The sequence below is a fragment of the Henckelia pumila genome, chromosome 1, assembly GCF_033568475.1.
Source record: "Henckelia pumila isolate YLH828 chromosome 1, ASM3356847v2, whole genome shotgun sequence".
Taxonomy (NCBI): Eukaryota; Viridiplantae; Streptophyta; class Magnoliopsida; order Lamiales; family Gesneriaceae; genus Henckelia; species Henckelia pumila.
In genome coordinates, this window is record NC_133120.1 from 110,232,822 (window position 1) to 110,304,910 (window position 72,089).

Below are 72,089 nucleotides of genomic sequence, written 5' to 3' on the forward strand. Positions count from 1 at the left end.
CCAAAAAGGGAGAAATTGTTGAATCCGACATTTTGGTGATAACAAACAACAACTCATTGTATAGGAATGTGCTGCCAATCTTTTGTATTTCAGGAATCTACTACAACTCCTATCGCAACCGTCTAAACCCTTCAAGTTATCTACCGGAAGCTTGTCAACCGCCTTTGTCTCTCGACCGGTTGCAGTCACAAGCCTATCGACTGGTTATTCAAACCAGCAGAGGATAAATCTATCTACCGGTAGAATGCCAACTGATTATCAAGATATCTCAAGACAAATACTTGAGACAAGACGTTCATTGCAAGATCTTTTATCAAAAGCAGAACCGGCGTATCAGAAGATCTGTTGACTCTTGCATCGAGACAACAGGTTGCACTAAAATGGCAAAAACGCAGAATGACTACAGATAAAACATTCGACCATTTATACCAGTTTTGGACCCTGGAAGTTGTCTGCATTTAAAGAAGTGTACGATCTTCATGCAGAATAATCAATGCATTTATGAAGCATTAAATGTGCATTCAATGCAGCATCAGAACGTTCAAAAATAAAGACGTTGTTGATTGACCTATATAAAGGGAAGATTGCTCAAGAAGTGACAAGAAGAAGACAAGCAACACGAAAAATCTCAATCAACTCAATCACTTGAATACTATCAGAAGTCCTCATCTGATATACTGAAGCAATACTTGAGCACACTTACAAGATCATTCACTTGCTGCTCAAATAAACCCTCACCTACAGTTTACATATCTGATCTTCAAGGATCATCCTAGGGTTTCCAAGCCTCTCGACCGCTCTGCAGTTTGAGAAGCTCAATCGGACTGTATTCATTATTGAAGAGACCTGAAGCTACTCTGAAAGCTTCCACCAGTCTGATAAGAACTGAGAATCTTATCTGTGTAAATCTAGGAGTTTCGGATTAGGCATTGGATAAGTCCTAAGTCTGAAGTGGGTGTATTGCAAGACGTTGTAATAACCAAAGTCTTCTAGTGAATTCCTTCCTAAGTGGAAGAAGGGGAGACGTAGAAGGATTAAGCCTTCGAACTTCCATAAATCGTGCCTTAGTCTTTACTGCATATTTATCTTATATATTGCTCATACATCGTGTTATAACTTGCCTTTGCATCACTAAAACCTCTGAACTATTTCCGCACTATTTAAGTTGTTCAAACCGTTTTAGAAGTTGAGAAAACAGATTAAGTGAACTAAACTTCACTTGATCATTTTGAAAAGAAAGAAAATAAGTTTCAGAGTGTATTCACCCCCCCTCTACCCTCTGAACCGATCCCAACATATACACTGTATTTTTCTTCTCGTTTTATTTTCTATCATGTTCGTTAGTTTGATTAAGCATGTATTTATTAATCAAGTATCGATACAATCATATATATCAGTATTTGTACGTGCACGTATTGCATGCTTGTAAAGTTTGTGCTTTTCTTATAAAAAAAAATAATAAAATGTTAAATACAAAAAAATATAGTGTTTTCATAAATAAATAATCACTAAAACGTAACAAATACGTCACTCACTTATACATGTGGGTGAAATCGTAAATAAAAAATACACCAAATGTCACAAATTAATATGAGTATCCGAAAACCAAAATTATGAGGATGATGATGATGATAATAATAGGTTTCAAAATAATAATAATAATAATAATAATAATAATAATAATAATAATAATCATCATCATCATCATCTATTCTATTATATACAAGATGAACCTCCTATACTAACTAATTTTGAGGACATCAAATTACCTTATTTCATAATTGCCTCTTCCTATCCACTATCCCACTAAAAACCTCCCACTAACTCCATTTTTGCTTTAAAAAAAAAAAATTTACATATTAAAAAAACCTTTATTTTACACATGTAAGACATGTGCATTTTTCACTAGTAAAATATGAGCATGTTATATTAACTACCTTCGAGGACACAAAAATATATTATTTCATAGTAATTGTGATAGATTTGAAATACTTTCACGACGAATGTCTTTCAAATCTATTTTTCGAATCTCAGTCCAAATCAAATCATCTCTCAAAATCAAATCCTTCATACAAGTTCGACCTAAGCTTAAAGAACACATACCAAATCATATTACTTCCTAGTAATTTTCATATATAACAGAAGATTTACTTTAATTTCTAAGACGATATTTTAATAAAAGTCACAAATCCAAACGATAGTAACACTGTGTTTGGAATCATGGAATTTTATTGGATTTGGTGGGATTTGGAATTGAAAATACCGTTTTAGTGTTTGGAAAAATGGGATTTCAAAACGAGATTGATATTTGATGGGATTTCATGGGATTTCATTTAACTAACTGAAATCCTTATAAAATTGATCGAATTTCATGGGATTTCACGGGATTTGGTTTTATAAAAATAATAAAAATATTTTAATAATAAATATATATACGTTGGTTATAAATTTTAAGTTTTCTTCAAAAAATTTTTACAAAATATCATTTATATAAAATTTATATCATCAAATTCCAAAGTATATTTTAACTTTTTTTCAAATACCAAAATGTAATTCCAATTCCATATATTTAAAATCCAATTTCAAATCCTATTTTTTAGGTATCCAAACACACTGAAGGATCCCGATAATGGCTGTGAAAAAAGGCAACTCAAGTACTCAAACCAAACATATATAATAGGCATTAAACTTCATATAAATTATCAATTCGGCTCCTCCATCGATTCAGTCACATTTGCAGCATCTCCACACATTAGATCATCCGTCTCGAGTTCACGCCGACATATTGGACAAAGATTATGTGCAACCTACGTATATAATATCAAGACGTTTATCAAAAAAATATGTAAACAATTCTCGTATTCAACAATCGTGTTAGAATTTTTACCAGCCATGGTTCAAGGCAATGAAGATGAAAGTTATGGTTGCAGGGCAAGTCTTGCAAAATATCATTTACGACGAAATTCTTCAGGCAAATGCAGCACCGTGTGTCTTTATCAAACTCTTCCAATATTTCTTTCGTGAGCAAAGTAGATGGACGCATGAAAAGCACTATTCTACTCGAGGGATGTGATGATCTTCTAGGGTTTTCGGAATCGAGTCGTATAATCTTGAACACGTAGCGATATATATATATAGGATCATTAAAATAATAAAAACAATGAGAAATAATTCAATTACATATATCAGTTAAAGAATACCTCTTGCATGCGAGACATAACGTTATCATATGCTTCCAAAAGTATTCGTCGCGTGTGGAAATCATGCGAGGGTTGCACCAAGGAATCAGGCCGCATAGGCTGCTCAACATCTTCATCGTTCCTAAGGCGATTCCTTCGCGGTATATAGCCTGCACCATGCATTCATTTTACGTCAAATTTTCTGGCATTTGGTTATGTTTATATCCAGATTTTTATATATTTTGAGGCCAATGACGATTTTAGATTGTAGTGTTTGTTACACCTTATTTTGAAGTGAATTAAGTCGTGAAATAAAATAAACTTACAATTCTCATATACAAAATAAAAATATAATTGAATTAAATCAATCTTTATAGGTTTAACCGAAATTTTGCTCACCTCTTCTTCTGACTATACGAGGCAGAGTTTCTACTTCCAGCGATGGTACTGGCTGAGCAATGGCCCTTGCAAAGCTATCATTAGAGACGACATTGTTTTCATCCTGCTGTAGAACCCTAACCCCAGCACTCCAGAATCTTGGTGATGTATATATTGTGTTCGATATTGTGGCAACCAAACACATAGCGGAGCATAACTGCACAAGATAAAATAATTGTATATTTGATTACTATACAAACATACATTAAAAAAAAAAGGCGAATTACTTATATCACCATGTGAAATTCTGGATTTGTTCAAAACCTTCGGTGAAAGTTTATTGAGCTAATAACATCTCATGATTCCAGATCTATAGCATACACACCCCTCCCGCTATGCTTTGTACTTCACGCATTATATATATGGTGCGAATAATCAAGTTTCTTCGATAAAAAAATGTCTAAAATACCCTAAAGATGAATGTAATGCCTAAAAATGTCTAAAATACCCTTGCACATTAAACGAATAATAAGATAACATAATTCTATATAATTTTCATAGTTATTTAATTAAAATTGATTATTTTATTCAATTAAAAATAAAATTATAAAACAAAATTAATTTAATTATGTATTTAAGGAGAGGCAATTTTGTCATTCTTACTGTTTATTTTACTAAATTCTGAGTTGGGATGCGTGTGCTACATTACATCTATGGAATCATAAAAGGTTATTAGGTCAAAATTTTTTTACAAGAGGTTATCAACAAACCCAAGATTTCTCAGAAGTGATATATATATGTAATTTCTCTGTAAAAAAACGTAATATATGATAACGAACGTAGTTAGTACAAGGAGCTAATGCTTAATAATATAATAAGTATATATAGTATATGTATAATCTCTACAAATTAAAATTATGTGAAAAACTATAATTAAATTATTTAAGATAAAATAATAAATTTATACATTTCACCTGCATACGTTAACAAATACATTTTTAAAAATATTTGTTCTTTTGAATAGAAATTAATTAATGCTTATTTACACAACCTTTTAAATATTAAATAACTTCATAACTAGTCACTTAATTACTTCACCAAACGAATCAATTGGGCCAGAATATGGGCAGAATTTCTAAGCCTTTTTTCCCTCTTTTTTCCAGGTTGAGCTAGAATCTTTTGTTAAAAAAAAATAAAAAATTGTGTCATTGAACTATCGACAAATTAGACTAATTAATGTATACAAAATAGGAAGAAAACTAGGTCACCCGAGTTACCGCTCGGGTCGAGCAACACATGCCTCCGCCCTTCGAACCCACGAGTCGCAAGCAAAATTAAGAAAGAGAGAAGTCACCCTAGCTACATGTGGTGCCAATGTGCATGCAATCATATAAATATCTTTCAATACGAGAGAAGTTAGGGATCGATCTCAGATGACAGCGCTAAAAGTTCAACCTCATCGTGAAAAAAAATTAAAAATAAAAAAGAGAGAGAAATGAGCTCGAACCGATTTCGAGAGAAAAGATGAAGCAGACGAATAGTGATGTCGAAGGAAAGATCCAATGGCGGAAAATGAGTCTTCAAACATACGTTTATTTTCCGGTGGTATCCTCAATTCTTGCATCCTCGTATTTTGTTCCTCCTCGCTTGCCATCTCCTATAAGATATAATTCTAAGCAAATGATTTGTCGAGCAGACCCCTTGCCTTACGATATAAGAATTGCTGGAATTAAATTGAATCACAATCTCCTCTTCCTACAAATAAATAAGAGGAAACAATAATTTAATTCGCTTTCCTTCTTAAAAAAGTTATGTAAATGTGTGTAATTGTGAAGGGTCGTGATTTATGCAATCGCAAACATATACATATACTTTCTACCTATTACATTAATATTTATGCAATGCATCCGCCATTTCGAGTATTCGGTTTCATAATAATTCAGACTAGGGTTTGGGAAAAAATATCGAAATGTCGTCATATCGCATATATATACCGTACCGTATTTTTGGTACGGTATCGGTATCGAAATTTTCGGTACGGTATGCGGTATTCCGCGGTATACCGTACCGAACCACCCCTAATTCAGACTTTCGACCATATTTCACTTTTTTTAAAAAAAAAATTATATTGGTCAAAACTTTGTCTGACAGTAGTATTGCTAGGGATGAGCAATATTTCGGTTAAACCGAATTAACCGACCAAACCGAATGAATTCGAAAATTCGGTTTTAGTGTTAAGAAATTTCTGTTAAAACGGTTAATTCAGTTCGGTTTTCTTCAAAAACATTCGGTTAATTCAGTTAACCGAATTATAAATAATTAAATTTTGAATTATTTATTAGGCTTTACATATAATTTATAATATATTTTTAAAGTGTTTATATTTAATATTGTACTTAATTTTTGTTTTTTTATTTTTTTTAATCTTAATATTTTTATTATGATAAAAATATCATATTTCAATCATTAATTTTATAAAATTTTATATTTTATAATTTATTTTTTGAAAAAATCGGTTAATTCGCTGACCGATTTTAATTCGATTCGATTAAATCGGTTTTAGCATAAATTTGGTTCGGTTAGCCTAAAAATAATTCGGTTAATTCGGTTTCGGTTAATGCGATTCAGTTTTTAATCAAATTAACCGAATGCTCATCCCTAAGTACTGCATATAATACATTGATATTTCAAAATATTAATTAGAATACTCTATAATTAGGTTGCATTTTTTGTGTATTTTTTAATGATGGGTTCATAAATGAAAAAAATAATTATTCGAGATTATAGACGTGATTGGATAATTGGATAGTGTTAAGAAATGAGACTTGAACCTAACTCACCTCAAAAGCTAGCTTAAGAAGGGAGATTTGCCCTTGTCTATATATATAAAGGGCTCCAGGATATTTACCTAACCAATGTGGGACACAAATTAACACACCAACACAACCTCTCTCACGTCAACGAATGAAACATCTGGAGCGTGGAGATATTAACGAGTGGTCCAACTATGGGGTGGGTGACCCAATTATGGGCAGTCCAACACATAACGGTGGAACCTGAGCCAGGGTCGGAACCTGAGCTCTGATAACATGTTAATATTTGAAAATTGAACCTAACTCAACACCAAAAGCTAGCTCAAGTGGGGGGGGGGGGGGGGGATTGCCCTTGTGTATATATTAAGGGCTCCCAGAATATTTACCCATCCGATGTGAGATACAAATTAACATATTAACAGAAGGGTGTGTTGGTGTGTTAAGTTTGCCCCACATTGGTTGAGTAAATATCCTGAAATCCCTTTATATATATATATAGAACAGGGCAAACCTCCTCTCATGAGCTAACTTTTGGGGTGAGTTAGGTCCAAGTCTCATTTTTAACATGGTATCAGAGCCCATACTCGTCGTATGTATTGGACTACCCATAATTGGGTCACCCGTCCCATAGTTGGGCCACCCGTTAATGTCTCCATGCTCCAGTCGGTTCATTCTTAGGCATGAGAGGGGTGTGTTGGTGTGTTAATTTGTGTCCCACGTCGGTTGGGTAAATATCCCGGGAGCCCTTAATATAGACAAGGGCAACCCTCCCCCTTGAGCTAAATTTTGGGGTTGAGTTAGGTCAAAGTCTCAATCATTAACATGGTATCAGAGCTTAAGTTCTACCGTTATGTGTTGGAGTGCTCATAGTTGAGTCACATGTTCCATAGTTAGGTCACTATTTGATGTCTCCACGCTCCGGTTGTTTTATTCCTGGGCGTGAGAGAGATGTGTTAGTGTGTTAATTTGTGTTCCACATCGGTTGGGTAAATATCCTGTGAGTCCTTAATATAAACAAGAATAATCCTCCCCCTAGAGCTAGCTTTTGAGGTGAGTTAGATTTAAGTCTCATTTCTTACTGAATAGATTTAAATAGTGACCATGATGAAGATAATAGAATGTTTTATTAATTGTTATTTATTTTTTTTACGACTAACTGATACATTAAATTTTGGGTAAATGATTTAAAAATCCCTACCAACCCTTCAAACTTTATCTTAACTCCCTAACCACAATTTTCTTTATTTCAACTCCCTAGTGGTCTCTATTTTTGAATTAAATATTATTTAGCAACTAATCCTTTGTACGTGGCATTGTTAACCTATCGAACCAGTCCCGGTCATGCAAGACTATCAGTTACGCAAGGTTTTCAGCCGATATACTCCGAATTAGGGTCCAACATGCTTCCGTGAGATGAAATAAATTTAAATACCTCTTTGACCAAAATGTCGCCGGGTCATACCTACCGAGTTTTACGAAGTGCTCCTCACACTCCAACCACGCAGTCGCAACAGATGGTTTCTGTACAAGCTCCTTCAACGACACCCAGCACAGCCTTAATTTATTTTCTACCTTAAGGCGTATGGTATATAAATTTAATTATAAAATATGAGCATGAAAGAACAAAAGGCTTTAAAGAAATTATTCAGACATGATATTATTACATAAATCAACTCCTTTGAAGATGAGAAGACAACTTGTTTAGCTACTCATAATAGCCTTGTTCTTGTAATACATAAAGAAAACTTAATACAATAGAGAGATAAATATTACAACAATTTATTTGTAAAAAAACTGAAGGGAATGATCGATATCTTCAGTTTTCTTGAACGCTTGTATTTATAGCTGAGGTTCCACTCGTTTTACCGTGAAACTTCAGGGAATATTACAGCTATCTTCTATTTCTTTATGCCATTATTGATGGCATCTTTTACTAGTGAAGGAGGCAGCTGTCTTGTATTTTTTATGCCATTATTGATGGAATCTTTTACTAGTGGAGGAATCACATGTCTGCCACTTTCTTTTGGCTTTATTCTCCTCACATGTCTGCTTTATTGTTGTCGGGGCATCTTTTGCCTTTGAAGTAGGCCCCTGTGAAAACGCATCTTTGGTGGTCCTTGTCCACCTTTTCTTGTCTCGGAAAAATCTTTTCGATCCGTTCGGGGTCTGAAGTTTTTTCCGAATTCTGGCTCCTTCTGGTTGGGACACTCTGGGCAGATGTTCTCTGACCATCTTCCGATATGAGCCATGTTACAAAATTTTCGGCGAGTCTCTTTACTCCCCGACAGCTTGTTGTTCCATAAAAAGTTTCTCTTCTTTTCGAAGAGTTCTTCCGCAAAAGCCGTAGTTTTTCCTGTCATTGTGTTTAACAGGAATGATCCGTTCATAGAATTCTGATAAAATTTGAACGAAAACTTGACCTTGTCCATCTCGGTGAGACAAACCCAAATACCCCATGCCCTTTTAGTTGAGATTTCATTTTCTCCAAAAGTAGAAACTAATGGTATTTCCTCAGGAATAGGGTCCTTAATGAATCTTTGATTATTCATGTCAGGTCTCCTTAGCTTGATGAAATGAAAGGGTTCGTGTGATCCTTTCCCTGTTGGTTCTGAAGCTACACTAAAGAAATATAATTCAAGCACATCTCCTCTTGACAAATGGTCTTTATTTGCCCATGTTTTTTGGACTGTTTCCTGAATCCATTTGGGTAACTGTGATATCTCCGGAAAACTTGGTGACGTTGTATAAACTGAGGCCAAGGCTCCAAATTCATACCAAAGCTTTACATCCTTAGGATTGACATTGTTTTTTAGCCATACCCTTGGATATATCCCTGCAACATCAACCCTGCAAGTGTTAGGGTTAATTTCACTTCTTGTACTTAATTTCTCACACCTCTGTTGATAAACCTAAAATGGAGAAATAACAGCTGGATTAGTATCGATCTTAGATTTGCCCTTGTCAGTGTTGGGCCTAAGATTGATCTCTTCCTCTTTTACCCCAGAGGCGGAGGGTTGACTTGATGAGGAATCCTCATCAATTGTTACTTCATCTAGATCATCAAAAACTGATGATAGATTAGCACTTGTTTCTTAAGTTTTAGCTTCCTCAACATCTTGTTTTCCAACCGGTGGTTGTATTTCTTGTTTTTATAAAACCAATGGTTTTAGCATATCTTATTTATGAGAAACCAATGGTTTCTCTATGGCCTTCACAATTGGCCATTGAATAGCTGCCCATAGTTGTGTTTGAGCTTGCATACATCCTGTAATTCGATTAGATACTTTTATCCGATCAGCTTGTTGTAACCTGCCGGCCATTTCAGCATTAATGGCTAACTGGTTGAACTCGGTTTGAAGCAACCCAAGGTGTTCCCTGAGATGCCTCTGCATTTTCATGATGGAATCCACGTCACTGCCTTCCATCTCTTGTTAAGAAATCTGCAAGAATATTTTTATGAGATTTAATAATAACAATATCAAAAATATAATTTTGACATAATGTTTGTCATCTTAATAACCTATCTTTCTCAGGTTTAGATTCAATCTTATTTTTTAAGAAAGCTTTTACCTGGGTGTTATCAACCTTTAGCGTGAATTTTTTAGCAAGTAAAAATAATGGCCATTTTTCAAAAGCCCTTTTAACTGCATAAAATTCCTTTTCGTTGATATGCCATCTGATGGCCTCTGATTCTGAAAAAATACCGCTACAGTATCTGCATGGTATTTCTCCATCCGGAGTGATCTTGGTAAGGACTGCTGCCCACCAATCGTCACTAGCATCCGTAAATAAAACCAGATCATCTTCATCTTCGGGTATAGCCATTTTTTGGAGATTATTACATATCTCTTTTAATTGGTTTACCCCTTGAGTATGGTCTTCGGTCCATATAAACCTAGCATCCTTTTTTAACAAAAGACTAAACACCTTTCTGTACATTGCTAGGTTGTTAATGAACATCCCTGCGAAATTAACTACTCCAAGAAAACTTTGGAGTTGTTTTATGTCTTTGAGTTTATCTGGAAAATTCTTTACCTTTTCCACAATATGGGGTTGTAGAATTATTTCAGTTTCATCAATCTCAATACCAAGGAATTCAATTTTCCTTTTTGCTATGACTGCTTTCTTTTCAGATAAGACCAGTCCTTCTTGTTTACAAATTTTAGAGAAAACCTCTAAGTGTTTAACGTGTTCGTCTATATTTTTTGATGCTATAAGAATATCATCAGTATAAACAAACATAAAGTTGAAATAATCTTTAAAAAGGTTATCCATCTTTCTTTGAAATATCTGGGGTGCATTAGTCAATCCCATAGGCATAACTTCCCAAATATAGTGTCCTTGTGGAGTAGAGAAGGCTGTGAATTTCTTACTGCCTTCTTCCATTCGAATCTGGTAAAATTCAGACTTACAATCAAATTTTGAGAACACTCTAGCATTTCGTACACAACTAATTAGGTGTTCTCTACTCGGTATGAAGTATCCATCAAACTCCAGGATTTTATTAATACCTTGGTAGTTAATAACTAACCTGGGTTTTCTTCTTTTTATTTCACCATGATTTCTGACCAAAAATCCTGGGCTGCTATATGGTGAAACTCCTTCTTTGATTAGACCAAGGTCCAAATGTTCCTTGATAATTATTCTCATATCCCTTTGATCTGTTACGTTCATCGGAATAGGCTTATATCTGACGAATTCATACTCTTTGCCTTCCTTTAAAGTAAGACTAGCTATGAGTTGATTTCTATCCCACCATACCAAAGGATGCTCGTTGTAACTTTCTTTGAGCCTCTTTTTGACATCTTCAAGGGATACCTTATTTTCTAACTCTATATCTCTGTGATTTAGAGTCACCTTGAGAAGCTCCATATCCTCTGTTTGGAGTTCTTCTTCTGTTGTTATTTTCAACATGGTTTCTCCAAACCTTCTTGGATCTTTCATCTTTGGGTGAAAAAGTTGTTCTTTATCACCACGCTGGCTGCGAAATATTATCAGCAATTGTCGATAAAAAACAACTTTGAGTCTTTGAACAATAATTTTATGATCACAAATTGTAGTAAACATAAGTCTTCTTGACTCATTGTCTTGTGTGTACTTCTTAAACATTTGTAAGAAGTTATTTCCTAACAGGATATCAGCTCCTGTATCATGGAAATAGATTGGTGGTGTCTTTACCTTGTACCAAGGTGTTTGACCTGCTCCTCCCATGAGGATTTCTACTTGTTTTATTCCTTTGCAAAGAATTAAAATTCTTCTAGAGAAATCCCGTCCAGCAATTTTTGGCAATTCTTCTTCACATTCTTCAGGGAAGGCTCCTCTTTTTGCTGTACAAATTTCTGCTCCCGAGTCAATATAAGCTGCAAAGTATTCAGCCTTATATTGTTCATACAACATTCCTATTGGAATGTATATGGAGAAAGGACTTGTTGTCATTTTTTAAAGGGATTACTAAATGGCCCTGCCATTTTTAACAGAATGTGTTGCAACTCAGTAATCCGATTAAGACTTTTCACCTTTAGGTTTCCTAAGGCTTCAGAAGGTAGAGTATGGTTACTTCTTTCTACTTCTTCGATGCGTCCTAGTAAATCATGTTCATGACTTACTAATTTTAATAGTTGCTTCTTCCTCTGTTTGTAAACAGATTTTTCGAATCTGTTTATTGGATTGTCCCTTATCCAATTCTTTTGGTTTTCCATCTCGTAGAATTTTTATTGAATCCTCCAAGTCTTCTCTTTTGCCATAAACTCTATTCCTTTTTCAAGGCGTTTCCATGGTTTATGGTCCTCCAAAAATTCTAGGCCAAGAATGAGTTGATCCATTTCTTTTCCTGGAATTCCACAGATTTGAACTTCCAATTCTCCAATATTTATCACTCCTTGGTAAGTTCCTTTTTCTTGTTGTTCCAAATAGTAAATCGAGTTACAAGGGAACTGATTCCGATGACTTGTAATTTTGAATACTATTTTCACTTCTTTCCATCCTTTTGGAGATCTAAGTTTTCCTATTATAGAAAACTCCTTTTCTTCTGGTGGAATTTCTTGAATAGGAGATTTGTCCCATCTCCTACTTGTCATTCGGTCTCCTTGAAAAGATAACCTTCGGGGTTCTATTTTAAGGTATCTGTATAGAACAGATATGTATTGAATTTGAATGTCTGTTTCCTGAATTAAAGGAAACTCGATTTGTGACACCCGGAGCCAAAAAGTCCTAGGGCGGTACATGATCCGCAATATGGGTGGTTAATACCTGAAAGATGGAAACCCCACCAAAGAATGAGCGACAGGTGACATGAATGAACCGATCCCACACCGGAATGAGAGGTACAAAAGATTTGATATGTACAACTCATATAAAGAAGGTGCATCTTCTTTTCGGAAGCTCATCACATAAGAACTCCAAAGTTAAGCGTGCTTGACTTGTGGCAATTATAGGATGGATGACCTCCTGGGAAGTTTTCCAGGGTGCGTGTGAGTGAGGACATAAGCACGCTAAAAAGACCCGTCTTGATACAGTGGGACGTTACAAATGGTATCAGAGACTGACCTCTCCCAGTACGGTGTGGTTCGGGGACGAACCAAGCGGAAGCTGGTGGGCATGTGACACCCGGAGCCAAAAAGTCCTAGGGCGGTACATGGTCCGCAATATGGGTGGTTAATACCTGAAAGATGGAAACCCCACCAAAGAATGGGCGACGGGTGACATGAATGAACCGATCCCACACCGGAATGAGAGGTACAAAAGATTTGATATGTACAACTCATATAAAGAAGGTGCATCTTCTTTTCGGAAGCTCATCACATAAGAACTCCAAAGTTAAGCGTGCTTGAGTTGTGGCAATTATAGGATGGGTGACCCCCTGGAAAGTTTTCCAGGGTGCGTGTGAGTGAGAACATAAGCACGCTGAAAAGACCCGTCTTGATACAGTGGGGCGTTACACGATTCTTTTCGGGTATATTGCATGAGCAACTTTCCCAAATATCTCTGGAATTTCAATGAACTCATTTCTAATAAATAATTCAAAATGGTGAGTATTAGAAAAAGCATATGAAATTTGATATGTAATAAAATATGGCCTATTACCTTCCTTCATTAGTCTTTTTTCCTTGAAGTTTTGATGCAACGCCAAGGCTCTACTAAAATCTCTATCAGCTAAATTGTAGGCTATTCTTGGATAAATAACTCCCACAATTTTTTCTGCGTACAAATTTCCTGAGATAGTTCCTAGAACCGCATCTTGTATATTTCCCATTCTTTTATCGCATACTACGATATCTATGGTTGAATCTATTCCTTCTTTAAAAGTAGCTTTGATCATAATCTGGATTGCTCCAATATGAATCCAAGACATTGTCTTTGCTACTTCTGCTTTTAATTTCTGTAATTCCTCTCGAATTTCTTCAAAGGGAATCAACTGCATCTCAATTTGATTACTGGTTAATTCCATAGGAATCGCCATTTCCCTTCTGGATACCTTATAAATCAAATTATGTCTTCTTTGTCTTAGCCCTAGGTTTTCTAAAACTCTTTCAACTTGTCCTGCCGAAAATCTTTGGTACTTCTGTAATGTTGGATTTTCTCTCATAATCCTTTGAACCATATTATGAGATATCGTGGTTTGACTAAAGAACCCAGCCAAACTTTCATGTGTTTCATGTCGAAACACGTCCTCTTTACTCTGATTCTGATTCTGATTCATCCTCAGAAACTTCTTGACTAAATAATATCTCTTCTTCATATATGCTTTCATCTGAGGGAATATCCTCAAATTGATATACTTGGACTAGATCTTGAAAGAAAACCGCATCATCCATATCTGGTGTTGCTTCAAAGAGTTTGACTCCTTTTTTCTCGTTTTCTGGACAATTTGTAGATATATGTCTTTTTGCTCCACATGTCCAACAGTTGCAATCCTTGAAACTTTCACTTGCCCTTGTATGAGTTCTTCTAAAAGTTCTTCTTGATGGTGTTCTTCCCCTGCTTTGTGATGAGCCTGTTGCTGGGAACGTTCTTGTAGGTTTCTTCTACCTAATCTATAGGATCTGGCTTTTTGTTTGGACCAAAATGTTCTTGGTTTCTAAAAACTCTTCATTCTTTTATTATAGGGATTATTTCTGAATTTCTTCCTTTTAAATCCCTGTGTTCTGTTTCCAATGATCGTTGGAAGATCATTTTCTCTACAATACAAAGGTGTACGCTTATCTATACCCCTTATTTTCTTATAGTTCTTTTGTAATGCTGCCATATGGCATCATTCTGCCAATTTTCTTTTTAAAAAGGACGCGCGTCTTGCCAATGTATCAAGATTACCTGGAACATATTATTTAATCAGCATTTCTCTCCAGGGACTTGGCATTTTTGCGAAAAATAGCTGAATAGCTACATTTTCCTTGACTCCCGAATTCCATCTGTATTTAGTGAATAACATAATGTATTCATCAATTAAACAGATATCATGTAACTCGAGGCTATACAGAGCTTGAGTATATCTTCTCTTTTTCTCTGTATCTTGATTATTGAAATAGTCTACCCCTATGAATTGTGCTTTAAATAGGGTGGTCATTCTTTCTCCAATCTCGCTGAGAGATTCTCCTGCTAAGATTGATTCCTTCGTATCTGGCATAGTCATCTCCCATGAGATCTTGACAGATCCCATTAGACTCATTTCTAGAAGTTTAATGAATCCTTCTTTATTGAGATCTAATGTTCCTGCTGCAATTCTCATAGCTGACGTCCAATCATCTATAAGATCTTCTCTGTTTTTGAAGTCCAGAACATCAAAGTTTAACATAACCCCATAAGGATGTATCGGGTCTAAAACAGTTTTTCCATAAGGAGTTTGATGTAGTGGTATTTTACTCCTTCTTGATCTGGTTCCTGCTGGATGTGAATTTTCTTCCACGTGAAACTCACTATGTGGTTCTTCTGTTATTACCACATATCTTGGGGGATTTCCCATGGGTTGTTCACCCTCAGGTTAATTCATTTTTAGATCTACAACTTTGAGATTCGCAAAAGAATCTGCAAGATCTTGTAGATCATCGAGATTTAATCTTTCTAAAGTAGTCATCAGATAGTGTTTTTCTCTGATACTTCTTTTATAAGATTAATCATCATTTCATCATTAGTTAAAGGTTTTTGAACCATTTTGGTTTTACCTTTCTGATGTAACAAAGGTTCGGTACCAAACGAGAGTGGTAACCTTCCTCCTGTATTTCCTTTTCTAGAACCAGAAGTATGTTCTAGGTTTAGGATTTTATTTTGAAGATCCTTTAGAGTTCCAAGAATTTCTTCTTGTTTCTTAAGGATTTCTTCAATTTGCCGAGGTATTTCATACAACTGATTGTTGTAATATTGTACCGTCTTTTGAATTTCTTTAAGATCTCCGGAGAGTTTAGAGGAATCTGGGGTAATCTCTAAAAATTTAGAGTTAAAAATCATTTTTCTTTATCTCTTCAAATTTGAGAGCATTAGTCGCAACCTGTTGTAAGTAATCTATTGTGAATAGATTAACTTTTTTATAGGATTTCGTATGAATAAAATCCTCTTGATTCAAACCTTCGTTTGAAGTCATCTTTTTGTAAAATCTTCTCCTCAACAAAGAAAAGCATGAATTAACGAATAATATTATGTCTGAATAATTAACCTAAAGCTCTGATACCATTTTTTCGCATAATTCTTTATACTGCAAATGAGCACAAAATCTCCAGCTTCAAGCATAAAACCTTTACAAGTTAAGCATAGAACCTATAGATTTCAAGCATATATTAGCATAAATCCAGCACAAGAATTAAATATTAAAATATTCAAGTTTGGTAGTCCTAGGGAGTTATAGTAAAGAATCTTTTGACTAGGGAGTTATAATAAAGTTAGGAATGGTATTAGAGATTTTAGGACAATTCACTCTTAAAGTTTTTATTCTGGACAATTATAAAAAAAATACCATATTTGAATATTTATTCTTTTTAATTTGTTCTTTATCGTCATCCCTCTAAAAATTGCAATAAAAAAGAAAAATAAAAATTAATTTTGCGAACTAATTTTTCGGCTGTACTTTTTTTTTTTTTTTTTCTAAACTGGCATTGACATTTTAATTTGAAACTAAAAGATTGTTGGGTTCCAATTTTATATTCGATCTAAAATAATTGATATAGGTATCTTCAATAATAATAATAATAATAATAATTGATATAGGTGTTCAAAAGTCATTTTTTGAATTAACCGCCGGAGAAAGGAGAAAGAAAATTTTATCATTGGAGAAGATCAATAACGTCAAGTCTAAATAATATCATAAGTTAATAAATTTGCAATCAAGCTTGACCGAACATTTGAGGGTGATGATTTTGGAATATTTTATATTTTGGAATATATTCTATATTATCTTTTGTATATTTTGTAATTATATTTTTTCTTTTATTTCTTAGGTCTTCTAGTTGTATATAAACATTCTTGTATTCATTCTTGGGAATATATCAGAGAAATATTATTTCATCAGTTTCTACATGGTATCAGAAGTTTCTGGCATACGCCAATAAAATTTTCCTACCCTACTACATGCAGCAGCCGCCGCCCTCTTTCTCTGCCGCGTCGACCGCCGCCGTTTCCCATGGCAACCACCACCAATTCCGCTGCTGCTCCTGTTACTCCAGTCTCCTTCAATGCTGCTGCTCATGCGCCCTTGAAGCTCACCTCTTCCAACTTTCTCTCATGGCAACTGCAGTTCACGACCCTTCTTACTGGTCATGATCTGCTTGGATTTTTTGATGGTTCTCATCCCTGTCCACCCAAAAGCGTCACCACCGCCACATCTACTACATTGAATCCTGAGTACACCACCTGGATCCGCCAGGATCAACTAATTTTGAATATTATCATTGGATCAATGACTCCCTCATTGATTCCGTTTATTGCAACTGCCACCACCTCTGCAGCCGCTTGGAACACCATCACACTCACTTAAGGCAAGCCTTTCCGTGGCCGCATAACTCAGTTAAAGACGCAACTTCGCAATCCTGTGAAGGGTTCTCAGTCCATAACCGAATTCATGCAGTTCATAAAATCCAAAGCCGATGAACTGGCTCTCATGAACTCACCAGTTGACATCGAGGATCTTACGATCAAAGTTCTTCATGGTCTGGATGATGATTATAAAGAACTTGCTCATGCTATTCAGGCTCGTGATTCTGCAATCTCGTTTAAGGAACTGCATGATAAACTCCTCAATCATGAAGCGCATCTTACTGCTCGTCGGGACACTCATCTCACCCTTCTATAATTATTTTTTAATATTTATATTTATCTTTTTTATTATTAACATTGAGTTATAAATTTTTATTTTGTTTTTTTTTATTTTGAATAATTATATGTTTTTATTGTATTAATCAAGTAGTTTTTTTAGTTTATTTGTAATGTATTAAGAAGATGTTTTAGTTTTTAATGGTTATATACAGAGAAATTTTAATTTATTTGTAATGAACTAAGAAATTCTTTGAGTTTCTTCATAAATTTTCATAGAAATTTTTTTTAAAAAATATTGTTCGGGATTACCCTCTCCCGACCCGACGGGATCCCGAACATTCGGGTCCCGACACTTCTCGGGTGCGGGATCGGGAGAAAAAAAATATCTCAATTCTTATCAGGACGGAAATCGGGTAAGGGGATTACGGAACGGGTCCCGGCCCGATCCCACCCCTAGAACTAACTGCAACGTAACTACTACTTATTATTATTATTATTATTATTATTATTATTATTATTATTATTAAAATGAGGTGTCATATATGATATTAATTTAGTATGTTAAAAATGAACTCGATTTAACTAAAAAAAATATCGAGTTAAGTGGTTTTGGGTTCGGGTCATATCATGTTGGACTCGTAATATGATCCGATATAAATCATGTAATAATCGGGTTTTTGTTTATTGGGGTTGACTCAAGATGACTCAAAAATTATTATTATTATATATTATTAAGAAATATTAACTACATTAATTATATATATATATATATTGTATGTTTGAAAAAAATATATTTTTTATATTAATATAATAATATCGTCATGAAAGATTTATTTTGTAAAATATTTATTTTTTAAACAATTGTTTTTTATGTAGTAAGTATATTTTAATTTTGTTTTATAATTATAAATCAAATTGAAATCATATAAAAGCGATGGTTTTATTTTATGTGTTTAAATTAAAATATTATTTAATTTTATTATTATTATTATTATTATTTGTTATACATTTGTTATTTAATTATTTTTAAAAACACTAAAGAAAAATAAAAAAAATCAAATTGGTTAGCTTCGGATTGATCGAGTTAATGAGGTTCAGTTTGGTCTTTTTTGTGTTGATATATTCGAGTTCGAGTTGAGAAATTGTTTAATATTATATTGTGTCAATCTGACTCGAACTCATCGGACTCACCCTTCCTAAATTAACCTTGCAAAGTTCGTATGCGCATTGCGAATTTTATCCGTCAATGATATTTCTACAAGTACTAGAAAAAACAATCTTGAAGAGTGCATGATTCGAGGGAGAGTATAATTAACATATATAAAAGCTCTACGAGATTGTCTTAAATGTTAATTTTGTGAGATGAATCACCAACTGATCCAACTCATTAAAACTTTCTACGTAAAAAAATTATTATGTACATTTCATTGCATGCATAGATCCAATAGACTCATATTATAGATATAAGTTCGTGAGACCATCAGAAAAGTGATGATTAAGTGCGTGTGTATTATTTACAAAATAGCTGGTTTTAGAAGCTACGTCACTATTATTTTCAAATACAGATATCTAAGTTTTTGTAACACAGATGTAAAATGTGCTTGATTTTAAAAAATACATGATATATTATTTTATTAATATTTTTTTTAAAAAAATACATGATATATTATTTTTTAATTTTTTTTTGAAACGCTTTATATATATTTTTTAGAATTTTCACTTAAGATCAGTTTTCCTTTGGACGTGACGTTCCATATGTGCCGTAATCAACATAGGTCATCTTATTACGTTGGTCATGCCATATTCGATCGGTGACATACAAAAGCATGCCACTGGAGTCTAGAATAATCGAAGTCTTCGTCAACTTATAGAGTTGGTGCAAATAAATTTCAATCACAACTTCTATTTCTTCTTAAAAAATTATATGATCAAATGTTTTAATATATACTAAGTTCAATATTTGGAGATATTAAGATGAGGAACTTTGATTTAAATTAATTATAAAAGCTAGCTCAAGAGAAACTATTGTTCAAGTACATATATAAAATTCTCAGAAAATTTATTCAACCGATGTGAGACAAGTAACATACCTCTCACGTCCATAAATGAATATTTGGAACATGAATTTTACAAGATAACGAATGATCCAACTATGGACCCTCAAAAACATATATGACATAAGTCATAACGATGAGGTTGTATATAGTTAGGTCGAAGTTCGTCATATTAACATGGTATTAAAGACAGGTTCAGACCAGGTTCCGTTGTTATATGTCGGAATGCCATAGATGAGCCACCATTTAATGTCTCCACGTTCTAATTGTCTATTTCTGGGCGTGACGAGGGATGTGTTAGTTGTCTCGGTTGGATAAAGTTTTCGAGAGTTGAACATATGAGTTAGACATTAATCCTTCCCCTTGAGCAAGCATTTGGGATGGTTTAAGTTCAAGTCTATCATCTTAACAAAGGAAATTTTTTTAAAAAAACATCTTGGTCAATAGTTTTTTGTCTTTAATCTATAGGAAAATTTTTTTGTTGCTATTGTATGTTTGTCTCCTTGTGATTTTCGTTCTTTTTGTTGTCAGCTTTAATTGTTTGTCCACCATATTTGTTTTTGTTTTGTTTTGACAATTTTAGTACTTTTCTGACGTGGTCACGTGTTGGGGTTTTCAAATTTTTGATAAAACCGAAAAAATCAAAAAAATCAAATACCGAACCGAACCGAAAACCGTATTTTGTAATTCGGATGTAAATCTTAGAACCGAAGTTTATTTTGTTTCGGTTATGGATTATATATATGTCAAAACCAAACCGACCGAAAAAACCGAAAATTCATTAAATTAATGATTATATTTATATTTATATTTAATGAATAATCCTTTTGAATAATTCTTAGTTGATTGTTGTTTATGTAATTTATTGTTGTTTTTGTAATTTATAGTTGATTAATTGATGGTTGTTTAATGTAATTTTTAGTTGATTTTTGTTTATGTAATTCTTTTAAACTTTATTTTTAAAATTTTTACTAAGAAACCAGTTAAAAAGTTATCATATTATATTTTACAATATATTTATATTATTAATTTTAATAATCATATCAAACCGAAATAATCGAACCGTTTTGGTAGAAAATCGAACCGAATCGAAGAAAAATAGTTAGGATATCGGATTATATATTTCTAAAATTAAAACCTAAAAAAAAACAAAATAAAAAACCGAGAAAGGAATCGAACCGGCCGATGAACACCTCTACATTTTATTGTATTATGTATTATTGATCAAACCGATCAAACCGAACCGTATAAACCGATCCATTATAGTACAAAACAAAACCGGACCAACGTAAAACAGTTTGACTTTGGATTATATTTTTCATAAATCGAAAACCAAAAAACTGAATCGAATTAAACAAATTAAAACCGAATCGTCCTATTAACACCCCTAGTCACGTGGCTAATCGTCGGATATGGGTGATCACCAAAGACTTAACTACATGTTAATATAATGAGCTCCTTGACTATGTGTACATTGACTTAATATTTTTTTTTCTGACATTGCAAAATTAAAATTTATTTATCTCTTTCCCTGTGTGGCTGTGTCCCTTGTTTATTTGGGTTACTTCGATAGTAGCGTAAGAACATTGCATTCACTCTTCTTCTTCTTTTTCTTTTTTTCTTTTCCCCAAAAGATCTTTAATTTGTTCTGATTCGAGTGTTTTTTTTATATGTATAATTTTCTACAAGGAGCTTAAATTAAAATACCATTTGCTGCTCATGATGTGGTATAGCTTAATGAAAATATATGATGTCTCGACGGTGTCATATTCAATTGATTGGTCCTTCCGATCCATGGTCTATCTTTTTTTTTTTTCTTTTTTTTCCCTAGAAAATGATGATCTATCTTTTGGACTTGTCGATGCTACCTCATTAGGATAGTGGCCAATTGAGTATATCCAAATAGCCCAGATTTAATGCAAACGAGCTAGATGTTCATATGAGCATCAAAAGATGAGTCATTATTTTTTTTAGCGTGCTGAAAATATGCTCCGCTGGAGTATCAAGACTTCGTGGAACTTTCCCACTTCAATTTGACTCTCAAACTTATATATTGATTATTGAACTTAAGAATTTTAAGGGTTTACTATTGTCTATTTGCACGGGGTAATATGGGAAAATACCATGATCAAATTTTATTTTTAGAAAATAACCATCTTAAATATATTTGAGTGTATTCAAATACACATGAGAGAGTCATTTTTTAAAAGAAATATTTGAGCAAAGTCATTTTGTTAGTTGCTTCTATTTGTTCAAAACTAAAATTATTTTAGGAAAATTTAAAAAATCATCAATAAAATTATGTAATGATCAGAGAATAATTGCAATTTTAAATAAGGTTTCACAAAATCAATTAGAAGTCAGTTCGCATAGGGACATCTACTTCAATTAAAACTAGACTTTAGAGTCCATTGCACTCGATGCTTGCATATTATATATATATATATATATATATATATAATATGCAAGCATCGAGTGCAATGGACTCTAAAGTCTAGTTTTAATTGAAGTAGATGTCCCTATGCGAACTGACTAAAACTAGACTTTAGAGTCCATTGCACTCGATGCTTGCATATTATATATATATATATATATATATATATATATATATATATATAGTTATATTATGCTACCCAACAACTATGCTTAATTTCATGCTCACCATGTACAAGTTAACTCACCTATTGTATAATTATATTGGTCAACTCATTTATTGTACATGGTGGGCATGGAGTTGGGCATATTTTTTGGGCAGCATAACAAAACTCTATATATATATATATATATATATATATATATATATATATATATATAAATTTTGAATACATAAATTTTTAATAATAATTAATTTTCATATTATTTTTGGGATTTACACCATGAATAAAATACTCAAAAGTTTATATTATAATATAGGAATATTTAGCAATCACAAAAATTTTAAAATCAAATAAGATGTGATAATTATAGACAAAGTGTAAATAAGTTAGTTATTTTATATTTTTTAACATTATTAATATTATTTAGATGAAGAAATAATTGTAATTCTCATTTAAGTTTCACAAAATTAATTGAAATTCAGTTCGTATACAGAGAATATTTTTAATTAAATAGTAAGAGATAAGATATAGTAATATTTCAATATTATACTCAATTTTAATATTAATGAATTGTTTTGTTTTATAAAAAAAATCAAATTTATGCCACAAATTTTGAAATTTTTTAAGGCATATATTTATTATATATTATTTTTCTGTCTAAAAGTGTGAATAAAAGGATAAATTTTTACAATTATGAATCTACAACTTTGCCTTTTTATTTTACACAAATTTATGTAAAAATAAATACATATAAGGATATAAATGTAAAAGTTAAATATTGGCTATGACATAAAAGCAATATATTATATTAATTATCTATACCAATTATAATTATTATAAGGGAAAACTACAATTTTGGTCCTAAATGTTTGTCGCTTTGCGATTTCGATCCTCTATGTTTTTCATAGTTCAGTTTTAGTCCTGCATGTTCCGATTTTTGGCAATTTCAGTCTTTTTTCTTCGAAAATGCTTACGTGACACTATACACGTCAGATCCACATCAGCACTGCATTGTTGCCACATCAGAGCCACATCGGAAAAAGAACTTAAATTGCTAAAAAAAATAAAGATAACAGACTAAAACTGAAATCTGAAAATATAGAGGCTTGAAATTGCAAAGTGACAAACATAACGATCAAAAAAGAAAAATTTTCCCTTATTATAAAATAATATTATTATTACTTATTATTATTATTATTATTATTAAAGTGTGAACCAAGGTAGTTTTTCATTATGTATTTTCAACTTTGTCCTTTGTTATTACACACTTGATAAATTTTATGAGGATACTTTTGTAAAATAAATTATTATGTTAAGGTCAAAATTGACAATGTGTGCATATTAGATAAGGTTCCAGTTTCCAAAAATATTGAAATATCAAAATACTTTAGTTTTTATTTTTTTTTAGATAAAGTGAACATATTTTTTCCACAAATTTTTTAATTAAATTAAATACTTATCCAGTTTCCTAAAAGATTGAAATACCAAAATACTTTAGTTTTTATTTGTTTGTAGATGTAATGACATATTTTTTCAACAAAAAATCTTATGTATTTTAATTTGCGTAAGGATCTATTGAACTAAATAATTATATCATGAGTTCATAAATATAACAAAATATCATATTTTTAAATTTTATTAATACTAGTCGCGTCTGCATACGCGTTGCGTGTATGATTAAAATATGAATATTATTTATTGCATACATATATTATATGTTTGTTTTAAATCAATTTTAACTTTAAAAATAAAATGAGTTGCGTGTGAGAATAAAATATGAACATTATTTATTGTATACATGTATTATATTTTTGTTTAGAATAAATTTAAATTTGAATATAAAATGAAAGCACAAAAATAGAGATTATAATGGAAAAATGAAAGTTAAAATAGAGATAGAGATTTAGTTCCTTTTTTAAAGGGTATTTTAGATATTTCGTATTTGGCTTCGCCAAATTAATTTTAATTCTGTTACTATGTGGTGCTCTTCTTTAATAAGATAGTAAGATATATATATATATATATATATATATATATATATATATATAAATTAAATTACACATCGGTGTTAAAATAAATCAATTCATTAAGTTTTAATCCAAAATAATAATTAAAGAACAAACCAACACACAAATATCATATATGTAAAATTTGAACTTTAAAAAATTAACTATTTTTCCTCCTCAAAAATCTAAAAACTATAATAATTATTTTATGAGATGATGTTATAATTAACGAAAAAATATTTTTACAAGAGTTGGAGATGAATATCTTCAATTGTTTTTAGCAAAACTATAAGATTGATATTATTTCAATATTATTGATGTATGTATATATATATATGTGTGTGTTAATCAATCTACTGTTGGTTAGTTAATAAGCAATGAGAGCATTGTAAGCAAAAAGAGATCCGTAGATTTCAAAAAATGAGAAATAAAAAAAAATAGAATGTCCAACGAATACATTGATCGTTAACGATACTGACATACAAGTAATGAAAGACGATAATATACCAGAATGCAGATGAGAATGATGAAATTATTGTTATTCTTTGCAAGTAAATATTTTTAGCATAAAAAAGAGACCGTCTGATTAAATAATAACGATAGAAAAATGCAAATGATTGATGAAGATAGTATCACAAGAATTGTTAATGATTCTTTCATGGAGAAAAAAAACACATGATATGAAAAATCATTAAAGAGAGAAAAATCCCAAATATAAAATAAAAAAAATATTTGACGCAATAATTTAAATTAAGGTTTAGAATACATTATTTATACCATTTTTTTCATAAATCAATAGTGATCAACATATAACATAGAAAATTACAAAATCATATTAATTTAATATAATTTGATTAACATATCTCATTTATTAACAAATAAAGAATAAAATATCATACAAACATAGAGATATAAAATAAGACGAATTCATGGTAAGCATGTCATAATTTTTCAAAATTAATAAAAAAAATAGAAAACTCGATCGAGCTGTAATAATTACATAAGTTTCAATATCAATATTGTGTTAATTTAAAATTACAATAAACGTAACACTTATATTTATAAGCTTACATGAATTATTGATAATATCTTATTCTAAACTGTTAATTTGGATGTAAAATAATCATTACCGTAAATAATACAAACATTGAAACTGCAAGTGTTACATTATTCGAAAATATTGCAAATATTTTTATTAGTTCCAATGTCGAATATTATATTAATTACATCACTAAGACATGTAATAGGTTTTTTTTTCCAAAAAATGTATATTATTATCATGAAAAGCATTTATTAACTGCGTGTTAATATCTTCTCATCCCAATTAATTTATTTAACAACGTTTATTGACAAAAAAAAATGTTTTCACGTGCATCGCACATGACTTTTACTAGTATACATAAGTGTGCGTGTGTCCCCGATATCATAAAATAATCAAATTAAACGAAGTAAGCCAGATCATGTGAATTTTGGGTTGTGTGTGTTCCACGATCGGCTGGTTTAAATTAACAGCATCTAGACTAATAATATATTAATTCAAAATGAAAATTCTCCATGATCAACTCGATCAATTTCGTACCTGCTTCTCGATTTTCCATGAATAATACAAAGACTATATAAAGACTTTGACTTGAGGATTTATTCATCTTTTCACCTATATAAATAGATCGATATGCTTCTCTGGCCATAATTATATTCCATCTGAAACAAATATATATATATATATATATTGCAGCACAGTAAAGCTTCGAAGTTGCAGAGATGGACGACGTATCGGTGGACACAACCCTTACTATCGACCTCAAAGTTGACTCGTCTCGCAGCTCCAGTGAAAACCTGGTACGTCCCACATATTTCGAAATCAAGATTTCTATTATTCATGAATATATATATATATATATATATATATTTATATAATGATTTATATTTTATTTCATGAGATATTTCATTAGGCGACTGGCACTGTCTATATTTACATGTATCAGATATTATTGATGTGATACTGTACAATTTATATATGTTTTTAATGCAACATCGACTCTCCGGCGAGAAGAATATGTCGAACCAAGGATCGATTTTTAATACTGAAAGAACAAAAAGCTAAAATGGGCCGATTTACAGGATGATTTTTGTGATTTAATTCTCGATTAAAAAAAATGCTTTAAAATCTGTGCTTATATGGAGTCATAATTTAATGCCACCAATTTATCAGTAAATGAGACATTGTCAGCATGCGAGTTTAGACTAGTTTTGGTTTAAGTTTTAATTTTTTCCTGGCTTCATATTTTACTAGTTAAAAACTTTACTATTATATATACTAGTACTCGGGTGTTCAATTTGTTTTTTTTTTTTTAAAGAAAAACCCAAAAAAGTAAGAGAACAATTTTGAATTTTTTTTTGTAATTAAATAAATTAATTTTATAAAAGTGACATTTTCGTAAATAAATAATTATCAATTGACAAAATAAAATGATATTTTGATAATTAAATATATATTAAAGTGCAAAAAAAAAAAAAGTTAGTCATACCAACTACCAACTCATCAACTTTAATAAAATAGAATATATATATATATATATATTAGTTTTGTTATCCTTCACACTAGTGTGCAGGGTAACATGAGCGCTAGCTAGCGGAACTGGCCGCACCCAACTTACAACGTTTTTTTATTTTGAAAAAAATATTAAGATGTTCAGCTGAACATTAAATGTTGAATAGATATGGAGGTGCGACTCCCGGCCCCAAAAACATAAATGGACCCGCCCCCTGTTGATTCTTGGTAACAATAGTTTTGAGCTTTATAACAACGCGATTATGATAAAAAAAAAATATATAATAAAATAAAATAAAATAAACCAAGCATGGATTTGAAGTAATTATTTTTTTCATCTTTAATACATGTGCATATTAAAATTCAATATGCAGCTCGAAAAGTTAGATGAAATAAAAGCCGAGAACAGGAGACTGAAGGACATGCTCGCAGATGTCGGTAAAAATTACATTAGCCTGATATTGCAAAAATGCTCTGAGAATCAAAATCTCTCAAAAAGTATATCAAACAGAAGCGTCCACGACTTTGAAAACTTCGGAAATAACTCGTCGAATCCGAGATTCTACGGTGCTAAATTGTCATCAGATCACAGGAACTCAGATGTTTCAAGAGTTTATGTACCGGTCGATCCATCGGATATGAGCCTAGTAAGTTTGTGAGCAACTTGAGACCTTCATTTCAACAAATTAATTCTCATAGATTATTACTTGATATTATCATATATAAATCGATATGATTAATAATATTAAATTAGTCCTGGACATTTGCATTGTTAAAATTATGATTTTCTCGACTCAACATTCAAATTGTATATTCCGTTGCTAGAGATCAATGATCTCATGCATATACAATTAGTTAATTTTCACATGACGTGTTGCGCGACAAGTGTATATATTATATAAATTTAAGTAATGTTTGGGAGAACTGAAAATTATTTCTTAGAAACTCTCTCAAACACTATTTTACATAAATACTTGTTTCACACGTTGTGCGTATTCACATTTTTACATAAATACTTATTTCACACGTTGTGCGTATTCACATGCATGGTTAGTTTCACACTGCCTTTAGTGTAATATCAAGTACTATTGATTCAATTGTTATAAGAGGGCCACGTATATTTTTTCACACGATCATATAATGCATCGGTTCATGTTTAAAAAAAAAATGACACGCGCGTAACCCTTTTAATTACCACAATTTGATCAAAATTTGGTGCAATATTACCTCAAGAGTAGGTAGGGTCGAATAAATCTACGAACAAGTAATATAATATATTTGTGCAACACATGGTGACTTCAACTGTCAAAGTCAATTTTTATTTTGTTTTATATATGTACATATGCATAATGCTTACGACTAATTCTTGAATTGTCTATAATGCAGATAGTGAAGGACGGATATCACTGGAGAAAGTACGGCCAGAAGGTCACCAAAGATAATCCATCCCCTAGAGCTTATTACAAGTGCTCTTTCGCCCCAATTTGCCCCGTAAAAAAGAAGGTGAAAATAAGAGATACGTCTCAAAAAATATATGCAATTATGATCAATTTTTTTTTCATAACACCGGGGGTTGGGGTTTTTTCGCCATCAACGTTCTAGTAATCTTGTGTAGGTGCAAAGAAGCGCCGATGATCAATCCCTTTTACTAGTCACATATGAAGGCCATCACAACCACCATGACAGCTTCCACCGCCACAACCTCCCTTCCAGGGCGGAGATTCCGGTGACGTTACAGGAAATACTAGCCGACTCGTTGTCCAAACAGGGCGGAGGCTCGACCGATCCCAAAGTATACACCAAGACTCATTGTGCGACCACGAGTGATTATGAGACGAGTGAACTCCACCAGTTTTTGGTTCAACAAATGGCTTCATCCTTGACAAGAAACCCCAGCTTCAGAGACGCCGTTGCAGCGACGGTGACGGGGAAAATACTAGACGAGAATATATTACATAAAACGAAGAAATGATGGACTATATTCTTGATCAAAACAAAGGGACCAAATTTCATGCCTTCTTCCTCAAAAACATGCATGTTGTATATGTATATGTGCAATTGCATAACTTTATCGTATAAATAATCTATCAAATTTAATAATTTACGAAATTAAACCACTTTTTCACTCTCGGCCACACCTATTTATAATTAACGTAGTGTTCATAAGAATTTATTTTAATTGTTTCAATGTGTCTGGACAAAAAATGTTTGGAAATTGCATGTAAAAATTGTGAAAAACTTAAAATAAGCTATTGCTAACACTAAAGTTAATTTGAATAACAGAGGAGGGCTTTCAGTTCAGGCCTAGTCATTAAATTAGATAGGGAACCAAAACAAGAATTATTGGTCTTTTTTTTTCCATACAGCTAAAGTTTAAACATTGACATTATTTGTGGTGTGCCATAAGAAAATATTGTATACTTTCGAAAAAAAACATTATTTGAAAGGCCCATTTCAACTTTAGACATTGAATTATATGTATTAGCCCACTTAGCCACAGTGAGCGGATAAATGGTTGATCCAAACCCACTCGACCGAAGTTCGCACTCATTACATTATTCGTAGGTTGTAATTAATCTCAATTTAATTATAATTGGACTTTCTTAATTTATGAGGTCTAACTCAAACGAATATCGTTTCACGGAACTTATTCATGAAACAGGTAGATCCGATTCATAAATATAATGAAAACTATAATATTTTTTTGAAAAAAATAATATTTTTTCATTGTTCGAATCGAATAGGAGATCTATTCACAAATTAACACGTGAGATCCATATCTTATAATAGTTTTTGTGAACTCCACACATGCCTCCGAAAAAGGTCTTCACATATTTTATATATACTATTAATACCTGAGGCACACACTGTAATATAATAAACAGATATTATATATGACATAAATGTAATGTATTTATATTTTTAAACAGATATTATATATGACATAAATGTAATGTATTTATATTTTTAAAGTGTTTTCATATAAATGATGTTTAAGATTAATTAAAAACTAAAAATCTAAAAAATATTATTTTTTTAAAAACTCCTAGATGTGTTATCAAAATATAATTGTTAAAACTATTTTTTTGTAATATTCTTTTATGTTGATTGTTAAATAAGGATCTAATCATTTAAAATTCAAAAGTGCAGATAATGATGAAAGAATATTTTGTTAGATATGATAGTCATTTTTTTGAATAATAGATATGATAGTCATAGATAAATTAAAAATTGAACAAGATAGGTTTTTTTTTATGAGATTTTGTTTTATTTAAGAGAGATAAATTTTTAATTTATCTAACTACCTACTATCCATATAAATGAGATATGAACCCCAAATCACATGTATCTTGGGACATCCAAGAGATCCTCGGCTCTGGAGTAGACATGCAATTTTGCAGTAGACTTCATGTTATGAAGTCAAACTATATATTGGCGGAAAGAGCATTAGTATTAATGTTATCTTAACAAAAAAAATAAATAAATAAAATTAGCGTCGATGTTGTTTTATATAGAAATTAACACACGTTGATTTTGTTGTGTTGAATAGAAATTTATTGACCCACTTTGATTGATCAAATCACCAGCGTCTAGTTTTCACATGGGTTCAAATGTATTTTCATCGTATATCCGGATATACGACAAACTAATGTATAGAAAGTTAATATGGTCGCTTCTTGATTTCAAATTCATGATCAAAAGTTCAAACCCTCAAAAAAAAAAAAATCATGATCAATGAATCTAGCTTGACCGCGTGTTTAGTCATTAGCTAGTATTTTTGCTTCTGTGAAATTTTTTTTTAAAAAAAGAAATAATAAACGAATAAAAGACGTAATTCTTTGGAAAAAGGATCGAAGTTATTGCCTTGTTTATTTTTGTTTCTGTGAATGATATTTCTCCGAAATTAAAAAAAAAAACAAAAAAAAAACACACACACACACACACGCACACACACAGTTAGGATGACATTTCAAAACATGAGATTGAGAGTAAGTGCGTGCAACAAACATAGGTAATAATTTGGCAGTATAATTTAATTTTAATTATTGACATTTGATATTGAGAATAACTAATTTAATTTTTGGTTTAAGAGAAATTTCATTATATTTATTTATGTTTTGTAATGAATTATTCTCAAAAAAATTATATTTTTTAAGAATTTCTGTCAAATTTTTGTTTTTTTTTTTAATACGACTAATAATTAATGAAAAAGAAATACACAGTCTCATGTATTTTTAATAAAATATTTATGAATGGGTTATTTGTATTTTCAAGTTGGCTAGTTTCGTTAACAAAATGAATATAAAATTATACAAGTGAAACATACCTATTAATTTACAAATGCAATAAAAATTTCTAAGTTAATATAAAGCTATATATAATATATTATATAATATTTAATATTTTTGTTAGATATGGTAAATAATAAATGAAAACAAGGCATTTTTTGGGTAGCAAAACAGAGAGAAGAAACAAAAAAAAGCTGAAAGATGCTGATGAATATTTTAGTGAAACTAATAAAATAATGAGAAAATAAAAAAATTGGCAATAATGGATATGGACGAGAAAATCAAAACTACAGTACCATTATTTGATTCATCTATGAATGGACAATGATGATAAAAAGCTATTCGAACTCCCATTATGGAAGAACTTGTGCGAAGAAGATAGTGTTAATTATAGAACGTATTTAACATAAAAATATAAATTAAGAGACCTAGTATGTTGCCTTTAAGTTAACATGAATAAATAATTTGGAAAAATAATAAAAATATAAGAAAATATTTAATTGAACAAGATTCAAATAGAGATAATGATATATATATATATATATATATATATATATATATATATATGTTCTGTTTGAAAAGAAAAAATAGTGATATATTTATTTTAAGAGATCCAATTTTTAAATTTTATGCTTGAACTTTTGAAATCTCAAATACGATATTGCCCTCAACATAATATAAACTAATTAGCCAGAACTATCACATCATTTTCATTATAGTTGTTATGATCAAACGCTTACCATTATGTCAAAAACTATAGTTGTTAGCCTAAGCACAAATTTATTTTCTTATACTTGTGGTTGCGCAGATGGGCCGGGTTGTTGACCCAATGAGTCTAGCGAGGAGCGTGTCTTACTGTTTGTGTCATCTCATATCCCTTCCTTTCCCTGACCCAACAGAAAACATTTGTTGAAGTATGCTTTTATCTTCTTGACTGGAAATGAAAATAGTATGGATAAGATCGAAGAGCAGTGGTTAGATGAGCTTAGTGTCAAATAAGTTCATGGTCAGACCAACTCTGAGATCGGATCGAAGTCTATGCATGGGCAGATGATTTCTATGAGCAGATCGATTGTCTGTGGAGTTGAATCTTGATGCGAGAAGGCATATCAAAGCTGTATGGGCAGATCGATTGCTTCAAGACGAAAAGAACTTATCGAGTTTGGGTCATGTTGACTTAAAGAATAAGCCAAGCAACTTACCAACTTAAAAGCTCAAGAAGAAAGTCGGTGTTTTTTCTCTATATAAACGGATGAAAGTAGCTGTAACAGAATAACAAAAACAACAAATTCTTCAACCTCGAGAAACGATTTCGAGAGAGAAGAAGGAAAAGAATTCAGAGAGAGAGAGAACTGAGGCGCAGATTGTGACGGAAGAATTCAAAGATTTGAGTCTTGAATCGAGTCTGTATCTAGCGTTAGAGTTAATCTGATCTTAATTGTAAAAGCTTTGTTTCTGGGCTTGAATTGTATCTTCTTCTTGGTTTGTGATTAATATAAGTGTTGTGTTGCTCTTCCGTGAATATAGGCACATTTATTGTCGAACTACGTAAATACTTGTGTTGTTTAAATCGATTTCGCGTGAGTTTGATGATTGATATGTGTGTTGGGTTTTAATCGGATTTCTGGGATTGTGTTTTTGTTGCTGTATGTGGTCAATTTTCTGGAGAATATCAAATTTATTCTATTGATCATAACAGTATTACCCGTTAAGATCTGATGTCCTTTTACAACCACCTAACCAACCAGATCAAGTAGCGAAACTTCAACAATTTGACGCACTAAAGCTTCCCAGTATGTCACCATCTTAGTACTACTTTCACCCTTACACGTTTAACCCAATCATAGTTTTGAAGCAATATATATACTTTCTTAGCTCTGTTCGACCAATAAAAATATGAATTTGAGTACTAAATAAGAAGAAAGATAAAGTAGTTTTCTTATTAATTTATTTGTATTCATTAGCATGTCTAAAGACATAATAGATATTCTCATTGTGGTGGGTCATGTTTCTTCTTAAAAATATGCCTCTATTGACTTTATGATTTTGTAATTTACTAACTTTGGAAAGATAGGGTAAAACTGGAAATTCGTTTATATAATTTATATTTTCAATTAATTTCTTAACTTATGTGGAAAAAAATAAATATTTCTAAATAACTGAGACGAATATAATATGTCTATTCTACCGAGTAATGAGATACTATTCTTATGAAATTACTTTGAGAATATATCCAATAATCTATATCCATCCTTGTGCGTGCGGTCCAGATAAAAAATAACCTCCTCTACATGACCACATTGAAAATAAATATGGATGATTGATATACACTTGGGCCATTATCCTTGAGATAAGTTGAATAAATAGTACAAGTGGTAGATAAATTTATGAGCCACAATCACATCAAATAGCATTTTAATATGTTATAATTATTGTTGTTGTTAACATTATTGTTGAATATATATATATATAAATGTCATTAGCATATTATATATATTAAAAAAATAGTAGCCGTGACAATAATGTTTTAATAGTTTAGGGATCGCTTTCAATAAATAGTTTAGCGATCAATGATATAAGCCCAACTCTTATTGTCGCCGGGGGCCACAAGTTGGGCTACCGGCGGCTCAAACCCAAAGCAAATGTACGATCCATATCCAGGTAGGCCCCAACATTTATCCAGAAACTAATCGAGACCCAATTAACAACAAAAAAATAAAAATAAAAGCAGCCAACAATATCATCATCAATCATAATAATTAATAAGACTTCAAATTTTACTCAAAAATCAAAATACATCAATTCAAGTACCAAAATTGTTGACCATTTGTTAGTTGGGTAGTGTGCAAATATAACACTTCTAAAAAATAAAAGAGCTAATTTTATACTTTTTCACCATTGTATTTTACAAATGTTGCCTTTTAATCTTGTTCCGATAAAACGAATTTTTGCACCACATATGCATCGACTGGTTAATGCCATCCGTGTATAAAATTGTAACACTTAATTATGTAGACATTTATATATAAATTACAAAATAATTGTAAACATTTATATATAAATTACAAAATAATTGTAAAACCAAGTTCTCGTCGTTGTATCAGAAGTTATAGCTAGTGGTAGGATGATAGTGGGGGTGCGACTATGATATTTTAAACGGGAGAGTTTGAAAAATAACCTTGGTCAACCAAATTTTTTGATTTATGACCTTCCTTCAAAAAAAAATTTGCAAAATGACCTTCAAATACAAAGGAAATGCAAAAACAAAACAAAAAAAAAACATTCAGAAGGTTATATTTCAAAATCATGGTCAAACAAAGGTTATTTAGTTAAATAAATCATATTTTAAACCGTACAACTCAAACACTACATATAGATAGCTCTCGTAATATGAGTAATAATTGCACGCAAACAACGTTTATAGTCTGCAGAGAGTTATAAGATATGAACGAAAGAAAGACTTTTAAAATTTTCATTAGGAAAGCAGTAATTTTGTTATTTTGTATTGTGTTGGTTGAAAATTGGAAAAAGGGATTGAAAGCAAACCTCATTAGTCATTACTTGTTATTTGGGGACATGCAGAGGACAAAGGACCGGAGATGTGTGCTGTATGCATTCGGATGTTGAAATCAATAGTCTTGTGAGTGTCTATATATAACTAATATAAGTAGGAATGATATCGTTCACATTGTAAAGTAATTTAATTTGGGGAGTTTTACTCTAAGATTGTCTCACGTATAGCTATCCGTGAAAAAATGAAAAATAATACTTTTAATATAAAGTAATAATTTTTTTTTATAAATATGATCGAGATGTAATTTATATCTGTGCGAAAACCGAGTACCAAATAAATAGGAATATAGGTGAGAAGTAATAATCCAGAAATAAGCAGAAGAAGTTTCAGAGGGGAATTTGGGCACCCCCAAATCGGGAATTGCATTATTTAATTCTCCACACCGTCAGTTTTGACTTTTGGTCAAAAAAGTACTAATAAAGAAAAAGAAATAAGTATAATATTATAGTTTTATGAATTTATATCAGGAAAATAATAATGGCAATTTGCTCAAAAAATTTCAAATGCAAACATGTTTTGATTTGGGGTCCCTAGTCATAAAATATGGTATAAAACAATATAAGATATGATACAAAATCATACAAGATGTGGTACAAATTAACAAAAATTATGGTACAAAAAGTGGCTAAGGAGTGCAGAGCAAAACATGTTTAAATTGGAAATTTTTGAGCAATTTATATATATATATATATATTTTGACATCGAATAATATACATTAATTAATAATTGGGAATCCAAGAATTTAATTAATAATTGGGAATTCAAGAATCGGCTCGATGATAATTATATATATATATATATATATATATATTTTGAAATAATGATAATTATAATTTTATATAAATTTCAAGCCTCTTTATGCTGATGTGAGCACCTGCGTCAGCTTCTTGGTGTAATTAATAGCATCCCGATAAATATAAATATATATAAATATAAATATAAATATTTCTTCCAAGTTTTTAGTTAAAATTTATCTTATTTCCTTTGTAAAAAAGGTTGCGTCAATTCTTCTAGATAAAGCGTGGCACTCGTGTTGCGAACCAGATCTAAAAGTCGGGAATTGTTTATTTGAATTATTTTTTATGTATATGATTAATATTGTGATATGATTTTAATGTGTAGTTTTTGTAGCATCAAGTATTTTAAAATACTTAAATATAGTTTTAGATGTTTGTGAAAATTATTAACGCTTTAAATAATGCACGAGCCAACTAAATTCATGTTTAAAAAGATACGACTTTTTATCTTCTAGAAGTCTTTCCATTGACCGTACAAGTTTTATCTTTATTTATTTTTTTTGGAGAAAAAAATATTTATTTATTTTTCGAATCAATATTGACCTTACAAGTAATGGGCAGCCGATTAGGTGCCATATAGTTGCCATCTTGTGACTACATTAAGTGCACTACTATTGATTCTTTTCCAAAAAAAAAAAAAAAAAAAAAAGTGCACTTCTATTGGTTTCTCAATCTATTATTCATAATAATTTATCTTTATTCCTTGATCGATTTATCTATACTAGCGTATTTGCACACCCGTTGTGTGACAAAAAATTTAATTTTTTTAATAAAATTAATTATGGAAAAAATTTAATAAATTTATGGGCACAAAAAATGAATTTTTTTGGGTTAAATATTATTCATAAGTAAAGTATATGAGGAGTAGTTAAAAGATCATGAATTATATATTTATATTAGTTATTTTCCATATTTTTTTTTTCAAATAATTTGAATAAAATTAAGGTCATACCAAGAGACCAAGTTGGTTTCTCTAAGGCCATCACACTTAATAAATAGGCATAGATTTTTGGGAAAATTGTATTTTTGGTCCTGTATATTTGTCACTTTGCGATTTCATTCCTTATATTTTCAGATTTCAGTTTTAGTCCGCTATCTTTATTTTTTTGGGGCAATTTTAGTCTTTTTTCCGACGTGGCGCTGATGTGGCACCAATTCAGTGCTGATGTGGAGCTGACATGTACAGTGCCACGTAAGAATTTTCGAATAAAAAAGATCGAAATTGCCAAAAATCAGAACATGCAGGACTAAAACTGAAATGTGAAATCTTAAAGGACCAAAATCGCAAATTGACAAATATATAGGACTAAATTTACAATTTTCCCTAGATTTTTTTCAAATATTTTGAATAAAATTAAGGTCATACCAAGAGACTAAGTTTGTTTCTGTAAGGCCCTCACACTTAATAAATATGTATATATATATTATTGTTTTCTAGTTAATTACAAGAATATGTTCTTTTCCATTTCGCTTTTTTTTTTTGAGGTAACTAATCAATTGATCGTTGATTCATTTTAAATGAATGATTTTGCTTGCAAATTCGGATGGTTAATGAAAATTGTTAATTTAAATTATAGTAAAATGTATTATATTCATAAAGGTTACTTGGCATAGTATATATTCTTTAGCGATCAATGAATATAATATATAAATAAAAATTATATTTCATATAGATAACTGTGTATGTGAAAATAATAGATCATTAAAAAAACATTAATATTACGTTACGACTAGAGATGACAATTTTTGGGGGAGTATTTTTGGATATGGGTTCGGGTTCGGAGATTTTTAAAAATTCCTGAAACATATTGGGGCGGGTATGAGGATGCTATCCCCATCCCCGAACCCGCTCCGATAATAATAATAATATTTTAATTATCAAGTTTTATTAAATCTAAAATATTATTAAAAAATTAAAATTAAAAGTATTATTATTATTTCGTTTATATATATATATATATATATATATTTATACATTATATATAATACATCCGTTTATGATAGTGTAATTTTTTATAACATAAAAATATTATTTTAATCTCATTCATGTTACGTACACATATAAAGTATTTATATTAGTCTAAATATATATATATTATTTATTTTGATAAATTTAGAAACAATATATAATCTTAATAAATTTTTGATACATAATATTTTCTTTAAAATAATAATTTTGATTTATAGAAATAATTTGTATTTAAAATATTTTTATTAATTTTAAAATTTAATATTATAATAAAAAATTTGACCCAAAATATTTTAGATATTTTATATTCTTATATAATAAAATTTACTAATTCACATATATATATATATATATTTTCGGGTATGAGTATAGGGATGAGGACTTGATCCCCGCGGGGATGAATATGAGGAATTCTCGATAAGAATTAATTGGGATCGGGGCGGGTATGGGGATCAAATTTGAATTCGGGAACGGGGATGGGGAAGGAATCCCCGTCCCCGACCCGACCCATTGCCAATCCCTAGTTACGACTGCCATTAAGGTACGCTGTCTATAGTCACATGTTCGAGTTCTCTAGAACTTTTATTGGGCAAATAGTAACTTGAGCGTCGGAGTGTCTTCGTCGGGCAACCCCCGACACCACTCACTTTGCTTTGTGATGCAGGTAACAACCCACGAAGTTCGGCCTTTTGAACAGTTCGAATATTAATCCGGCTATCCACATCTCCACAAGTTACACAAATTTTTTCTAATCGGATAATATCAATTTTTTGTTACATCAATTATATATCCTAGCTAATAATGCATCCCTATTAATTAGAGGAGGGGAGAAATTAATTACATATAAATTTAAATTTATTTATTTGGTCGATACGTTTGAAATGGGGCAGCCAATGACCATTATATTAATTCAAAGTTGGAGCAAGCAGCTTGTTTGAACGTCGAGGAACCGTAATATGACCCAACCATTAGACAAGCAAAATATATATTCAACTCATTTTCGTATATTATTTACAAATTTATTGAATTATTTTTAGTTGAATATATATATATATATATATATATATGAAAATATTGAAACTCCACGAACAAATATATAATCTTTTTTTTTTACAAACATTAATTAATAATAATGCAAAAAAATGAAACCCACTTAATAAGGCAATTTTATGAAACGCATATATATTAATAAATTATAGAAGGTTCCACTAATATTAATAATAATGTTATTATTATAGCTCTTTCTAGTCTCTAACTCTCTATTCATTGCTTGGGGAACGAGTCATATATGGGGTCAAAGTTGAGGGCATCTCCCACTTCTCCGAAGCATCTAAACTCATACATGAAAATAATTTCATTCAACATTGAAATTTATATGCCGCCCTTGAATGAGAATCCCTCATACCATACCATACCATACAACACACACACCTATATATAAAAACCCAACCACACATTCAATCCCAGAAAATACAAACATCTGACATTGTAACTTCATTCTTTCATTCAAACCCAGAATACAAGAAAGAACAGAGCCAAGAATCTTTTTGTTTATTTAGTTTTGCATTGATTAACACCATTTTTGGTGCTGAGAAAAAGGCCGGGTTTCAAAGAAAATGGACCCTGGTGATATTTACAAAGCAAGCAGTAGCTTAAGAGCCAGCGGGAGACAAGCTGGCTCCAGCTTCAGGGTGAACAGCTCGAATGTATGGAGAAACACAGGGATCGAAGTTTTCTCTCGTTCTTCTCGGGATGAAGACGATGAGGAAGCTCTGAAATGGGCTGCACTCGAGAAATTGCCTACTTTCGATCGTTTGAGAAAAGGGCTGCTGCTTGGATCAAAGGGGGCTAATGAAATCGATGTCCAAAATCTTGGGTTTGCTGATAAGAGGAATCTGGTGGATAGGCTTGTTAATACTGTGGATGAAGATAACGAGAAGTTCTTGCTCAAACTCCGGAACAGAATCGACAGGGTGGGAATCGATTTGCCAACGATCGAAGTTAGATATGAGAATTTGAACATCGATGCAGAAGCCTACAGCCAGAGCAGATCTCTGCCTACTGTTCTCAACTTCAATATCAACATCATAGAGGTATATATACATACATGTCGATCGAAAACATTTGTTTCTTGATATATGAAAAGGGATTAAAGATTGAAAATTCCATTGTAATTACAGGGACTTTTGAATACTCTCCATTTGCTTCCGAGTGGGAAGAAGCCATTTACTATCCTCAAGGACGTGAGTGGAGTCATCAAACCATGCAGAATGACACTTTTGTTAGGTCCTCCAAGTTCAGGGAAGACATCCCTTATGCTAGCTTTGGCTGGAAAGCTAGATCCATCTCTAAAGGTGAATATATATATATATAAATTTTTAGTTGATTCATATATAATTTCTTTCTATGGAAATTAAAATGGGTGTCTGAAACTGGGAATTTTATGTTACTCCGCAGGTATCAGGAAGGGTGACTTACAATGGACATGGAATGAATGAATTCGTGCCGCAAAGAACAGCAGCTTATATCAGTCAGCATGATTTGCATATCGGAGAGATGACTGTGAGAGAGACCTTAGCGTTTTCCGCTAGGTGCCAGGGTGTCGGTGATCGATATGGTTCGTGTTCATATATATATATATATATTTTTTTGGTTTCCTAAAAAATTTTAAGAATTATTATTGAACTTGTTGCTTGATTTTGTGGGAACAGAGATGCTTGCTGAATTGTCAAGGAGAGAGAAAGCAGCCAACATTAAACCGGATCCTGATATTGATATTTTCATGAAGGTAAAATATCTTATAAGAGAATTTTTTTTTAAAATAAATGTTTCTAACTAGTTTGGGCTTACTTTTCTCGTTAATTCAAATCAATTTATTTTAATGCATTTGTTGACGATGTGGTCTTCGAAGAAAGTGACCATTATTGATATTTATGTCTCATTATTAATCGTCATACTTCAACCATGACTCGATAAAGTGAGGCATCAAGATTTGATGAAATGGAAATTACCAAAGAAAACAAGTGGGATTTATTTAACACTATTTTTTTTTTAATGTAAAACTATTTTTGATTACTTAGCTTCGTCTACATTACCAAAGCAATTCCAATAAGAAAGTGAAAAAACAAAATTAAATTTTTTTTTCCTTTCTAAACGTTAATGTAGGCAGCAGCCACAGAAGGGGATGAGGCAAATGTTGTCACGGATTACATTCTTAAGGTACAAATCAGTAGCTTCAAACATCCTCCATCTTAATTTAATGAATATAGCACGAATCTTAACCATTTATGAACCTCCACGCATGCAGGTTCTGGGGCTGGATGTTTGTGCCGATACCATGGTCGGAGACGAGATGATCCGGGGTATCTCCGGAGGACAAAGAAAGCGTGTCACCACTGGTAACCAAACTAAATATATATATATAATATATGTTTATGAAACAAAAGAATAATATTTATGCAATAGATATAGATGCTGAAGTTTTGTTTGCAAATTCTACAACAGGTGAAATGTTGGTTGGACCAGCTAAGGCACTCTTCATGGATGAGATATCCACTGGATTGGATAGCTCTACGACTTACCAAATCGTGAACATGCTTAAACAATATGTCCACATCATGAAGGGAACTGCTTTCATCTCCCTCTTGCAGCCGGCGCCTGAGACATACGATCTGTTTGATGACATTGTGCTCTTGTCAGATGGCCAGGTTGTTTATCATGGTCCAAGAGAAAATGTAGTCGGTTTCTTCGAATCAATGGGCTTCAAATGCCCCAAAAGGAAAGGAGTGGCTGATTTCTTGCAAGAAGTAAGCAAAAGAAATGATTAAAAGTAACGAACCTTTACTCTTCCATTGGTTCTAATGAGATTGATTTCGATATCCAGGTGACTTCAAAGAAAGATCAAAGACAATATTGGGCACGTGCGGATGAGCCTTACAGGTTCGTCGCTGTTAGTGAGTTTGCAGAGGCTTTCCTGTCTTATACCGATGGACGGAAACTTGGGGAGGAGCTTGCAGTTCCATATGATAAGAGCAAAAGCCATCCTGCTGCTCTTACAACAAAGAAATTCGGTGTCGGACAGAAAGAACTTCTGAAAGCCTGCACTGACAGAGAATCCTTGTTGATGAAAAGAAATTCGTTTGTTTACTACTTCAAGCTCTTCCAGGCATGATGCATTTCACACTCTTGAAATCCTCAACTGTTAAACTGAATTCAGTTACTGAGTAAATTCCATATACTTTCTTGCAGCTTATTACGATGACACTGATTGCCACAACAGTCTTCTTGCGTGTCAAGATGCCCAGAGATGATTTCACCGATGGTTCAATATTCCTTGGCGCCCTATTTTTCGCTGTCATTCTGACCTTGTTCAATGGATTGTCAGAGCTTGCTATGACAATTTACAAGCTTCCTGTTTTCTACAAGCAAAGGGACATGTTTTTCTTCCCCCCATGGGCCTATGCTCTTCCATCATGGCTCCTGAAAATTCCAATCACCTTCATTGAAGTCGGAATATGGACCTTTTTCTCGTACTATGTGATTGGATTTGATCCTAATGTAGGAAGGTAAGAATCGAACAACAGTGACTCAAACCAACTTATTCATCGGTTCTTCAAACAATTACTGATCAATAAATGTTGTTGCAGATTGTTTAAGCAATACCTGTTGCTTGTACTTTTTAACCAGACAGCCGGGGCATTATTCAGACTTATTGGGGCATTGGGCAGGACCATGATCATTGCGAACACATTCGGCCTGTTTGCGCTGCTCATGCTTTTTGCGCTGGGTGGATTTGTCCTATCACGAAGTATGAAATGACGATAAGATGCTCAAATGTATATCGCACCTATAACGATGAATCAATATCTCATCCCCATTTTTGTTTTGCAGATGATGTGAAGGGGTGGTGGCTATGGGGCTACTGGGCCTCGCCTTTAATGTATGCACAGAATGCAATTTTAGTCAATGAATTCACAGGGCACAGTTGGAGCAAAGTAAGTTGAGGCGTCAATCTTTGCATTTGGTGTATTCCATATGGTTATACATCTGATCATAGGGATGAAACAACTCTCTCATTCTGTAGGTGCCCATTGGATCCAATACCACATTGGGAGTTCAAGTGCTGAAAGCTAGAGGGTTTTTTCCTTACTCATACTGGTACTGGATAGGAGTTGGTGCAATATTTGGATTCATATGGATATTCAACATCTGCTATGTCTTTGCTCTTGCATACCTGAACCGTGAGTTTTCTACTTTTATGTACTTTTGGTACTCTCTAGATGACATTTGGCAATTAACATGATCATACCGTTGCAGCATTTGAGAAGCCTCGAGCTGTATTACCAGAAGCAACCCAAAATGACCAGCAGGCTGCTCTAGTTTCAGCTCCAGGTGATGCACGCAAAAGGAGAAGCGTCTCATCTGGATCCTCATCCGTAGTTGCAGATGCCAGTGAAGCCAATGAGAACAAGAAAAGAGGAATGATTCTTCCATTTGAACCTCATTCTATCACATTCGATGAGATAAGATACTCAGTCGACATGCCAGCAGTAAGTTTTGCTTAAATATTTTAGGACTCGTGTTTTTTCTGATAAACATCAAAGAACTGAGAGTTTTGCATAGCTTCATCGGTATTTCACCTCAAAATATTAGTTTCCAGCTGAAAGAATTTTTTTTTTTTGAAAATGGGCATTACTAGCAGACACGCTAAAAAAAACGAGCATTCCAAGTGAAAAATAAAGTGTTTTTGATAGGGATATTCATGAGAGTAACTTGATTTGCAGGAGATGAAAGCTCAAGGCGCCACTGAAGATAGATTGGAACTCTTGAAGGGTGTAAGTGGTGCTTTCAGGCCAGGTGTTCTTACAGCTTTGATGGGTGTTAGTGGAGCTGGTAAAACAACCTTGATGGATGTGTTAGCTGGAAGAAAAACTGGGGGATACATAGATGGAAATATTACAATCTCAGGGTACCCAAAAAACCAGGCAACATTTGCCAGGATTTCTGGATATTGTGAGCAGAACGACATTCATTCCCCGAACGTTACAGTTCACGAGTCTCTCATATTCTCAGCTTGGATGAGGCTGGCTGCAGAAGTTGATGCAAAAACTAGAAACGTTAGTACACTGAAACCTCATTTTGTCATATTTTGTAATCAGAATTGATTTGTAAGACGGATTGGATTCTCTTCGAGTTGCAGAAATTTATTGAGGAAGTCATGGAACTTGTGGAACTCACCCCCTTGAGTGGAGCGCTTGTTGGGCTGCCTGGGGTCAACGGTCTCTCCACCGAGCAGAGAAAAAGGCTGACAATTGCAGTTGAACTTGTAGCAAACCCTTCAATCATATTCATGGATGAGCCAACTTCAGGACTTGATGCAAGAGCTGCTGCAATCGTGATGAGAACAGTAAGGAATACTGTAAACACTGGAAGAACAGTCGTATGCACCATCCATCAGCCTAGCATCGACATTTTTGAAGCATTCGACGAGGTAAGCAAAATTTAAGTGTAAAAGTAGTTATTTGAATATCTGATATTAGTTTTCATGAGATACTAATATAGTATGAGGATTTTTTATTCAAGATCAGTTGCTAATTTATAACATTGATTCTGCAGCTATTTTTGATGAAACGTGGAGGACAAGAACTATATGTTGGACCATTAGGCCATCACTCATCCCAATTGATCAAGTACTTTGAAGGAATTCAAGGTGTATCAAAGATTAAAGACGGTATCAATCCGGCTACCTGGATGTTGGAGGTTTCTACTACAGCACAAGAACTTGCTCTAGGGGTTGACTTCACAGACTATTACCAAAAATCAGAACTATTCGGGTTAGTGTAATTACCTTATAATCACCACAGAAGAAAAAGAAACATCCTTTTTTGGATCAGGCATGGTGTTGTAGCATGCTAGTAATCATCTGCACAAAAATTACAGGAGGAACAAGGCCTTAATCAAGGAGTTGAGCGTCCCTCGCCCTGGCACAAAAGACCTGTATTTCGCAAACCAATTCTCCCAATCTTTCCTCGTTCAATGCCTGGCCTGCCTGTGGAAGCAACACTGGTCATACTGGAGGAATCCCCCTTATACCGCCGTCAGAATTTTGTTCACGACCTTCATCGCCCTCATATTCGGGACAATGTTCTGGGACCGTGGCTCTAAATGGTATGTTGGGAGTGAAGAAATCAATCACTGTCCGCTTCACGGTTTTTTCTCTCCGCTGTAGCTAATAGTCATTTTTTGCAGGAAAACTCAACAAGATCTATTCAACGCCATGGGTTCCATGTATGCTGCAATCAACTTCTTAGGATTCCAATATAGTTCATCAGTACAGCCGGTGGTGGCTATCGAAAGAACAGTCTTCTACAGAGAAAAGGCAGCCGGAATGTACTCTGCATTACCATATGCATTCTCTCAGGTATTTAGCTAAAGTCTATGGTTCATATTTGAATTCTGCAACCTCTGAAGTATATATTCGCTCACAAAGTTCTTTTATCACTTTTGCAGTTCCTAATCGAAATTCCATACGTATTTGTGCAAGCATTAGTATACAGTCTCCTTGTCTACTCCATGATGGGATTCGACTGGTCAGTTGAGAAATTCTTCTGGTTCTTATATTTCATGTACATCTCATTGTTGTACTTCGTCTTGTACGGCATGATGACCGTGGCTGTCACTCCTAACCACAACGTCGCCGCCGTTATTTCTTCTTTCTTCTATGGAATCTGGAATCTCTTCTCAGGATTCGTCGTACCACGACCGGTAAGTTCCAGAAACCTCATTGCTAATATTTAGTCCACAAGAAAGTTCACAAAAACTAATAAATGTTTGTCTAACTTGCCTATAACAGAGAATACCCATATGGTGGAGATGGTACTACTGGGCTACTCCCGTGGCTTACACCTTGTACGGTTTTATTATTACACAATTTGGAGATATTCAGGACAGACTAGAAGACGATGGTAGAACAGTGGAACAATACCTGAAAGAGTACTTTGGATTTGAACGTGATATGCTTGCGGCAGTCGCCTTGATACTTCTTGGATTCGTCGTTCTTTTCACTTTCATTTTTGCCTATTCCATCAAGACATTCAACTTCCAGAGGAGATGAAAAGTTCAGTTCTCATCCATTTTCCAGTTTCATAACTCTGTCTTAATCAAATTCTGTGTATTATTCAAGATTTTGTATAGGAAAATCTTATCATGTTATGCAATTAAACAGTGTGCTTTCCTAGATATGTACTGTTAAATCATCAATTGTTCCAATAATTTCTATTTTTTTATTAAATTGTCCAGGTTTGTGGTTTTCCCAAATTTATCTGTCTTCAATGTTAAGTGAAATAAAGTGGCTCCTCATTTGTAAGTGAACCAAACCAAATGCAAAAATCCAATTGGGCTCACAAAAGAAAAAGAGAAGGCTAATCAATCTTTCCTTCCCCCGTTAACTTAACACAGCCTTAAGTTGCTTAAAGGTTTCAGAGTTCTGAATATTTAAAAACAAAAACAAAAAAACAAAAAAAAACAAGCTACTAAAAATGGCACTATTGATTATTTCAGCTTCTTTACTTCCTACTCATCCACTGCATTGGCCCCATGGGAATTCCGTCTCTGTGGTGAATCATAAACCAAGCCAGAGTAGTAAATGGAGAATCATACAGAAAAGTATTGGCAAAATTTTACACATCTGGCTCTCGTAGCGAAGTGGGCAGGTTTAGCTCTGGTTCAACTTCTCCGAGAGGAGAGAAAAAGGATTCGACCATGTCAACTGTTACTTCCTCCAACTTGGATGGATCCCACTAAAAATTTTTGACATTAAAACTGGATTACCATGTTGCCCAACAAAATTTCTTGCAAAATGAGGTAAAAAATAAGCAAATACCTTTGGAGCAAAGTCCTTGTCGACTAATCTTGCACGAATGCCCTGCAAATGGCAAGTTCCAAGTGTACGGATTATATTCCATTTGTCACGTATTATAATGGATATCAATGGAGAATCAGATAAGGATATACCTCTGAGAAATCATTAGAGACCTTTTTAGATATCCATTTTAAAGATATTCGGTATTCTCTGGTGAGGCATTGGTCAAGAGTTTGAAATCTACCTTCTCTGATCTTTTGAATGTGACAGAAACATTGAGGTTAAAATGGCAAATTCTTGCAAGAAAATGAATTTTCTACCAGGATAGGGGCAATGCTAAGTGACTTACTGATCGCAAAGTCACTTTTAAGCTTAATGGAGAGGCTTCTTTAATTTTACCAAGTACAGTCGAAGGCCATTCATCGTAAGATCCTGCCACTCTATTTTCCTACAAGAGTGAAAAACAGAATTCAGTTGGCAGTATGGTCATGACGATGACCAAATCATTTTAATGCCAACAGCTTTGTAAAATTGTGCTCTATTTCCTACATGGAAATTCCACGTCTCTGGCTGATTATTTATCATCTGTCGATACTTCGTTCTCATGGTGCTTGCAAATGGTAAATGTAGCTAATCGGAAGATCCCTATGTGTATAGCCCAACATCAATTTCAGTAACTATCACAGAACTGTAGACGAGATTATCTCCTAGATTCTAGTAGTATTTCCCCCATGTAAAGAAGCTCAACAACCTATCTTCAAATCTCTCTAGTGACTCTTCTTTTTTATTTACAGCTTAACCAAATAACGAAAACATGGACAAACCACGGCATTCTGTGTCAAAGACTAATATATCTAGGAGCATATGACAGGACAACTCTTCAAGCATGTCCAGTTGTTGCTTCCACGTGCTTAGTGGTCATGAACTTGATTTTTGTTATATTACAAAACTATCATTACACAATTTTTCATGAGCTCCAAATTTTGGAAAAAGTGGTATCTAACACTTTTTTATCTAAACATAGACCCAAAAGAAATAAATATCATAATGGTATGCTTACCAAAGCTTCAACAATTTCCTCAATTGTATCGTGGCAGAAATATTTGTCGATTGTTTCTAAGCTGAAACATCAAAAAGCAACGTGATACCAAAGAAACAGAACATGATTTCTGTGAGACTGGAATAAGAAAAAAGTACAAGGTAAAAAAGGCTGAATCAAAAAAAGAAATTACCGATGAAGCAGACTCCTCTCATCTGGATAAACCAAGGTACCATATTGGGCAAGAGAATTTTCAATGACGGAACGATCATCAGTTATCAACTTACCAAGACGTTCTTCAATCCAAGGAAGCTTCTGTTAAGAAAAAAGAATCAGTGGAGATATGCTTAAAATGGAATATAGTTAAAATTATGCTAGTAAAGGGAAGACTGACTTCCTTCAACGAGTAGTGTGTAGCAAGACCACAAACCATCATTTCTGTACCATTGAGCTTTTCTCCAGTCAGAGCTAAATATTCACCTGCATGTCGGCGACAACACACCAATCAATTGCTAACATCTCTTTCATCGAGTTGCTCTTAAATATCATCTGATGCAATGTTTCTTCTCCAATAGGTATATTAGGGAGCATGATTCAAAGGTTGAACTATTTTTTCAGCATACCTAAATAGCCGGGTAGACGAGAAAGATAATACGATGCCCCTGCATCTGGATGAAAGCCTATTTGTACTTCAGGAAATGCAAAGACCTGATATTTATCAGAAAAAGTCATTTCTACATAACTCATCAAGCCCAAGAATTCCCAGAAAATCGTCAAATCTTTTTCAAGGCAATACGATAGTTTGGATTTTAACTTGGAGTGCCCTATAAAACACATCTTTCCAAATTACTAGATAAGATACCAAAAATATATATATATACATATTTCAATTCAGCAAAGAGTAATGAAATTATGTGTTACTTCTGTAAAGCATAATCGGCAATGAATGCTCTTTGCTATTTATTCTTCTTCCTTTTTTCTTTCCAGGCACATCGAGAAAAGTAAGCTGAGCTTAAATTTGCTAGCATCGTTAAAGTGTATGGCCAGAAAACAAAAAACTGATTGCCACAGGTCGAGATAACACAATATATCTTATGCTATGGTAGTCCACTGAAAGTCGTAGACATTCAGCCAAAAAATCAGTCATGGAGTGAAGTCATACCGTTTTCTCAGTTACAACACGAAACATCCCTGGGAGTGAAATACCTGCCCCACCACCCATTACAATACCATTCATTATAGCCACCTGTAAATATGACAGATTCACATCAAATGACCAGCCGAAGTGTCAGTTTCACAACACTTTTACAAAAAAAAGTTCAAAAAAGAAAATGCAGTGTTTGTAATGTCCTATTTGTCTCAATGTGCCAGAATCAGATTTTCATTCTCTTATTCTCTGTCCAGCGGCTCGCGAGGTTTGGAACCTAACTTCTATTGGCAGTTATGTGGGTTCATTCATTTCATTCAAGGCTTGGTGGTGTGATTTAGTGACTAATCGACCCAAATCTGATCTTGAGAAAGCGGCTGTGGTTCTGTGGTCAATTTGGAGTAATCGTAACGATGTGGTTTGGAATGGGAAGCATAGTACGTCAATTCATATTTTTCAATCAGCCATGGAAACCATCTCCTTATGGCTACAAGCACATCAACAGACAGCTTCTGACAATCCTCCTTGTATTCAGCAGAGAAATTCTTATTGGAGTAAACCACCGTTGCAGTTCCTTAAATGCATTGTTGATGCGGCCATTTTCAACTCTCCTCCTCGCATGGGCTTCGGGTGTATTGTCAGGAATGGTAGTGGGGAGTCTATTGCTGCTGTACATGGATGTTTTGCAGGTGTTTTTGACCCAAGAACAGCAGAGGCTTTAAGCATTCGTGAGGCGCTTAGTTGGCTTAAGGATCTGTCGCTTTCTAATATCATTGTGGAATCTGATGCCTTAACAGTGATTGAAGATTTGAAGAAGAAGAACTCGGATGAATCCAGCATGGGTTTGATAGTTGAAGATTGTAGATTCCTTTCTATGGAATTGCACTCTTGTTTTTTTGTTTTTGCTCGTAGATCAGCGAATCAGGCAGCTCATTTACTAGCGAGAGCAGCTGGTTCTTTGACTGGTCGAGAAGGTCGAGTTATTCCTTCGCCTTCTCTTGTTTCTTTTGTGGTTGGTTCTGATATTTAATATTATCTTCTTGGTTTTAAAAAAAAAATGATAAAAACAAATTGAGGATAAATAATGGATCTAATGACTTGCAAGGCATATAATGTCATAGATTGTGGAATTATATCATGAGAAGCTCAACCAGTGACCTCCTTATATATACATATTCTTAGTATGACAGTACAAACCAATACTTATATTTCAACCGAATCAAAACAGAGAGATGAATAAAGCCATGTTCGAAACTTTCCACATGTATGTTTTCTTCTAATGATAATAGTCTGAAGGTTATGATTAGAAAGAAAATCTTCATACCGCCAGACAGAGGTGGATATTCGTGGCTCAAAACACTAAATGGTGCAATGCAGGTGTTGCAGAATAAATTGGAGATTATAACAGTTATAACAGTCAAATTGAATGCTATCTTGCACCAATAAAATATAATTGATTATCGAAGGGGTTGTTTGACAGGGAATAACTTATGAAGCTGATTGAGTTAACACTCAGTTTCACGAAACAGATGTCCCAGCAGGGTTATATCCAAAAAAGAAAAACTCTGCCTCCATGAAAAAATAGTCGTACACTTGTCACAGGCCCCATGAATGAGGAATGATAAAACCATCATCTTGCCATTTGAGGGAAATATAATCTAGAAGTAGCATGAAAATATTTTACAAACTACAATGCTCACAATAATGTTCAAAATGAAAAAGAGCTTCTTTTCTTTAAACTAGCAAAGCTGAAAGAAATGAGCTCACATGTGGCTTAAGATATGTTCCCAAAACATAGACAAACTTGTACAGATTCTCAAAATATGTCTTGCACTCTTCAGTCTTCCCTGAAAATATAATCGGTCAACAAAGATCCATCGAAAGCATAAAAAGAATCATATACTAACCCAAGACCATTAATAATTTGGAAATAAAATGATGTTCTGTAAAATGCATTCACGGCTAACAAAAAACACCAATATCATAAACGTTCAAATTAACATCCTTTCTTCCCGCTGTAACTTTTCCAATTGAAATCAAAGCATGCCTACTTGTTCCTTTTGTTAAAAAAAACATGGCATAATTGAGTCAGTGTCCAACCTTCATTGAGCAGCCTATACAGGGCAACGACATCTGTGCCAGAGCAGAATGCCCTCTGACCACCCTTTAAGAAATGCAAATAACTCAGCCAATTGATAGAGTGCTATAAGAGGGAGATAAATATTGTGCAGTCATTAACCTTCATCATGACAAATCCTATCTCTGAGTTTTCCTCCCAAGACTCGTATAATCTGTTCAATCGAGCAGCCTAGCAGAAAATGATAGGCATGAGAAACATCAAACATTCCCAAAAGGTTAAAACTTCAAATCGAAAAGACTGAATCGGTGGTGCCACATAGTAGCACAATCCCCCCCTTTTGTAAATACTTACATGAAACCACCAATTCTTATAGTTGGAACATGGAGAATAAAACAATAAAATAAATTCACCAGAAAAACTAATGAACAATGAGAGAAAAAGACAATAAACTAACCATAGAAGTGGTGAGAGCATTGAGTGCAGATGGTCTATTGAGAATTGCTACCCTTGAATTAGCTCGTCCTTCCACTAATACCTGAATTTTTAAAGTCAAAACAGATGGCAGGTCCCAAAATTCAATCTTTTGAGAAAGATGAAGAGCATTTTAGCAAATTCGAAACACCATCAAGGAATAATACATATACACACAATCACATGTACAAAACACGAGTTTCTTCACTATCTCTTCGTAGAAAAGAAGATCGCCTTCGCTATGAAAAATTAGCACGAAGATCAACTAGATTCAGACGCTTTCAATAAGCCAAAAATGGGAAACAAAACACACAAAAAAAAACAAACAAACAAGCAAACAAACAAACACAAGAAAAAGAAATCAAGAAACTAGCCTCTTCTTGCAGATAATCGAGTTGGGCATAACTGGGAAGGGCAGTAAAGCATCTCTCCTGGAGAAGGACAAAAACATTTGTTTGCAAAGAACGGCTCAATGGCAGTAGAAATCTACTTAGTTTCTGCATTATTCAAGAAACGAACAAGACCCCTTGCGGCTCCTGAGTTTAAAATGGGATGAACTGCGAAAGAGAGTAATTTTATGGTATTTACACTTTGCCTCTAAATTTCTCATTGTTTTCAATTTTGGTTTTAAATCTTCTTGATATTTTTTATCCTGACCCACAATATCAAATCAGACATTTCCCTTGCGATTTTTTTTTTCCTTTTTCTTTTCTTTTTTCATTTTTTTTGTAATTTGGTAAATGAAGTGTCAATTTTACAAAATATTCATTAATTTATGTTACCATATCAATTCCAGTTTTATTTAAAATTTCAAGTTAACAAAGAGAATTCTGATAAAATAAATTTATTTGAATTTAGTTTGGATTTGTTGTTTATAATTTTATTCATTGGACCTGTTTTTCAGGATTTTTTTAATGAATTGCTGAAACAGGATAGAGAATAAAGAGTAATATTTCATTCAGTACAAATGCAAAATAGAAAGAAAAATTACAATAAATACACAACAATTGACCCAGTAATCCACAAGACAATAATATCCAAGAAACTGAGAAAAAGAACCCCTCTAATCTGGCCAAACCATAATCAACTGTAACACAGATCCTACAACTTTAAATATACATGGATTCCCTTCATTTAACAAGCTCATACAAACTTTAAGATCATGCTCTAAGATATAGAATATCTCCTCCGTCTTGAAGATGAACTAGAGGACTTGATCATCTCCCCTTGTACCATTGAAACGGGGCTCTGGGAACTCGCAGACGTCTCTGAACTCTTGTTATCACCATGTCCCAGACCTTTACCCACAATCCACAGCTTATCAAAGATCCTTCTTGAACGAGACGGCAGCAACATGACTCGGGATCCTGCGTTCTTGCTTCCTGATCTCTTTGTTAACTTTCCGGCTTTGACCAATTCAGCCTCTTCTTTCACCTTCAGATCGTCCATTTGCTTTCTAAGGGATTTGGAGTTATCTGGGGTTGCTTTAGTCCAGTTTTCTCTGTTGTTTCTTGGGGTGGCAGCCGCTCTAGTTTGTTCGAAAAATAGGACCTGAACCACCACACGAAGCGGTAGCTGCTCGTTCTGTGCTGCATGAACGGATGTGTCTGTTGTCAATTTCTTGACGTCCATTAGCCCACACAAGTTCTTTCTCTCGGCTTTAGTCAAACTCGGGTGCTCCTGCGAAACAGTGTGCCCAAAATTATGCAGTTTGAGTCAAATATATGATATAATACACACAGACATACATATATGGGATGAGCTTAGAACTAGGATACCTTCAAGTAGATGTCAATGGCACAATATAGTCTGTCATGAATTGGCCTTGCTGACTCCGGGATCGACTGTGCCAACTCAATGAAACTAGCAACGGGAAGATTCAGATCACGAGCAACTTCTGCAAGATAACTATCGATTATCTTCCCAACTCTTAACCAAGACCCATGTCCTAAAACAAAGTCGCCTTCAGTTCTACCGTTCTTTTCTGCGACTTTCAAGTTCCTGTTGCTTCTCCCATTGGTCACAAATTGATCTACGAGTTTCTGAACAAGCTCAATGTCATATATGGTGTTCTGAGGCGATCTCGCTCGGATCAACAGGTCACTAATACAAGCTTCATCCAACTTTAAACCCACACTTATTATCAGATCTTCCTTCAAAGACTCGTCAGCATTTAACAGAACGGCATATTTAAGTAATTTCAGTAGGAAACTACAAGAACAGCTGACATCCTTGTCGGAAGGCAACAACCAAATTATAGTTTCGAGTAAAGATTTATTCTTGTGACTATTAGCAGAAGAAACCAATGCATCGACAGAATCTGGCAGCCATTTGGTTGCAAAAGTCCTCAATGCCTCACAAATCACACCACCGTCCATTCTGCCTTTTAATTTTATGGCAACAATAACTCGCTTGAAAAGATTGATGTTCAACTCGCATACATCTTCAACCCACCAATCTCTAGGAGTGTATCCTGTTTTATCAGGGAATTTTATTTCACTCTGAGTAATCTTGTCCAATGATGACATGTTCCGGTTATAAGTATAAGACCAAGAAACTAATGAGGGATCAACTGAAGTTTTAGATGCAATTGAATCTATGCTCCTTCCAATCACCTTATGATTCTCAGACCATGGGAGGAGAGAATCCGTGCACTGCAAAACAATAATAGAATCTTTCCAGCTGCGAAAAATGCTGGAGTTTAGAAATACGTCGATCTTGAAAATAAGGTTTCCTCTATCAATATCCTCAGTCATCTCAAGATACTCTGCTGCACAACGTGCAGCCACAACGTTATAGGCGTTGAGAGTCACCACCATTCCATAACAGAATTTCGCACATATTTCAAATGCCTTTGATCCACCAGGAAAATCGTCCAACTCAATTTCATCAAGCCCCTCCTTGTTGGATTTGGATAGCAGTTTTTGTATTCGATTGCTCTTGGACAGGAGAGGAAACTGCAGAAACATATTAAAATAGAAAATAATCAATTTGGACAGAGTTCAAAGCCTGGCACTCCAGGTAAACATTCTGGGATATTTGTGCATCAAACTTGTTAAATATGCCAATGAATTGTCTCAAAAGAACTCACCTTGTGGAGATGAAATTTCAGTTCGCCGACATTAATCACAATATCAGTTTCCAGTTCAGATGACACAAACCTGCAAAATTCAATGAATTATATAAGCTTCATAAGTAAAATTGATTGATCTTTTTTTTATTGGGTTTTATGGTTATTACTTGTTACTTTCCCACACGGGTTTTTACTGTTAATTCTTTTCTCCTCCTCTTTTTATGAAAACAACTCCTGAATGAAGCCAAACAGTAAACAAAACTGCATACTATAATGTTTAAGTAGACCATAGCCGAAAGTAGCAACCACAAATCAATGGGCTAAAGAAGTTAAGTCGCCCATGATTATACTTCTTTTAACTACATAAAATAAATGATCCACAAAGGGACCACAAAAAAGGGGGAAAAAAATAAATAAAGCAAGTAAGCAATCATCAACTTAAATTCTTGTATAATACAAAAATTATTTACAAACAGGCTGAGCTCAAATGGGAATGAAACACTTTACAGTTTCAATTGGCTACAATCATATGAATTATTTCACTGGTAGGTGGAAGATAACTTCTATTAATTAACTATTATAATCATGGGAGATTTTGTGGAATTCATACACTGAGGTTTCAAATTGGCTAATGATGATATGTTAGTTAAACTAGAATCCTTCCTAACCAGAGAACTGGGAAAATCACACGTCATGCACGATACACCTATCTATGTATACTGAACATGTTGCCCGTCAAATATGTAAGAACTGAAGAAAGCGCAATGAAAAGCAAAAATCAATGCATGTAACACACCTTACGCAGTTCCCTACAGCTTGGAAAGCATCGGGCTTTGATCCCAACTTCATATACTTCATTTTCTCCTTCACCAAAATGCAGTCTTCAATTCCAAAGAATTCACAGCCCCCAGAAAATGTCAACTTATATTCCACCAACTCCCCACTCTGCAAACAGTGCTTGAGAGGAACCAAAGGCCTCGAGGAAACAAATAAACACTAGCAAAAAAATGAACTAAAAATTCACAGAAAAGCTAGAACACATTCCCAGCTCGAAAAGGACCAAAGCTTGAAACTTTACTTCAGCCCATCCCACTCCTCCCATGCCAGAAAACAAGAGTAAACCCACCACTAGAAGCACAACGAAACAAACCCCACAGAAAGAAACAAACAAACAAACAAAAGAAATAAAAACAAAACAAAATCCCAAGAAGGGCAGGATCAGAAATGTCTTTCACTTTTTCTCTCACCCACAGCTAGCACTACTGCCTCGTCTCCCGCGCTAATCAGCAGAAAAAAGAGCAACAAAATACCCGGTAACAAGAAAGAATTTCAACTCTCCTCTTCTTCTTCTTAGTTTACACATATTACATACATAAATGCCTCATCACATTATATATATCAATCGCTACGATGATGACATGTACAACGTGGCGCTAATACACCAACCTCATATACTTAAATACGGGTCCTTAAATTCTAGCCGCCTTTGCCATAACTCCTCCTGATTCTCCAAGATCTCTTCTTTAAATTGCGAATCTCAAGAGCATCCCATGTATGTGAATGGTCACCGGTCAGCTTTATTCTGAAATGGTGCAGAAGAGAGAGACCACCTATGATCGATGTGTGTATTTATTTGTGGATGACAGGGGGACCTCCCTTTGGACTGGAACTCATTAGTGGGCTCAACAGTGACTCTTTTGTAAAATGCTTTTTAGCCCTCAATCGCACGCCTGTATCCTAAGCACATTTTTGCGCCATTACATGTGGAATTTAATTTCAGTATGTTTTTTTTTAAACAAAAAAAGATATAAAATATTTGGGTTTATAAAAATTGAACAGTGGGGTGAGACCTTTATACGACAAAAATTGAATATATTGTGAGAATAAGGTAGGTAGCATGCATGTGTGTGAGAGAGTAGCCAAGTTTTTCGGCTTTTAGCAACAAATGGCAACCCACCCAATGTGTCCGAAATAAATTATTTTAAGAACATGTATTATAATTCTTGAAATGATTATCAGAAGCTAAAATTTAATGTTTTGTGTTAATTAGATATGCAATATTCTGTTTGAAATTTTGATATTGTTAAAAACTTCTCATTAAAAAAAATTATTTATTAATTCCTCTTGTTTTCAAATTGACATAAGATTTCAAATATTGAACACACACTCTTGGTTTTACGTCATTTCAGATGTATCTATGTTCAATATTCGAAAACATTGGGATTTAACATTTTACACAAGTAGGACATATAATTAATCATATTTTTTTTTTAAATCGAAAATTATTTATCTCCTTTCTTAAAAACCTTATATATTTTACTAAATCAATGAACTAGTTAAACTTTAAGTGAGAGGCTTCATTTGGATCCTTGGAAGGACGAAAAATTTTGAGCTGATAATTAAAATACAAATTCTTTAATTTGAATATGAATTTCTTAATTTAACCGATATTTTTAGAAAAAAGGAATTATACTTCGAATTGATTTTCTTTAAAAAAATGATAATAACTAAAACACAAACTTAATAAAAGATCTCAAGTAGTGGCAATTATAAGGTAGTGTTTGCAATATCTAAAAATAAATAATTATGAATCAAAAATCACTTATTTTTAAATGTTATAAACACTACATGAGAATAATTTCCGCATTCGCATCAAATAATGGTGCCCGTCGTTGATATTATAACTTGAATGATTTAGATTTCAATTGTATTTGTGGTCCACTGTTTAGATTCCATGTCCAATATTTTCTCCATGAATAAATAATTATAATTTCATGCAACTGAATAAGAGACTCGTTAGTCATGCTATAATATATTTTATTATTTTTTTATGGTTAATTTATCCTATTTTCTTGGAAAAAAAATGTTTAAAGTAAGAGAAAGGGATCGAGATTAATTACGCGAGGCGAGTTGCTATTAAATTGATTTCTGAATGGTCCTAAAATTAAGTGCTAGGGGACCTAACTTAGATCATAGGGTACATGCACATTCCAATTCATAACTTTAGAGGGGGGGAAACGGCAAAATCCTTGTAAAAACACCATTTGTAAAATTATTTACGTTTAAAATCTTCTGTTAAATAAGACATGAAATTTTCACAAATAAAGTAAATGTGGTCACAGTTTTTATATATAGGGACTACATGTTGATTTTTTTAAAATGGATGATATGTTAGAATATTAACATTTTATAGTGAGTATTATGCAATTAATGAGAAAAAAAATTAAAAGTTTGACGTATATTTGAGCAAGAATGTATCTTTTTTATGCAACTTACGTTTTGAATCATATTGATGTCTATTTAACAAATCTATCCACATTAGCCAAACAATTTTGTTTCCCAAAAGACAAAAACCGTGCATATGCATATTTTTTGTCACTAGCAACTAAGTCACATGATCCCGTAAAATCTTCATATATTAAATACATTATGAACAATAAAAAAAATTGTCCTGATTACTTCTCCGGAGTTTATCACAAAAATGTAGTTTTTGGGTATCTAAATAACTTTTTACCCCCGAAAAGTAAATAAGAAAAAATCATGAAGGGTCACATGGTTTTGAGGAAGTAATGATTGTATGGAATTAGGCGTGGTGAATAACTATCATATATAAATGATGATGGGGTTAATGGGGTTCCACATTTATGCATGATGGTTATCACTTATCATATAGAATATTCCAAATAAAATAAATAGTTTTTTGTATAAAAATAAAATAAAATAAATAGTCTACCTTTGTGAATATGGGCCAAGTGATATATATATACTATCTACGAGATACATGTGTTACGTATATAATCTAATATTTGAATATAATCAAGTGATATCTTGTATAATCATTTAATAAGATATAAGATTTATTAGCATAAATTTACCTAAATTCTAAGCTGAAAAAAAATTTTGAAAATGTGTGGAAGGATTGAAGATGGAGAATAAAGAAATGTGGGTGAGAAATTGGTAGTGGGGGTATATATGGGAGAGTTTGGGTTTGGTCCAATTTTTGTTTTGCCTTTTTGATTTTAGATCACAAAAAAGAAAAATACTAACAATTTTGTCCGTTAACATTTTTAACCAAATTCAGTTTTTCTAAAGACTTTGTGTATTATAATATAGTAAATATATATATATATATATATATATCTTTAGTTGAGTGTCAACTCAATTGTTGACACGGGGTGCACACGGTAGGTGAACAACATATCAAAATTGTATGTATATATATATATGTGAAGTATCAAACATGGAAGTTTAATATCATGAATGATAATTTCAATAATCAGATAAAAACTTGAAACAAATGTAAATAATATTGTAATATTATTTGATAAAATCATATTTAACTCAAATGAGTATTTGAATTAAAGAAAATGAAGTTCAATATAATGTAGAAAATTTTATAAATAATTAGACTTATCTTTTTTCTTGGCTACACATTCTTCTTTTGTTACAATTTCTTTCTTGAACACTTTATTTTTGTTTTTCGCTTTTTTCTCCGTTGCTTTGTTGGTTTTTTCCCAACTTTTTAGACATATTATCAATTATTGCAAACAATATGTTATTATTTGCATCCACTGATTCTCCCATCATAAACAAGAATTTGTAGTTATCATTGACCACGTCATCCAATGGATCAATAATCTATGCTTTATATGACGTAAGCTGCATCATTTATCAAACAAATTAACAACACACAGAAAAATATATTTACTTTATGTCATAATTGGATTTTTTACGAAATATTTATATGTGCATATAATATATATGAACCATCTTTTGGATGTTGATGCAGTCTTGGATATGATGTCCAACGAACGTTGTAGCAACATCATCGAACATTGTGATCCTAGTAACATCATCTAATTTTTCCACCAACAATGATACTTTATATCTTGAAATAAAAATTAACATTTAATTAATTTTCGTTGTTTGTATATAAAGTTGTACAATCCTAATAATATATATGAAGTACATTACCTTTAAAATATATTGGTCTTTAACTTTATGCAGTTCAAACAAGTGAGACTATTTGTCATTTCTATGGCTGGGTTGAAACAATGATCGCAAACTGCATACCAAATTGATGATCAATTTTCTATTTTATTAATTATACCTTCGAAAAAGTAATATGAATTAGCTTGATTCATTTTAATTGAGTAATTTTTATTCGCATCATATTTAGATCATTTTTGGTATAACTATTCTTCTATAATCACTTAGAAAAAAAAAATTGTAATTAATATATGTATAAGTAATTTATAAGAAATTGTCCAAACCTTTGTGAAACTCCCCTTTTTGTTGAATATATCCTTTGTCGTCACACTCGTTGTGATCGCAAACATTTTCTCAGTCCAAGTATTGTTTAGATGCTTTCGTCCTTTGTTATGGATATGATAACACGAAAAAAGCTCAAAAGCAGTTTTTGTTGTCTCTTTAATTTGCAAAATTAATTGGGTGCGATAGTTGTTTAAAAAATGTGAATTAATATCACTACATGGAGAGACGAGTTTATTCTCAAAGGCAAATTACGGTTTTAAAGGATAATTGATTATTTTAGTAATTAATGGCATGGAGAAACTAATTTTTCAGTTAGTTCAAATTGAGCATATACTGTGTGAAATTGTAAAAAAAGATCAATAAATCAAAAATATATATTAATTTGAACAAAAGATTAAGAATCAATCATCAATTACTTTTTACACAATAATTACTCATAAATAGATAAAGATAAAAAAAATATCAAAACCGATAGTCCGAAATCAAGCCATTTCATTAGTTGGTTGATTACCGATGATTTAAATTTTGTTTCAGTCGGAAAAAAATTAAATCCATCATATTTATTTGAAAGGAAAAAAAATTAAAAAATAACAAGTTAACGCTAACTCGACTATTAGTGCTTGAAAATTGTGGATTACATTTGAGAAAATGAGTTCATGAATACGTGTCCCCTACAATGCAGACACAAATTAAGCGAATAATGAATCGTAATGGTTACACATATACATTGCGATGCTTTATCAGGTATAATTAAAAAAACAAATGATATATTTTCTATTGGGTAAAACTAAACCAAACTTCAATTCATATAATTGTAAAAACATGTATATTGGAAACATTTGTGTTGTAATAGCAAGTAATCACTCCTTCATCGATGAGTACCAATATTCATATAGTTTTACCTTTTTAGAGAGTAATTTCGTATTTTTTCTGAAGAACACATATCTGGACATATATCAATCTCTTTGTTGTCGTTTTTTTATTATTTCTCTAAGTGGTGCATGTGTGTTTAATATTATCTATTGCAGTTATGTTATTGAACCGCTAAAAGCTCATTTTATATGAATATTCAAATTCACCTTGATGGATAATCTAGAAGCTAGTGTTAAATCTCACGAAGCACATGACATTTGTAAGTCATACGAAGCATTAATCAAAAATTCATATATCATCATTATATATTGTTATTAATTAAAATTTTATTGTTATAATTTATTAAAAAAATTCATAATCACTTATCTTTAGAGGTTGCAAAAACTACATACATCATGAATAAATGTATATATGGATTCTGATTAATATACGTACTGTAAGTAAATGATAACGATAGAGAATTTTATGATAAACATTCACGTATATTTTATAGATGGAGTCATTGACATTATCTTGACATGTATATTTATATATATAATAATAATAATTGAATAACGAGTCCATTTGATTGCATGAGATTAATTACCGAACTGCATGGTTAATTATGTAATTTAATGATTACTTTCACGATACACATAACATTAAATTCGTACTATTTATTTTCAACTCTCTCCACTATTAATGTAATAAGATTTTTATAAATAATTTTGTGCTAGTATTAGTGATTTTGTTTTTATACAAGTCACCACAATTAATTTTCTATTAAAGAGATTCAAGATAATCGATAACTAATTATATAAAGTTTTTTTTATTAATATCAATAATTTGATTGGTATATAACAAAGTTTATTAAAATTAACGTCAAAGGATAAATATTTTTTATATAGATTATAGAAGAATAATCCTTAAATTATGGTCATTAGTAATTAGTTAATTATAGAGGAATAGGTCAATTAATATATTTCGATAATTAATGAGTAATAATAATTAAGGAGTGAGTAATAATTAATTATGGAGGAATAGGTCAATTAGAAAAATTCACAAATAAAACCCATATATTTATAAGGGCTATAGAAAAATAAAATTGACTCATTAAACTATTGCATAAAAACTTCGTGTTAATTGAAAGCAATTAGTGAGAGTCATAAATAAATTCCAACTCGTCTTGATCGGACAAGTAGAACAGCAGTATACATAGCGAAATACATAAATTAAATGACATGAAAAATCTATAGAGGTTTGAAGATGATACATTAATATTTTTTCATGGATAACTTAAATAAGTTGTTCGTCTCACAAAATCATGAGATATTAGATCTATCATTGAAGCAATACTCATATGCTAGGTTGAATTCTAACGTGAAGGTGAAAGACCCGTTTCCCAAATGTAGGTTTTTTTTTCCTCTTTAATATTTTTAAAAATGCTTTCATTCGTCTCTTGGCTCCACGATTTTTCCTGGCTTGGTACATATTAAACTCTGATAAAATATGTTCGGTGACCTAGCACTAATAAATATTTATGTAAAATCAGATTTATTTGGATAATTAAATAACATTATTTAAATTAGATATATAATAATGAATTAATAAATTGATATGTGATGATCTAAATAAATGAACTATTTATTCTTGTCCAGTTAACGAACTATTATGTGATGATCAAATAAATGAACTATAAAATCAGTTTTTTATAGAATAGTTGTTCAAATACATTTATTTTTAATTTGTTGACAAAAAATTTTATAAATAAAAAAACAGTTAATAAGTACTTATCCAAACGAATTGAAAAAATAATTTAAGAAGTAAAAAACAATTAAGTACGACAAATTATATAATAATGGGCAGTACTAAATTACAAAAATCAATTTACTATTTGATTGACGAAGTCGGTAATATATCCCCATTCCCCTCCTCTACGTACCCAGCTTGTTGAGTCACCCACAGCTAATAAGGGAAGATTTTAGATAAACACTACAATTAATTGTGTATGTTAATTAACTAATCATAGTCAAAAGTTATTGAATTAAGACTGGGTAAGTTATCCAATTCCACAAGTAAATTAATAAAACGTACAGGACAATTTCAAATATTAAGGAAAATAATTATTCGACCTGTTCAAATATTTCAACTATACATTTTGTACTTCTCAAGCTCAACAATCAGTACTTCAGCAGCAACAGTAGTATTAATTAATCCAGTGCATCAATTCATTCACAGTATTTTTAAGATGGCCATTCGATTCTTTCTAGTTTTTCTCGTATCGACTTCGATTTTTAATTTCCTTAGCGTTTGCGCCTGATCCTAGTCCTCTTCAAGATTTCTGTGTTGCATGCGGTGAATGATCGATTCACAAGCCTCTGGTAATTAATTTTCTCATTTTTTTTAGCTTTATAAAACTTATAATAGTGTTACTTGCATGGAATATATTATTTTGATCATCTTATTTGAAGAGTATTATACATACCATATCAAGTATATATTTTCGCAATATTGTTTGTCATTATTTTATTTGGTTTCATTTCACAATTGATAATTAAGTTAGTGCAAAGTTATATGTATACACATGTTTGATGCAGTGTTTGTGAATGGAAAGATTTGCAAGAACCCGAATATTGTCTCGGCAGATGATTTCTATTTCAGTGGTCTGATCAACAAGCCTGCATGGAAACACATCAAATCCATTAGGCTCAAGGGTTACTTCTGTACGTTAATGTCAACCAAGCCCGGAAAAACAAACGCGCGCGGTCGCATTTGTCCGGTTGAGTAGTCAGAATCCAGGGGTGATCACCATTGCAAATGCTGTTTTTGGGTCCGAACTGTCACGCCCCGTGATCGGAACGTAGCATCGACGTTGTTAACAATTTTAAATCGTAAAACAACAAGCCATGTAGTGTATAAATAGCCTTCAACCAGTCTTTTACAAATCCAGAAATGTCTTTACAATATCAAAACATGACAATAGCGGAAACAAAAAATAAACGATAATAAAACTAGTAAGACTGCTAGCAATTCCATAATTTTAGACTTGATCACCAACCTCAGAAAGTGTGTTGCTCATCATCATCCAATTGCTCTTCGGTATCTGGGAAGGGAAGTAAGGGGATGAGTGTTTTGGAAAACACTCAGCAAGAGGGGGTCAATCGTACAGAACAAAGCAAGACTTGAAACTGAGCATCAATACATATCATGAATGACACATAAACTTAGACATAACACTGTTATTTATCTCGTTAAGCATGACTACTGATCAGTCCCTAATTTTTACTCCTCTAAGGGGGCGAGGCCTTAAACGGTTATTATAACCCACCGCATCAGGGCCATATAATATCTTATCATGTTTTCAGAATTCCTTACCACTTCTTAAGTCGAATTCTAACAGTGCATAACAAGGAGTTTCATAAAATAAATATGTACGAATTTCAAAGAAGTATGAATCAGGCCATGTACGATTGAATTTTCACAAACAAGATCATGAACGCATTTAAAACATATATAGATATAAGCCCTCTTACAATATTCGATTTATAAACAAATCGTGCAGAAGTATGAGTTGCTCGGTTCTGGACAGAAAATGCAGTTCCCTGATCAACTTTGGCACTACTTCTTGGATCAACTTCGGTCAGCTTCTTGGCTTAGCTTGTTGTAGGTGATTGCTTGAACTGGAACAGGAAGTATGCTCGAATTTGGACAGAGTTTCTGCTCCAACTTTGACAGAAATTCTGCCCAATACTTGGACAGAAATCTGCTGCTTAGAAATGGCAGAAAGCTAGAGCTCGAAATGTGCAGTGTTCTTCTTGGATTGTTGTGCTCGAAACTGATGTGTTTTCCCTTCATAATCTGCCACTACTTATAGGTGTAATCAGCAGTTGAAGGGCCTCCCATTCATGGCCACTAACAGCCATCATTTCTTATTATTTCAGCTGTTACAACTCTTGGTTTCTAGCTGTTACAAAGCATTAATCTGCATACTCATTGTGACTATTACAATCTAAGAGATTATTTGTAAAAGGGCCCCGTTAAGCCCCATATCAGTGATAGAACCAACCACCGATTTCCATCGATGTTCTTACCAAGGCATTCCAGGTTGACTAGAATGTGATTCAATATATTTTAAAACGACAGTTTTGGATGAACAAACAATTAAAATATATAGAACTTGACCAAATTGAGACAAAGCTCCATTGTTTTTCTTAATTAATTTCCTACTTGTTCGAGTACCATACCATAATACATAATTAATTAAGGAGCATATATATATATATGCATGGATAATTATATGATTCTTTGATGTTCTCTTTGATCGTTTTGGTAAAATAAAGATGGTTAAATACGTTATTTTTGGGTTCCTAATTAACATTGTAATGTGTCTTTTCATTGATTTAATTATAATAAGTTTTTGCAATTTACAGTCTAGTTACAATTTACTTTGAAAAAAGATATGTTAACAAAGCATCGTGATATGTTTATACTTGAGATTCTTGAATTTATAGGCACGATTAATCGATAACACGATTTAATTACCCCTAAAAAAATATGATTCAATATGTACATTGCAAATCGCCGCTGCTTGGATTTATAAATTTATATTTGTATAAGCCAAAAACACAAAACATATCTTTTAAAGCACATGATTCCAGTGACCAGTACCATTGGAAAGCATAGGAAATACATATATATATATATAATAAATCTTGCTCGGTATGCAAAATACATTTCAGCAACGGCTAATTGTTAACTAACCCCTAACTAATTAACTATTAATTTAAGCACCAATTGCATACTAATTAACTATTAATTTTAGCACCAATGTCATACATCTTATTTTTAATTTCCCAATTAAATCTACTTATTTTTTGGTTCACACAGGGCATTAATTGTTATAGTTAATTAATGGTAAAACAGGAATACGTATCCGCGTACATATATATTTTTCCTTTAGATCGACGACTACGAATGGAGTTATTCATATATATATATACATTTGACAGAATTGTTTCCTGAATAAATAGAAAATTACTTTTTCGGTTTCGAAACTTGTGAAAAAATATTTTTTCCCATTATCGGTGGATATACTATTTTAGTATATACTAAGGCAGTGTTTGCTTAATTCTATGGTGCAACATCCCGTTATTTTCCTGCGTCACATTAACATATAATAAAATGAAAATTGACTAAAATTGAGAAAAAATAAAAGTTAATTAACAGACTAAGAATGTAAATTGACCAATAACACGAAAAAAATTTAAAGATATTGCTTACAAGCAAAATTATAATTTTTCCTAAATAGAATTTAAGCATTATTATGTGAAAATTTAAAGTTGATCATCAATTACTCGTCATATTACCTCTCATGAAATCCTTTGCTATGTACGACGATATATATATATATATATATATATATATATATATATATATATATATGAAATCCTCTGCTATATTCTATCGATCGTACAGTTTGTGCTACACATTACATTTTGAAAATAGATATTTTATCTCAACTAATCACTTTAATACACATATATATATATATATATATATATATATATATATATATATAGAGTTCTTTTATGGTGCCCAACTCTATATGCCCAACTTCATGCCCACCATGTATAATATGTGATAAGTCAACTCATCAATTGTGTTGGTCAACTTACATATTGTACATGGTGGGCATGGAGTTTGGCATATGAGTTGGGCACCATAAAAGAACTCTATATATATATATATATATATATATATATATATATATATATATGAAATCCTCTGCTATATTCTATCGATCGTACAGTTTGTGCTACACATTACATTTTGAAAATAGATATTTTATCTCAACTAATCACTTTAATTCTTGCATATTTTTCCTATATTATATATGTGGATTTGGACCAAAGATAATCTATTTTTTAATTTTTAAAATATGATTAAAATAATTGTTAAACAAACATTGTTTCTCTATATAAGTCTAAAATGATTTTCTTTTTTAATTTTATTTACAAAAAACATAAAATTATAAAAATGTTAATTTTTTAGATGTGGTGAGTATAATAAAATATTATAAATAGAATAAAATTTGCCTTAATACAAATTATTGATAAAATGTCAAATTGATTTATAAAGTATTAAAAATTTAATGTATATGCATAAATTGTCCGTTGATGGAATAAACAATCAAAAATTTAACGTACAACAAAATGCATATATAGTCGAAATTCGATACAACATGCCACAGTAGAGGATTCACACCACAACACATATTTATTTTTTTTTTATTTTTTTTGTTTTTTATAAATTTTAAATTCATTTTGTTTATCTCCTTTGTATTTTGTTTTCTTCTTAGCTTTTTTTATACACTCTAAAATTTTTTTATATTGTCAATTTTTTTGTTATAATTTGTCCAATAATATATATAACTAGTAATCGAAGCACATACTTTATGTATGTTCTGAAAAATTAATTATCATGGAGTAAAATTTGATTTTTGTATTTTAAATATTTAGACTTAAAAAGATAAATTAAAAAAAAAATCAATGTGAAGAGGATAATTGTGGAAGAATATATTCGTGCGTTTTTTACATATCAAAACAGTATCTATGATATCATCATCTATTATAAAATAAAATAAATAATGCATCAACTTATTAAATATGTCGATATGAAAAAAAATAAATAATTATATATTTTACTCCAAAAATAAATATGTTCGGATCCAAACAATTAGAAAAAAAAAGAAATTTAAATGATCAAGAAAATCATATTTTTGAAATAAAAATCTTATAATCCCATGTTATAATTTTTTTAAAATGAATGGAAGAAAACAAAAGAAAATTTTGAAACGAAAGAGGGAAACAAAATCCCAAAAAGGGAAAAAAAAAGTTCAAAAAATGGAAGAATATAAAATATATTTAAAAAATAGTCTAAAAATTTTTAAAAATGAAAATTTTGAAAGGAAATTAAAGATAGAAGGAAACCAAAGCCCAAAAACCCGAAAAAAATAAATTAAAATAAATATATGTAAAAAATACCATAAATATTTTTTTACAAAAAAATTGTGTAGTTATGCTAAAAATTGTCATAATAAATTATAACAAGAAAATTACACAAGAAAATTTGAAAAGATTAAAAAAACTAATTTATATTTTTAAAAAATAAAAAAATATGATATAAATAAAAAAGAAAACAAAAAGTTAAAAAGAAAAAAATTGACAATATAAAAAAATTTTAGAGTGTATAAAAAAAGGTAAAAATGAAACAAATGGGAAAGGAGATAAAAAAATGAATTTAAAATTTATAAAAAAAACAAAAAATATATATATAAAAAAAAAAGAAAAAGAAATATGCCACGACACCCGCTACTGTGGCAAGGCCACAGTACCTATTCCATAAAAATATGTATGCATAAATTGTCCGCTGATGGAATGAACAACAAACCTATAGAAATGGATTTAATCAATTGATTTTCTACACAATTACCATATATAATGATGTGAAAATTGACCCTTTCAATTTACAAACTGAGTCACTGCTGATAAAATCTATATGAACAATAAACTAATTATTAATGGTTGTGTATAAACTAAACTACGTACTGTTAACGGATAAATCGTCGTCGTCAAAATTGATGTAATTAAGAAATTAGGCGTAGGTTATCCAACTCCACAGGTAAATGAATTAGGACAAGTTCAAACTTAATTCTTTATTAAGGAAATCTTCCGACTTGTTCAAATATTTCAAGTATAAATACACTTACATTTTATGCATTTCAAACCATCTCTCAAGCTCAAACACTTCAGCACATATAGCAAGTGCAATCCATATTCCTAACAGCTTCAATATATATAATAAACATATGGCCGCCATTCGATTCTTTCTTGGTTTTTTTGGATTGACTTTGATATGTTCATTAGCGTCTGCATCTGATCCTAGTCCTCTTCAAGACTTTTGCGTTGCGGTTGAAGATGCAAAGGCTTCTGGTAATCAATTCCATGCATTTTTTTTAGTTTTATCGAAGATATATTAATGTTTTGGAAAAACTGCAATTTTGGTCATTTATGTTTGTCACTTTGCAATTTTGGTCTTCTATGTTTTCATATTTCAGTTTTAGTTATGCATGTTCTTATTTTTGGCAATTTCAATTTTTTTTCTTCGAAAGTGCTTACGTGACACTATATACGTAAGCTCCACATCAGCAATGCAATGGTGCCACATCAGCGCCACATAGGAAAAAAGACTAAACTTGCCAAAAAAATAAAGATAACGGACTAAAACTGAAACATAAAAATATAGAGGACCAAAATCGCAAAGTGACAAAACTACATGACAAACAATGGAATTTTCCCTAGTGTTTTTACTTTTATAGGATTATTTTGATCAAGAAACTTTATTTCATCATTAGTCATTACAACTCTATATATTTCCTTGCATGTTTTGTATGTTCATGCAAAATTATATGTGTTTGATGCAGTGTTTGTTAACGGGAAGATATGCAAGAACCCAAATATGGTCTCGGCAGATGATTTCTATTTCAGTGGTCTGAACAAGCCCGGAAACACATCAAATCCATTAGGCTCAAGGGTTACTCCTGTTAATGTAAACCAAATTCCTGGACTTAACACTTTGGGCATTTCTTTGGTTCGAATTGATTATGCACCATACGGCCTCAACCCTCCTCACACGCATCCTCGTGCCACCGAAATCCTCGTAGTCGTTGAAGGAACTCTTTACGTCGGGTTTGTGACTTCGAATCCAGCAAACCCGAACCAGAAGAACAAGCTTTTTACCAAGACATTGTATCCAGGAGATGTGTTTGTGTTCCCTGAGGGCCTCGTTCATTTTCAGTTCAATACCGGAAAAACGAACGCGGTCGCATTTGCCGGGTTGAGTAGCCAGAATCCTGGAGTTATCACCATTGCAAATGCTGTTTTTGGGTCCGAACCACCCATCTCTATCGATGTTCTTACCAAGGCATTCCAGGTTGACAAGAATGTGATCCAATATCTTCAAGGACAGTTTTGGATTAACAACTAAAAGAAAAATAGGCCACACGACTAATAAACTCCATCAATTCTCTTTTCTATTTATTTCTTTCAGTGTAATATAAGGAGTATATATATATATATATATATATATATATATATATATATATATATATATATGAATGAATAAACGAAGGGTTATACTTTGATGCTGTAATATTCATGCATTTGGCCAATATATAATATGTACGGATTGATATTCAAATTGGAGTGATACCATTAAAATCTACGGCTTCTTTTTCATAAAATGTAAATGACTTCAAGATATTTTCACGTTAATTGACTTTGACCAAGAAGAAAAGATCTATACGATTTATCGTCCAACTTTCATAAACACATCATTTCTCATTTATCACTTTATTTACTTATCGCATTTATTACTTTTATTATTTTGATTTTTTCAAATCTTCCGCCTGCGTAATTACAAAATCGCTTTAAATTGCTAAAGGGGTCAATAGAACCTAAATCTCCTTATTAGGTTCTAACAGAAATGATTCTTAAAGTCCTGTTGGGGGTGAGAAATTTTCAATCTTCCTTGATGGCCAGATATTTTCTAAAAGAAAACTCTACATGGTTTATTATTGTCTGATCGTGCTTGTGGCGGGATGAAATATATCTTTAATAGTAGTTTTAGTTGCTCAGTATCAACAGTTGTTGGTCGAATTCGAGAGCGTGTTGAATCGTTTCAATATAATCCAAGAGCATGTTCGAGGAACATATCCTCATGACTTCTCTGAGATTAGAAATACCATGCAATTTTTCTTTTCTGGCGAGACCAGGGGAGGATCCAGAAATTTTATCAAGGGAAGACAGACGAACATAATTAAAGATTACAAATATATAGATATATATATATATAGACTTGATCCCCCGCACCCTAGGGTGCGGGGAATCCGTGCACACCCGTGCTCAAATCAACTCCGATTGACTTGAAATTTTTATGGTAGGATCGTCTCAAAAATACAAATTCAACGATATATCATATGACACAAATTTCAAACTCGGTGGCCGAAATCGTTAAGATGATCGGAAATTGCACATTTAATCCTATTTCCGGCCATTTTCACGATTTCGGCCACCGAGATTGAAATTTGTGTCATATGATATATCGTTGGATTCGTATTTTTGAGAAGAACCTACCATTAAAATTTCAAGTCAATCGGAGTTGATTTGAGCAAGGGTGTGCACGGATTTCCCGCACCCTAGGGTGCGGGGGATCAAGTCTATATATATATATATATGTATATATATATATATAGACACACACATATAACAAAAGTTAAATATAGTATTCCAATTTAAATAATATGGTTAGATTTCAAATTTATAAACTTACAATTTAATAACGCATTCGACAAACTACAAAATATATTTTTTTTTAAGTATAAGTAATTTATAATATTCATAATAATTTTCAAAGCAAATTTTCTATTCAATGCAGTTGTTGAGACTGACAAATTTAAAGTCAAACTCACAAGCTTGTAAGTTAACGCCTGCTTCAACAATTTGTTTTTAGGTTTAAAAAGCTTAAAACTCATTTGTCTTTAGGTTTAAAAACTTAGTGTTTGAGCTTCAATTTTTTAAAGATTATGAGCCATAAATTTTCGGGTCACTTTGCACACATTAAACAATGAAAAATATTTTAAGTTTTTTAGTCTCTCTTTTACATTTTCGTGTTTGGTTCTTAATTTATATTCATAAATTATAAATTATATTTTAAATATAGGGATATAAAAAAATAAATAAACGGGGGGTAGCTGCCCCCCACCCCTTTGCCCCTTAATAGAGTCGCCCCTGGGCGAGACTGTACGAAGGTATATGAGGGTGTGATTCATGGCCACGGTATTTTGCTACATCATTTTCATCTTACTGGCCTTGATGGGCCATATATATATATATATATATATATATATATATATTTTCATGTTTGATTGATACTAGTTTATTATATCTAATTCGTTGTTTGTATGAGATGTTGAAGTTGATCTTTTTTTTTTTTGGGTTTTTTTTTTAATTTTTAAATATTTTGATGGATTGTTTTTAATATGTATATTTTGATATTTGGAATTTAAGAGAGTTCAGAAGGTCTACAACAATGAGATGAATTCAATGCATAACATGAAATAGTAGAAATGAAGAGTAGAAAATGATAGCCAACAAAGTCATTTCATGAAGCTACAATGTATAGCTTAGTTTGATCATGATAATCTTTTAGTTAGTTGATCTCATACACAACATGAAAAATCATGTAGAAAAACTTTAGTCACCAATGAGTACCAAGTGCCGGCCCAGAAGAGAAAAACTTCCTAATCTCATAAAAGTCATTTCGTCATGAATTTAATGAGATTAAGAATACCATGCCATTTTTGTCACCGACGAGACTGCTCTAAGGTATATGAGAGTGAGAATCATGGTCATGTTAGGTGAAAATTAAATGTGCATTTAATTCGGTTGATGGCTAGCTGATGGTTATTGGTTGCGGGATGAAATATATTCAATTCACACGTTTTAGGAGCTCTATAAATAGAGCTCCCCATTCCCCAATTGATTCATCCCAACAAAAGAAAAAATACGAGAGCAAAAGAAAAAAAAACAAAATAGTTTCTTGGGTTTTCTTGAGTGTTCTCTTGTGTGAGTTAGAGAAATATTTTCTCGGTAATACTCGGGGTTTGGGTGTGGTGAGATATAGTGTTTTGTATACACTTGTAATATTTCTCCGGTTATAAATATTTTCAGCAGCTCCGTGGACATAGCCTATATTGGGTGAACCACGTAAATCTTTGGTGTTCTTGTTG

At 32.3% G+C, this 72,089-nt stretch overlaps 5 protein-coding genes and 1 long non-coding RNA gene across 6 annotated transcripts; 4 read left to right on the forward strand and 2 right to left on the reverse strand.

The window, feature by feature from the left end:
• Positions 1 to 25,991: 25,991 nt before the first annotated feature.
• On the forward strand, positions 25,992 to 32,621 carry LOC140876381 (uncharacterized). Its single transcript, XR_012148773.1, has 2 exons — positions 25,992 to 26,104; positions 31,914 to 32,621. It is a non-coding gene; the product is annotated as an uncharacterized lncRNA (long non-coding RNA).
• Positions 27,226 to 28,811, forward strand: LOC140876436 (probable WRKY transcription factor 40). The gene is made up of 3 exons (XM_073280394.1): positions 27,226 to 27,463; positions 28,203 to 28,319; positions 28,432 to 28,811. The coding sequence occupies exons 1-3, from the start codon at positions 27,239 to 27,241 to the stop codon at positions 28,786 to 28,788; spliced, it is 699 nt and encodes a 232-aa protein (XP_073136495.1). The 5' UTR covers positions 27,226 to 27,238; the 3' UTR covers positions 28,789 to 28,811.
• Positions 32,622 to 38,738: 6,117 nt separating the features above from the next.
• Positions 38,739 to 45,683, forward strand: LOC140876089 (pleiotropic drug resistance protein 1-like). The gene is made up of 20 exons (XM_073279945.1): positions 38,739 to 39,538; positions 39,626 to 39,799; positions 39,903 to 40,062; positions 40,157 to 40,233; positions 40,611 to 40,664; positions 40,753 to 40,843; positions 40,950 to 41,251; positions 41,329 to 41,610; positions 41,694 to 42,010; positions 42,092 to 42,252; positions 42,336 to 42,439; positions 42,529 to 42,685; positions 42,762 to 42,994; positions 43,229 to 43,561; positions 43,645 to 43,935; positions 44,061 to 44,278; positions 44,385 to 44,612; positions 44,694 to 44,865; positions 44,955 to 45,209; positions 45,298 to 45,683. Exons 1-20 carry the CDS (start codon positions 39,062 to 39,064, stop codon positions 45,556 to 45,558), a joined length of 4,347 nt encoding a protein of 1,448 aa, XP_073136046.1. The 5' UTR covers positions 38,739 to 39,061; the 3' UTR covers positions 45,559 to 45,683.
• A 168-nt stretch (positions 45,684 to 45,851) lies between these two features.
• Positions 45,852 to 51,675, reverse strand: LOC140876090 (small ribosomal subunit protein mS47). Its single transcript, XM_073279946.1, has 14 exons — positions 51,417 to 51,675; positions 51,026 to 51,106; positions 50,731 to 50,799; positions 50,592 to 50,655; positions 50,259 to 50,338; positions 48,507 to 48,590; positions 47,968 to 48,052; positions 47,739 to 47,824; positions 47,538 to 47,659; positions 47,366 to 47,426; positions 46,655 to 46,753; positions 46,458 to 46,559; positions 46,327 to 46,368; positions 45,852 to 46,243 (listed from the first exon to the last, which is right to left on the reverse strand). The coding sequence occupies exons 1-14, from the start codon at positions 51,543 to 51,545 to the stop codon at positions 46,124 to 46,126; spliced, it is 1,224 nt and encodes a 407-aa protein (XP_073136047.1). The 5' UTR covers positions 51,546 to 51,675; the 3' UTR covers positions 45,852 to 46,123.
• Positions 51,676 to 52,010: 335 nt separating this feature from the next.
• On the reverse strand, positions 52,011 to 55,700 carry LOC140892703 (phototropic-responsive NPH3 family protein NPY1). The gene is made up of 5 exons (XM_073301667.1): positions 55,562 to 55,700; positions 54,912 to 55,060; positions 54,134 to 54,203; positions 52,821 to 53,999; positions 52,011 to 52,722 (listed from the first exon to the last, which is right to left on the reverse strand). Exons 2-5 carry the CDS (start codon positions 54,971 to 54,973, stop codon positions 52,210 to 52,212), a joined length of 1,824 nt encoding a protein of 607 aa, XP_073157768.1. The 5' UTR covers positions 54,974 to 55,060; positions 55,562 to 55,700; the 3' UTR covers positions 52,011 to 52,209.
• A 12,353-nt stretch (positions 55,701 to 68,053) lies between these two features.
• On the forward strand, positions 68,054 to 69,323 carry LOC140882408 (germin-like protein subfamily 1 member 13). The gene is made up of 2 exons (XM_073288402.1): positions 68,054 to 68,232; positions 68,724 to 69,323. The coding sequence occupies exons 1-2, from the start codon at positions 68,109 to 68,111 to the stop codon at positions 69,284 to 69,286; spliced, it is 687 nt and encodes a 228-aa protein (XP_073144503.1). The 5' UTR covers positions 68,054 to 68,108; the 3' UTR covers positions 69,287 to 69,323.
• Positions 69,324 to 72,089: the final 2,766 nt, after the last annotated feature.

Coding starts and splice junctions, on each gene's coding strand:
- LOC140876089 (XM_073279945.1), top strand. CDS start 39,062: ATGGACCCTGGTGATATTTACAAAGCAAGCAGTAGCTTAAGAGCCAGC. Junction 40,234..40,610: donor ATATTGATATTTTCATGAAG/GTAAAATATCTT, acceptor ACGTTAATGTAG/GCAGCAGCCACAGAAGGGGA. Junction 44,613..44,693: donor TGGGACCGTGGCTCTAAATG/GTATGTTGGGAG, acceptor CATTTTTTGCAG/GAAAACTCAACAAGATCTAT.
- LOC140876436 (XM_073280394.1), top strand. CDS start 27,239: ATGCTCGCAGATGTCGGTAAAAATTACATTAGCCTGATATTGCAAAAA. Junction 27,464..28,202: donor ATCCATCGGATATGAGCCTA/GTAAGTTTGTGA, acceptor TCTATAATGCAG/ATAGTGAAGGACGGATATCA. Junction 28,320..28,431: donor TTTGCCCCGTAAAAAAGAAG/GTGAAAATAAGA, acceptor AATCTTGTGTAG/GTGCAAAGAAGCGCCGATGA.
- LOC140892703 (XM_073301667.1), bottom strand. CDS start 54,973: ATGAAGTATATGAAGTTGGGATCAAAGCCCGATGCTTTCCAAGCTGTA. Junction 54,204..54,911: donor GCTGTAGGGAACTGCGTAAG/GTGTGTTACATG, acceptor TGAATTTTGCAG/GTTTGTGTCATCTGAACTGG. Junction 52,723..52,820: donor CCATTGACATCTACTTGAAG/GTATCCTAGTTC, acceptor ACTGTTTCGCAG/GAGCACCCGAGTTTGACTAA.
- LOC140882408 (XM_073288402.1), top strand. CDS start 68,109: ATGGCCGCCATTCGATTCTTTCTTGGTTTTTTTGGATTGACTTTGATA. Junction 68,233..68,723: donor TGAAGATGCAAAGGCTTCTG/GTAATCAATTCC, acceptor TGTTTGATGCAG/TGTTTGTTAACGGGAAGATA.
- LOC140876090 (XM_073279946.1), bottom strand. CDS start 51,545: ATGCAGAAACTAAGTAGATTTCTACTGCCATTGAGCCGTTCTTTGCAA. Junction 47,825..47,967: donor TCGTCTACCCGGCTATTTAG/GTATGCTGAAAA, acceptor GCCGACATGCAG/GTGAATATTTAGCTCTGACT. Junction 46,560..46,654: donor TAAAAGTGACTTTGCGATCA/GTAAGTCACTTA, acceptor CACATTCAAAAG/ATCAGAGAAGGTAGATTTCA.